The 70,952-nt window shown below is 48.7% G+C and overlaps 1 protein-coding gene and 1 non-coding gene across 6 annotated transcripts; both read right to left on the bottom strand.

Annotated features, from left to right (window-relative positions):
* Positions 1-15,989: 15,989 nt before the first annotated feature.
* HRH2 (histamine receptor H2) lies at positions 15,990-68,664 on the bottom strand. 5 transcript variants are annotated; one of them, XR_010156807.1, is made up of 4 exons: positions 68,280-68,661; positions 42,122-43,720; positions 35,077-35,213; positions 15,990-18,956 (listed from the first exon to the last, which is right to left on the bottom strand). XR_010156807.1 is itself a non-coding variant. In XM_009450086.4 (3 exons), the coding sequence occupies exons 2-3, from the start codon at positions 43,195-43,197 to the stop codon at positions 18,764-18,766; spliced, it is 1,269 nt and encodes a 422-aa protein (XP_009448361.1). In that variant the 5' UTR covers positions 43,198-43,720; positions 68,280-68,661; the 3' UTR covers positions 15,990-18,763. The 5 variants fall into 5 exon arrangements, 4 of the variants coding, with proteins under 4 accessions (XP_009448361.1, XP_009448362.1, XP_054540056.1 ...); XM_009450086.4 differs by lacking the exon at positions 35,077-35,213; XM_009450087.5 differs by lacking the exons at positions 35,077-35,213; positions 68,280-68,661 and adding an exon at positions 47,087-47,421.
* On the bottom strand, positions 22,736-22,842 carry LOC112209291 (U6 spliceosomal RNA). The gene has a single exon (XR_002944040.1). It is a non-coding gene; the product is annotated as a U6 spliceosomal RNA (small nuclear RNA).
* Positions 68,665-70,952: the final 2,288 nt, after the last annotated feature.

Here is a 70,952-nt window from a genome sequence, read left to right as displayed (position 1 = left end):
AAGCAGCTGATGGACACAGCCTCTGGCTTCCCAGTTAGTAAGGAAGACATGCCTTAGAGCAGAGCCAGTCCTTCTCCCCAAGCAGATTCATTTAATTAGAATTCATTGAACACATATTACAGGCCAGGAGCTGGGTATTAAGAAGGGAGAGATTTATTAGCATAGGTTATTAGAAAGCTCACGGATTGACAGCAGAGTTGGCCTGGCTGGGAGCTGGGGCTGCCCTTGGAAGCCTGTGCACCGGGGTGAGCCAGCTACTGCCAGAGCCCACCGCATTCTGTCCTGCTCGGAGGAGCTTCTTCCTCCCTCCCTTTTAAAAATTGATTTATAATAGTTGTACACATTTATGGGGTACATGTGATATTTTGATACATAGGTACAATGTGTGATAATCAAGTCAGGGTAACTGAGATATCCATCACCTCAAATATTTATCTTTTCTTTATGTTGGGAACATTCAAATTCTTCTCTTTTAGTTATTTTGAAATATGCAATACCTTATTGTGAACTCTAGCCACCTTACTAAGTTATCAAACACTAGATCTTCTTCCTCCTATCAGACTGTATTTTTGTACCCACTAATTAACTTATCCTCATCCTCCCTTCCCTCCCATTCCCAGCCTCCAGTAACCATCGTTCTACTCTCTGTCTCCATGAGATCCACTTTTTAAGCTCCCATATATGAGTGAGAACATGTGATTTTTGTCTTTCTGTGCCTGGCTTGTTTCACTTGACATGATGACCTCTAGTTCCATTCATATTACAGCAATTTCACTCTTTTTTGTGGCTGAATAATATTCCTTCATGTATTGATATGGTTTGGCTGTGTCCCCACCCAAATCTCATCTTGAATTGTAGCTCCCATAATCTCCACCTATCATGGGAGGGACCCAGTGGGAGGTGATTGAATCATGGGGGTGGGTTTTTCCCATGCTGTTCTCATGACAGTGAGTAAGTCTTATGAGAGCTGATGGTTTTATAAAGGGCAGCTCCCCTGCACAGACTCTCTTGCCTGTGACTATGTAAGATGTGACTTTGCTCCTCCTTTGCCTTCCACCATGATGGTGAGGCCTTCCCAACCATGTGGAACTGTGAGTCCATTCAACCTCTTTTTCTTTATAAATTATCCAGTCTTTGGTATTTCTTCATCACAGTATGAAAATGGACATATATATATATATATATATATATATATATAACATTTTCTTTATCCATTTATCTGTTGATAGACTCAAACAACTCAATAGCAAAAAGCCCAAATTATTTGTCTAAAAATGGGCAAAATATTTGAATAAGCATTTCTCAAAAGAATACATACAAATAACCAACAGGTATATGAAAAAATGCTCAATGTCTATCATCAGGGAAATCCACATTGGAACTGAGGAGAGTGGAAATCACCTGGTGACCATTGGATGGGTTCCGGAGACAAAAACTCCTTATCTGAGGAGTTTAGAAGCCAGCAGCGACCACCTGGTAACCATCGAACAGGCCCTCCGGAGGCAAAACTCCCTACATCTGGAGAAAATCAAAAGTAATTAGACTTCCCTAGTATCTAAAGTCAGCGTCTGGTTCCAGGCCTCTTTCAACTTTTATAAGTAACTAAAATTTCTATCCATCTGCGGAATGCCATGCCAAAACTCATTCTACAACCCTAAGCTCCTGCCTTAGGTCCATAAATACCCCTAAGGAAAAATCCACTGTGGCGTGCTCAGTCCTCTTGCTGAGGGGCCCCGCTGCACGCTTTTGCAGCATTCTTCCTTTCTAAGAAACTTTCTTTTTTCAAACTTATACTATTGTTGGTACTTTTTTTTTTTTTTTTTTTTTTTTTACAAACCCACGAGTCGATCACTTCCCAGTGCTGGGACTCTGACCTTGCCTGGCAGAAACCACAAGGCGATACCATCTCATCCCAGTCTCAACAAAAAGGCAAAAAATAACGGGTGCTGGTGAGGATGCAGAGAAAAGGGAACGCTTGCACGTTGTTGGTAAGAGTGTAGATTAGTACAGCCACGGTGGAAAACGGTATGGAGGTTCCTCAAAGAACTAAAAATAGGACTATCATATGATCCTGCAATCCCACTGCTTGGAGGAGCTTATTTCTAAATCAAAGTTGCTCGAGTCTTTGATCGGGATATTCTGTCATATGTCTGCACCCTAGGGGTAAAGAAGGCTGAGCAAGGCAGAGGTTTGCATTCTACACTGGGCAGGAGGGCTTTTCAGAATAGAGGAAAGGATTTAAACGTGAGAGGATGTTTCCCCACTGGGGCAGCCCTGATTGACAGCTGCTTGCCATGGCAATAAATACAGGGAATAACAAGGTAGCAGGAATCACCCAGCAGCAATGTACAAAAATGAAACATTTACATTTTCTTTTAATAACATGTCACTTTTGTTTCCTGAGACCACTGGTGTGGAAGAATAATGATGGATCTGATCTTGCCAAATAAAGGATTTTTAATCCCTTCCATTTTTAAAAGTCATGTTCTATTAAAATTTGGGGTAAATATTTAAACAATCCCCAGAAAGACCTCCACGGCCCTTGCTGCTGTTTATAATCTCCAGCCCAGGACTTCCTCCCCCTTCTCACTGGTTTGTCACCTTCCAGTCCTCTAGCTTGCTTTTTACCAAAAAAAAAAAAAAAAAAAAAGTTGATTCCAGAATATGAAAAGAAGACTGCAGGATCAAAGCTAATCAATGTTTCTATGTAACCATATTCTGCAGGCAGTAATGTTATGTCAGCTTGTGAATTGCAATTGAATTTAACACTTGGGAGAGTCATTTCAGGTGGTGTCTGGAAACCTTTTAGTGTGTTACTAAGATGTGGTGTAAGCCCCCCCGGATTAGCGTGTCTGTATAAAAAGGACCTTCATCAAACATTAAACCGCAGGATTTTTTTTTTTTAACCTGGAAACCTTTACTGTTGTGGTGACACGTAGGATAAATTAATGTTTATTTACTTCAGAATTATGGGACCTTGAAAACATATATTTACTAAGTACTAAATAGGTGCTAGATGAGTTATATGCATGATCTCATTCAATCCTGACTTGATCCTTGATCCCTTTTTACAGATGGGAAAACCAAGGTACAAATAAAGGAGTAACAGGCCCCCTAAGGTTTCCTTAGAACTTGAACTGGAGCCAGAGGTCATATCTCAGGGTTTTGAGGCCCAGTGAGGAGGGCGGTTTCCCCTTAGCAAAGGCCCTGAGGCCTGCAGTTTGCATATCTGTGTTCTTCTCTTATCTGGGGTCAAAATAGAATTTGGTTTTGTAAACACTAATGTGCTGGGCCTGATTATGGTTTCAGAACAGGAGTCTTAATCCCCACCCCATGGCTCTAAGAGCAATTTTGGCCTGGTTGAGAATTTCTTGTGCTTGAAATGTTCTCCATCGCTGGCCAAAATTGATACTTCTACATTATCCAAATCAGTATTAGGATCTTTCAAGAAATAGTTTGTGACCTGTGGACGTGGAGATACGAAAGCCTCATTGAAACCTCTTCCTCGCCCCTTGGAGTGACCCATGATACCAGCTGGTCAAGGAATTGCTCAAGAGGCACCTCAAAACCAGAACACAGGAGAGCTATTCTTTAAACCTAGATTTTTTTTTTTTTTTTTTTGTGCTAGGTTCTCACAGCCTGCAGCAAGGATTCAACAAAGCCAAGCTGATTGGCTGGCCGTTGTCTCTAGGATAGCAGAAGGGAATTTCTTTCTTTTTTTTTTTTATTATACTTTTAAGTTTTAGGGTACATGTGCACAATGTGCAGGTTAGTTACATATGTATACATGTGCCATGCTGGTGCGCTGCACCCACTAACTCGTCATTTAGCATTAGGTATATCTCCTAATGCTATCCCTCCCCCCTCCCCCCACCCCACAATAGTCCCCAGAGTGTGATGTTCCCCTTCCTGTGTCCATGTGTTCTCATTGTTCAATTCCCACCTGTGAGTGAGAATATGCGGTGTTTGGTTTTTTGTTCTTGCGATAGTTTACTGAGAATGATGATTTCCAATTTCATCCATGTCCCTACAAAGGACATGAACTCATCATTTTTTATGGCTGCATAGTATTCCGTGGTGTATATGTGCCACATTTTCTTAATCCAGTCTATCATTGTTGGACATTTGGGTTGGTTCCAAGTCTTTGCTATTGTGAATAATGCCGCAATAAACATACGTGTGCATGTGTCTTTATAACACCATGATTTATAGTCCTTTGGGTATACACCCAGTAATGGGATGGCTGTGTCAAATGGTATTTCTAGTTCTAGATCCCTGAGGAATCGCCACACTGACTTCCACGATGGTTGAACTAGTTTACAGTCCCACCAACAGTGTAAAAGTGTTCCTATTTCTCCACATCCTCTCCGGCACCTGTTGTTTCCTGACTTTTTAATGATTGCCATTCTAACTGGTGTGAGATGGTATCTCATTGTGGTTTTGATTTGCATTTCTCTGATGGCCAGTGATGGTGAGCATTTTTTCATGTGTTTTTTGGCTGCATAAATGTCTTCTTTTGAGAAGTGTCTGTTCATGTCCTTCGCCCACTTTTTGATGGGGTTGTTTGTTTTTTTCTTGTAAATTTGTTTGAGTTCATTGTAGATCCTGGATATCAGCCCTTTGTCAGATGAGTAGGTTGCGAAAATTTTCTCCCATTTTGTAGGTTGCCTGTTCACTCTGATGATAGTTTCTTTTGCTGTGCAGAAGCTCTTTAGTTTAATTAGATCCCATTTGTCAATTTTGGCTTTTGTTGCCATTGCTTTTGGTGTTTTAGACATGAAGTCCTTGCCCATGCCTATGTCTTGAATGGTAAAGCCTAGGTTTTCTTCTAGGGTTTTTATGGTATTAGGTCTAACGTTTAAATCATTAATCCATCTTGAATTGATTTTTGTATAAGGTGTAAGGAAGGGATCCAGTTTCAGCTTTCTGCATATGGCTAGCCAGTTTTCCCAGCACCATTTATTAAATAGGGAATCCTTTCCCCATTGCTTGTTTTTCTCAGGTTTGTCAAAGATCAGGTAGTTGTAGATATGCAGCATTATTTCTGAGGGCTCTGTTCTGTTCCATTGATCTATATCTCTGTTTTGGTACCAGTACCATGCTGTTTTGGTTACTGTAGCCTTGTAGTATAGTTTGAAGTCAGGTAGCGTGATGCCTCCAGCTTTGTTCTTTTGGCTTAGGATTGACTTGGTGATGTGGGCTCTTTTTTGGTTCCATATGAACTTTAAAGTAGTTTTTTCCAATTCTGTGAAGAAAGTCATTGGTAGCTTGATGGGGATGGCATTGAATCTGTAAATTACCTTGGGCAGTATGGCCATTTTCATGATATTGATTATTCCTACCCATGAGCATGGAATGTTCTTCCATTTGTTTGTATCCTCTTTTATTTCATTGAGCAGTGGTTTGTAGTTCTCCTTGAAGAGGTCCTTCACATCCCTTGTAAGTTGGATTCCTAGGTATTTTATTCTCTTTGAAGCAATTGTGAATGGGAGTTCACTCATGATTTGGCTCTCTGTTTGTCTGTTATTGGTGTATAAGAATGCTTGTGATTTTTGTACATTGATTTTGTATCCTGAGACTTTGCTGAAGTTGCTTATCAGCTTAAGGAGATTTTGGGCTGAGACAATGGGGTTTTGTAGATATACAATCATGTCGTCTGCAAACAGGGACAATTTGACTTCCTCTTTTCCTAATTGAATACCCTTTATTTCCTTCTCCTGCCTAATTGCCCTGGCCAGAACTTCCAACACTATGTTGAATAGGAGTGGTGAGAGAGGGCATCCCTGTCTTGTGCCAGTTTTCAAAGGGAATGCTTCCAGTTTTTGCCCATTCAGTATGATATTGGCTGTGGGTTTGTCATAGATAGCTCTTATTATTTTGAAATACATCCCATCAATACCTAATTTATTGAGAGTTTTTAGCATGAAGGGTTGTTGAATTTTGTCAAAGGCCTTTTCTGCATCTATTGAGATAATCATGTGGTTTTTGTCTTTGGTTCTGTTTATATGCTGGATTACATTTATTGATTTGTGTATATTGAACCAGCCTTGCATTCCAGGGATGAAGCCCACTTGATCATGGTGGATAAGCTTTTTGATGTGCTGCTGGATTCGGTTTGCCAGTATTTTATTGAGGATTTTTGTGTCATGTTCATCAAGGATATTGGTCTAAAATTCTCTTTTTTGCTTGTGTCTCTACCCGGCTTTGGTATCAGGATGATGCTGGCCTCATAAAATGAGTTAGGGAGGATTCCCTCTTTTTCTATTGATTGGAATAGTTTCAGAAGGAATGGTACCAGTTCCTCCTTGTACCTCTGGTAGAATTCAGCTGTGAATCCATCTGGTCCTGGACTCTTTTTGGTTGGTAAGCTATTGATTCTTGCCACAATTTCAGATCCTGTTATTGGTCTATTCAGAGATTCAACTTCTTCGTGGTTTAGTCTTGGGAGAGTGTATGTGTCAAGGAATTTATCCATTTCTTCTAGATTTTCTAGTTTATTTGCGTAGAGGTGTTTGTAGTATTCTCTGATGGTAGTTTGTATTTCTGTGGGATCGGTGGTGATATCCCCTTTATCATTTTTTATTGCATCTATTTGATTCTTCTCTCTTTTTTTCTTTATTAGTCTTGCTAGCGGTTTATCAATTTTGTTGATCCTTTCAAAAAACCAGCTCCTGGATTCATTAATTTTTTGAAGGGTTTTTTGTGTCTCTATTTCCTTCAGTTCTGCTCTGATTTTAGTTATTTCTTGCCTTCTAGGATAGCAGAAGGGAATTTCTTAGAGCACCCATCTCATGAAGATTGGTGGGTTGTGTAGAGGGGAGGCAGTCTCTTGCTGCCTGGATGGACAGCTGACTAGCATCAAGAGCCCAGTGGCCCTGAGTGTGGGCAAGACACCACACAGATGGCACAGTATCTTGGTGACAGAGGGAGCCAGGAGAGGAGATGAATTATGCCCACACTCTCCCACCAGATCCTGGGGAGGCAAGGTGGCCTTGGCAGGTGGAGTGGGGTGTCTGTAGTCCTAGATCAATCTCGTCTTGGAAACAGGGCAGATGGAGCTGGTTGATGCCCTTGCATCATTTTCATTTCATATTAAGTAAAAATGATGCACAGAACATGCCTTCTGCCTTTGTCCTGAAGAACTCCCATCAGACATTATAACCACTCAGAATATCCTATATTAAAGATAATTTTTATGTAATTATGAATTGAGCTGAGCTATGGCTGACAAGCTATACTTTCTAGACATCTAAAATATTGCATTTTAGGCTGGGAGTGGTGGCTCAAGCCTGTAATCCTAGTACTCTGGGAGGCTGAGGCGGGCGGATCACTTGAGGTCAGGAGTTCGAGACCAGCCTGGCCAACATGGTGAAAGCCCATCTCTACTAAAAATACAAAAAAGTTAGCCAGGTGTGGTGGTGGGTGCCTGTAATCCCAGCTACTCAGGAGACTGAGGCAGGAGAATTGCTTGAGCTGGGGAGGCGGAGGTTGCGGTGAGCCGAGATCGCGCCATTGCATTCCAGCCTGGGCTACAGAGCAATACTTTGTCTCAAAAAAATAAATAAAAATAAAATAATGCATTTTGTAGATTTTAATCAAATGTAGACTCATTTTAAATTTGCATTTTTCTTTTCATACTTTAAAGGCTCTGTTTTCTTTTCTTTTCTTTTTTTTCGGGTCCCAAATATCTTTGGAAGCTTCTGAAAAGCTTGTGCTTATAATGTGTAATGGATAAAATGGCCCTGCCAGCAGGGGGCGTCCCTGCCCACTGGCTGCGGTTAGAACCCAAGATTTCATCAAAGTATAATGTTCAAAAGACACACACGACTCATACAAATGTATAGTCAACACGAGACACAGAATAATTTAACTCATTAATGAGAGACCAAGGAGGATGGTAGGTGGAGCTGGTTCAAATAAGAATCTGAGAAACAACCACAGACCATCCCTGAAAGAATGTCTTGGGATAGGATTGCTGAGTTAGACACAAACAGGGTAATGTCCTACAGGACAATAAACTATAACCTTTGGTGTAATCTTTCCCACTATACAGAAATCATTTGCATTTCTAATGGGCCAAAAGGAAGCCATTTGCAACTTAATCTTCTACAAGTTAACATATAACTTTGCAGAGTCTGGGCCCTAATCAATAGTAAACAGTAAGTCAAACACTGGCACATTCCCCTGGAGAATCAGATAGTCCTGGGCGGGCCTGCTAGATAGGTCCCCCTATGTGACACTCACAGGACATGCTGTCACCTTTTAGCTTTATTCCCAAGTTTTGGGTAAAAGTTCTTAACAATAGAAAGGGGGAGAAAACGGCTTTTCTGGGGCAAGTCTTTGCTGGGGTCAAGGCTCCCAGGGAGGTAAATGGTCTGGCATTTCTTCAGATCTACGTCTTTCAATCTTTGTTCAATATTAATCTAGCTGGGTCAGGGAAAAACTGATTTTTCTGTTAACAAAAGCTATATACAGAAACAAAGTCACTTACCTGTTTATTTCCATGGTCACAGTGGAGTCAGTACTCAGAAAATACTCAGCAAAACATTTCATTTTGTTTTGGTTTTTGTTCCTTCCCTAGTTTCATTTGGGGATTATCCAAAAATCAGTTAGTGGAAACACAGGAAAGAGTTTTAGCTCTAGACAATGCATTATTTTTTACTGGTAAGCAGCCCAGTGGCGTCAACTACTGTGTTCCTGCATTTCAGCAGAGGACACTGTGGGTGCCAAGCTCTCTCTGATAGCCCGTGTGTGGCACAATGTCCAGAGTGGGCAAATTCACAGAGACAGAAAGTAGATTCATGGTTGTCAGGGGCTGGGGAGTCATTGCTAATGGGTGTGGGGTTTCTTTTGGGGATAATAAAAAATTTCGCAAAGTTGCAAAATTTAGCAGTGATGGTTGCACAATTTTGTGAATATACTATACACTAAGTTGTACACTTTAAAAGACAAATTTTATGGTATGTGAATGATATCTCAATCAAAAAAACACTCCAGAAAAAGGTCAACACAACAAGGGATTTTGGAAAATTCCCTAAAGGGCCAAGTGTGGGGATCAATGCACATTTCTCCAGCTATGAGAGAAGAATGCTCCTGGAAACTGGAGTTAGCACATTTGTGGTTTATTTCCATGATGTTTCAGGGTTCCCCGCCATCTAGCTGGCTCACACTCTAACTCAGCTTGGGCCAGTCCTGTCTTTAGTGACATGTTCCAGAGGAGACAGTTTCCAAGAACTGAGAGGGTCCTCTCCCCTCTACCTCTCATACACAATACATGTCTAAAAGATTTAAAATCATTTCAACACCTGCTTAGATCCACCCAGTGCTTCAGCATTTTATGCTTCCTGAGACCTAAATCTTCAAATTGGACATTTCTATAGTATTGTTCCTGGCATTGGAAGGAGTCACAGCCACAAGGAAAATCCACCTCAAATAATGTTGTCATTATGTATCAAATGCTTTTATTCATCATCTCTTAATCCTCACCACAACCTGTAAGGTAGATTTTATTAAACTTGTGTAAACAAAATGGCATCTGTGGCCTCCTGATGCCTTGAGATCTGGACAAGGTTGGTTTGATCTCACTCATTCACTACCCTCTAGGAAGACCACAGCCTTCCCGAGATTAGTGACTTCCCAAAGGATCCAGAGTCTCCTGTTTTTTCTCTGGCTCTGGAAGCCTGCCTCCTCTAGGGTCCCTTCTGTTGTGGCCTATGTGGGCCCAGATGCCAAACTCCACCCCCTTCCCAGATTCCACCCCCACTACCAAAGCCCAAATACTCATGAGTGCAATGGTCTCTCCTGGAGATCTTTGTGTAGCAGGAGAGGTGGAGAAGGGTTTACACCATATCAGTGTGTACAACTATAAAATGAACATGAGGCGTTCACTTTTCTTCTAAGTGTCATTTTGGGAATGTACATGGTTAACTTCATTCTGTCCCCATCTTAGCGACTTTTATCGCTTTTATCTTTTCTCATCCCTCCTCCTCACCACCTGCCACCCCAGACTGTACCTCACGAACTCCAAATTCTTCTCCCACTATTATGCAGATAAATGCATTTTCAGATTCATCCAGGTGCTCAACAGAACAAAGGGAACCTAGTTAACAATAAGGGGCTTTCTTTGGAAAAGGCAGTTTGGGTTATAAATAGCACAAAGAAAATGTCGCCAGTACCACCATGTCACAGATGAGAGAATGAGACTCAGGGGCCTGTGTCAGTCACCTAGATTTCCCTCTCTGGCTCAGGCTCTAGATCAGATGACTGCTCGGTCCCTGGGAGAAGATCTTGGAGTCAACTCAGAATGAGCTCTGTCCCTAAGTCTCTAAGAGAGGTTCAATTTCAATGCCCAGAGCAGCCCTGCCTTGGCACTCAAATCCTGGACTGAGCTCCAAGGTTGGTGGAGGATCTCCATTGCTTTGGGGAGGGGGCTGCCTGCAAGGTCTTGACATTTGGAAGGCTCAGAATTGACAAGTCAAAAATGTACCGTTTAGAGTTGGGTGTGTACACCTCATGGGTGGCAACTGCATTCATGTGGGATCAGGGAAGGCTGCATGGGCTAGATCAGGCAGGGCTGTGAATGTCAAGCCAAGGAGCCAGCTCTGCATTCAAAGGTAATGAAAGCTACAAAGGCATTTAAGCAGAAGAACACTCAATGACTTGCACTTTGGCAGTAGCAGCAGCTGATGCTTATTTAGCACATGACGTTGTCTAAGCTCTTTGGTTGCATTGTACCAAGCCCTTTGCAGGCATGACATCCTTTGAAACCTTCCAACAACTCTGTAAGATACCACCAATTTTCCCCATTGGTGGATGAGGGAATTGGATTGTGACTTGTTCCCTCAGCTGGAATTCAAAGCCAGTCAGATAGCATGACCTGCTGGCTCTGAGATGCCCTTAGGGACACAGGGAGGTGTCCATACACACTGGACGAGGAGGGAATGAGGACCGGAAGGCTAGTGGGGAGTCCAGGAAAGGTACAGCGAGGCCTGACCTAGGGCAGTGGTGATGAAGATGGGAGGAGCGGGCCCACTGAAGACCCTTTCTGAGGTCCAAAGGCTCTTGGGATCTCTCTTGAGCACTGCAGAGAAACCCTGGTCAAGACAGAGGCAATTCCCAATCTCTCTGTATTTCTTGTCCTCTGAGGTCTCCCTGCTCTCTCCAGTTCCCCTGGAGGAGCTGAGGGAACTGTGTGTGCATTGTTGTCATGGCAGAGGGAAATGGAGGAGGCATCCTTGGTGGTGTGTGCTCTGGGCAGGGGCCACACCCCAACCCTACTTTCTCCTCTAGGGGCTCCCCCAGAGTAACAGGGCAGTTCTGTTCCTGAGTCCACAAACTGGTAGCGTTCTGGTCAAATGTGGCCTGGAAAAAGGCTTGGTTGCTTCAGTATATCATTTTTTTTTTAATTACCAACTTTTCAAAGAGAGATTTATCTAATTTACCCTCCTCCTCTCCCTTCTTTCCTCTCTCCCTCCCTTCCATCTATCCACTTACTTTAACAGGTATACAGCATTTACGATGCCCCCAGCATCCTTCTTAGAGCTTTACAAATATTAACCCATCTAATATTCCTAATAAATATCCAAATTTATGTCCTCTCCTGAAAAATAGACTCTGGGACCACAGTCCCAGGTGGCAGCATCATCGTCTAGCAGACTTGCTCTGGTCCCTTTTGGCCAAGGTCATATAAACATGCGTGCAATTGGCGTGGCTGCGGTGGAGATCAACAGAAGAGACATTGGTTGTAAATTGCCAGGGACCCTCTTCTATTTGTCTTAAGCCAGTGAGCTTTGGTGGCCCCTGAAGGCATCTGAGTTGGACCCTCTGGGATGTCTGTGATGTGTCTCTTGGACAGAGGGATGTGCCAAGGGAGGAAGTAATGAATTATTCTGGGAACAGGGACAGGGATCACTTTGAAATGGAGGTGAGGCCCAAGCTGGGACTTGAAGGATGCCTGGGAAGGGAATTCTGCTGCGGACATGACCATGGAGTGAGAGCATGCACAAGAGGCTGGGTCCTGGGGCAAGAGGGGAAGGGGAGAGTGCAGCAAAGGGGGAGGGCTGTGAGTGAGCCCGGACCGTTAGGCAGAGCCAGACCATGTGGGGTGGGGCAGTGGTGGTGGGGGTGGAACACTGAGGGGCCCACAGCCAGGCAGTGCCAAGGCCTAGATTTGAGTCTTAGAGATCTCACTGTGGGGCAGGGTAGAAAATCATTGTGGTGTATGTAGGAGACTGAAGGCAGCTTCACTAATGAGGAGCTTTAAAGAACTCATTTCCAGTCAGTTGGGGGACCCTGTCTCCATCCTGAGACCCCTGCTCTGCAGGGCTCTGGCATCAGGCAGATTTCAGGTCATATCTGGCCTGGCTTCTGTGGCGGATTAGATAGTCATTCACCCCTCACCTCAGTTCCACTGGAGAGCGAAGGGGTGGATTTACTTGCTCCATCCATGGCTTGGCCATGGGACTTGCTCTGGCTCATGGTGTGTTTGCAGACGAGAGGCCCAGAAACTTGAAATGCACATGTGTTGCTGGGCTTGTCTCTTATGTTCCTGCCGTTTCCCAGAGAAGAACATGCCTGGGTGGCCCTGCTGGTCCCAGGAGAGCATGGGAGACACCTGAAGCAATGCTGAACCATCCCAGCAGAGCCCATCCTAGATTAGCTGCCTACAGATGAATGAGCTAAATAAATATTTACTGCCACATGCCGAGAGATATTGTGGATGTTTGTTACACAGCACTCCTGTGGCCACTCTTAGCTGATACAGCCTCTAAGAGCTGGGTGACTCGGGCAGGGCTGGCTTCCTCCACAGAGATCCAAGGAGGAAGGCAGGACTTGGTAGAGCTCATGAAGAGCCTGGGGTGAGCCTCAGGAGAAGTCCGAGTATTTCTTCTACCTACCTTTTCTGTCCCGCACTGGAAGTAGGGCATCTCTAGGAGGACTAGAAGGACTAGAAGGCACAGGTGGGATGTTGAGGCTGTAAAGAGACAATTTCTTCCCAGTGTTGCTGGTGGGAGTGTGAACATGCTTTGCCTCTCTGGAGGGCTGTTTGGCAGCATGTATACTCCACATCCAGAAAAACACTTGCAGGTACACTTATGCTAAACACACACACACACACACAACCAAAAAAACTGCACTTGCACACGTGCATGAGATGATCAGCATATCACTGTTTAAACAGCCAACAAAAGAGAAATAAATGTCTGTGGCTAGGAAGACAGCTAAACTGTGGGGTACCTACCAATACCAATAGCACGGAACACCTTCCCATGGCTAAAAATAATGAGGAAGATCTTTATGTGCTAGCATGGTTGAAACTTGAAGACATACTGTTGAGTTTGGTTCCTTAGGTGCAGTATAACTTTTCTGTTAAAAAAACAAAATAAATAAAACTGATCCAAATACCATACAGCAGACTAGGATAACAGTGGTTGCATGCAAAGAAATTGCTAGGGAAAAAAGATTGTTGGCAGGGGGTCAAATAAACTCTACTTTTCTCTGTAATGTTTCCATTTTAAAAAGAGATTGTATGTCTATTATCAGTTATGTCCTTAATTAATTTCAAGATAAATGTATAAAGAAAAGACTTGGACTTTGGAGACAAGCGAATCTGGCTGGAGCCCCAGCTATGCTGCTTGTTCGGGTTGTTAATTTTGGAGTTGTTAACAGCTCATGGGGATGCTAATCTCTACCTGGGATGGCTGGTCGCAGAAGAGATGAGCTGGTGGCTGCAGAAGGGCTGACATCATGTCTGGGTACAGGAAGGGGCTCGTAAAAGTCAGTGGAAAGTGACAGACGGTTTATCTGGGAGCCACGTGGTCCAGACTGCGTCCCTTTGGGGCCCTATTTCCCCGAGAGTCCTGCCAGGCCCACCAGATGCACGAGAACTCTGGCAATGCCCCAAATGGCCCCGGTGGTGAGGGCCAAGATCAGGCCAGACCAGTGCAGCAGCTTGCCCCGTGGCATCTCAGGACGTGAGAAGCACTTTGTGCTCTGTGACCTTGAATGAGGAGGTCAGGGACACGGCACTGACTTCTGCAAAGACCTCCGAAACATTGAGTTATGAGCCCTGAGGTCAGTTGACAGTTGGGGCAGTGGGGGTGGCGGGGCTCCTTCCATTCACCCTGCAGGCTTGAGGGTCCTGAATTCTCACTGGATACTTGGAATTCTGGTGGCAAATGTGTGTCCCCAGCGATGCTTTCCTGCTTGTGTGACATGGGGAGAGCCACCTGAACTCTCTGAGCTCCATTCCCTCATCTGGACAATGCGGATGATGAACTCTCCCTCGACAGTAGTCTTGATGGCCACACCAAGCACGGGGAATTTCCGGGTGCTTTGCTGGGGCTCACAGCAAAGTCGCTGTGAGTAGAATGGGATTCTCCATCCCACCCAGCTCAGCTGGGATGGGATTCCAAACCATCCCTCAATCTGGCCACCGAGCAACTCACCCACCTTGCATCTAAACTGGGTTTAAACACCACCCGAACCAGGGTACCCAGGAGCCTTTTCCTCTAGAACCTCACGGCTCTTGGGTCCACTTCCTCCCATACTCGAGCACTGCGCCTCCCTCCCAGCCGCAGCCACCCCACTTTCCACACAGCTCATTTCTTCCCTCATTCCCTTGTAACATTTTGGTGCATGCCCATCTTTCAGGTGGGCACGAGCTTTGATTCCTTTGGGTTCCCAGATGTAGCTTGAGGTCTGCAGTGAGCAGATGCTCATAGAATGTTCCTGTCCACCCCCACCTGCTGCAGGGGACTCACGATCTGCCCCCGATCCTCCCCCTGATCTATTTTCTCCACTGGAGCCTGAATACTCTTTTCATAACACAGACCGCATCATTTTAGCCCCTTCTGCTGAAAACCTTTCAAAGGCTTCCCGTGATTCATGGGAGGAGACACAATTCCTGATGTGGTCACCAAGCCTCCAGTCTGCCCATGGGGCCTGTTTGGGGCTCACGTCCCCTAGTCTTGGTAGTTTCCCAAAGACTCTCTGGTCTCCTTCCCCCTCTGCAACCCCATTCCCCTTTGCCTAGTTAACGATCACAGTTTTTGCTTCTCCGATTCCCACTGGTGGCATCTGAGCCTGCTGGCACAGGATTCTGGACATTGAAGTTCCCAGGCCCCAGTCCTGGCTGCTTGACTGTAAAGAGCCCCGATATTCATCACCCCCGTGGCTGTTGCTCAGGGGTTAGCAGTTCAGTTCAGGACTGCTTAGCATCATCTGCCAACCCAATTTACTACCTTCACCTTTCCCAAGTCTTCCAGCTTTGTCTTTTCTCCCCTGAAATATATATTAAACTCATTTTCAGCCGAGCAGTTCCTGTAAGCTTTGATTTACACACAATCTCTTCTCTGCTTCTTGTGAAAATTTGTCAAGGTGTGTCTTAGTGGGTTCTTCTGGAGGGTTGGAAGCTCAGAATTTCACAACCTCTAGCTTCCTCCTACCATGCCAGGGAGCACGGCTCACGGCTGACATTGCGGTGATCAAACATCATCCTCAACTCCGGCCTGCCCCCTTCCTTCCTCCTCAAAACCCTTTTGTTGGTAGCTCTGGGATTCATTCCTTGCACAAAATCCGTGCATTTTCTCTTGACCTGGTTTTTACTTGTGCCTCATCCACCCACTCTCTATTGTGGGCTTGTTTGATTGGCAAGTTTTCTATTTTAAAGATACCTGTTTCTCCCACGTAAAAAAGGTGTCTTTGCATCTGACAGTTTCAGAATTATTCCACTCCAGGAACACTTACCAAGCTCCTCCCAACTACCTGGGTCTCCAGGTCCTTCTGATCAGCCCTTCCCTCATTTCTGGTGTGGCTCTTTAAGATGAAACTAGCTTCTGGAAAACGTCTTTACTTTTTGAGGCAATTTTTAATTTGGCCTTTACCCCAGCATTTTATCATGACTCTTTTTCTAAATCAAGACACCGTATGATGAAGTTTGGGAAGCATTTCCTCACCAGGAAGTTAAAAAATAAAACCGTGAGGCAGCATCTGTTTCAATAGTTTTATTGGAACACGATGGTAACACAAACATGGATTTGGGGTCCCACCACAGATGTTCCTCCTCCAGGCAGCATGCACCCCACTTCTGCAGCCAGCAGAGGCTCCAGGAGGCCTGCAGAAGGTGGAGGCAGCCCAGAGACAGACGTGGAGGCGTCTTCTGCAGTGGCGGGTGGTGCGTGGGCCCCTTGGGCCAGAGCTCTGACCAGCTGAGTCTGTGAACAGCCAGACTGGTTTGTTTTCACTTGAGGTCATGTGGCCATGACTGAGAGACCTGCCTGCCTCAGACTCCTGGGAAAACTTCCAAGGAGGGGATTCTGGGGATTCCAGAAGGAATTCAGCCAAGAGACTAAGCACCTCTGGGGGGATCACCAGGGCAAATCATGCCTTTAGGTTTATTGGCAGATACACTGCTGAAAGCATCTGTTTTGGCCACTCTCTGCACTCTCTTTTCTCTGATCATTCATCCAACACATATTTATTAAGCTCCTACCATGTGACAAACTCTCCTCTAGGGGTTAGACAGACAACGGTCACCAGAAACAGACAGGACCCACAGCCTGGTGAGGAGGAGAGACAGACAACGTTCAAGGAATCACGCAAACAGCCATGCCCGTGCCTTCCAAGGAGAGCTCTGAGGGATGTGGCAGGGGCCTGGTTTGGTGTGGAGGGTCAAGGAAGACTTCCTCAAGGAAGTGACATTTCAGGGCACTAAAATGAGCAGGAGGAGCCTTTCCTCATGGAAACAGCTTTGAGCATGGAATGGGCAGAGTGAGTTAATCAAACTAAAAGGAAAAGAACAGCAGGGCCAGAGTGAAGTGACGGAGGAGGCCTGGCGCAGGGGGCAGGGGGAGGCTGGAGAGGGCCCGGCAGGGTCCCTGCACACAGGGCCGGAGGGCTGGGCTGAAGATGGTTTTATCTACCTGTGTGGCATGACCTGGGTTGCATCTGGCATGGCCCACTCTGGCTGTCGGCTAGGGGGTGGACTGGGTGGGGGCGAGAGTGCTGAGAAGAGGTGTTCCAACTGTCCTGATGGAGACAATGGTGGTCGGATGGAGTGACACAGAGTAGATGGGGAGAAGCCAGCAGACGGTGGAGCCAGGGCTCCATGAGGACTGAGGCAAAGGGAGGTGGCAAGGTGGACCCTCAGCCTGTGAAGCCCAGGCAGGCTTTGGTCTGAGAAAGGGACCTGGGGAGCAGAGCAGGTGCAGGGAGAAGGCAGGCACGCAGCTGCAGACACGCTGAGGGAGAGCGCCTCTGAAACTCCCAGGTGGAGGTGTTGCGGAGGCGGCAGTGGGTCTCAAGCTCCCGGAAGGAGCCAAGCCTGCAGTTATAAATCTGTGAGTGATTTCATAACCAAACCTCGTGCCTTGTAACTGGAGTTGTGGGTGCAGACGAGGTCACAGGAGGAGAGATGCTGAGTGAGAAGAGAGGACTCCGGACTGAGACTGAGGAACAGCCACATCTGATGGCAGGTAGAGGACAATGAGTTGCAAAAGGGACAGAAAAGGGAGGTCGGGGATGTTAGGGAGGGGGAAGATCATGAAGCATCTTGGAAACCAAGGAAGATTGAGTGTCAGGGGCCAGCCAGGAGATGCCACTGAGAAGCCCTGGGGGTAGAAGTCCCTCCACAGCCCCCTCTCTCTGGGGCTGGCACTACCCTACCTCTTTGAGTCTCTTTATGGATCCTGTAAATAGGAACAGGGGGCCTACCCTCTTGGACAGGGGAATCAAAAGCTGCTTAGAGTGGTCAGGAGACGTGCCCAAGGTCATACAGCCACCAGAGAGTGCTGGGGGCCAACTCCCCCATTCACAACCATTACAGTCCCTCAAGCTCCATCCCTCCCTCCATGATGCCTGGCTGCAGACACTCTCTCCAGCAAGTCCACCGCATACCACTTCTTGATGACAAGCACCAGAGAGGGTCATACTGTAGCAGGAAGGGACCCCCAGAGCCTGGGGGTCTAAGCCTTGCTAGGAGGAAGGTGGCTGAGTCAAGGAAATATTTGCCTTCTCTCCTGAGAGGCGGTGTAGTGCAGTGTCAGTAGTGTGGGCTTGAGGCCTGGCTTTTCACCCGTTCTCTCATTCATTCACCCATTCAACAAATATTTTTGTGTGCCTCCTATGTGCTAGGCACACTTTCTAGATGCTGAGTGGCCTTGGGCAGGTCCCTTACTTCTCTGAGCCTCAGTTTCCATCTCTAAAGTCGGGGTGTGATTCTTGCTCTAAACTCATGTTGCTATAAGGGTTATGAGAGCTCATGCCAGGGAAGCACCTGGTACACAGTAGGTGCTCATGAAAAGCTATTTCCTTCCTTTCTCTGTCTTTTCCTTTCCTTTCCTTCATCCTGCAGAACCCATGAGGGAGTGAGAGGCCAATGCTTTCTTCAATACCCTCTGCCTTGCTCAGAGGTCATGCACGTTCCTACACGTATGCACCCATGCACACACATGTGCACGCATCCCCATCTGTCCCACCGTCTCTGCTCATGACTCCCAGGGCCAGCACCAACGTGAGCTTTGAACCCATGGGATTCAGCCCACTCGGGCCCAGAGGAGTCTTGCGTGCCTGTCTGGGAATGCTGAGCACAGAATAGGCTGTTCCGCCCTAGGCCTGAGGACCCCACACCCAGCTGTGTGTTCTGGGAGCCCCCAGATTCAGTCCAGGGTGAGTCCTTGGTGGCTTTGGAGACTGGGTCCTTAGGAGCTCCAGGAGTCACATCTTGGGGACCGGGAGCGGTATCCTCAGTGTCCTGGGGCTAGGTCTAGACAGCCTCAGAGGGCAGCGTCCTCACCGCTTTCTGGGGAGGTCTCTTCTGTGGCTCCTCAGACAGTGGCTCCCCCGATAGCTCCTCCGAGGGGCCTCCCATGTGTCTCTGAAGGAACCTGAGCCCCCACAGGCTCTTGCAGCAGCTCAGGAGGTTGCTGGAGCACGTAGTGCAGGACAGTGCTGGCTTCCTGAGGAGACACAAGCACATGCCAGGCTGAGGTGGCCACAGAGCAAGGCGGGGGCAGACCAGGTTTAGCCTCTCAATTTTGCTTCTACTAAGCCAGGGCCTGGGGAGGGTGGGATGGGGTGGGGAGGGGAGGGGAACCGCCCTTTGCCACCCAGAGAAGCCTATAGGCAACAAAGACTTCTTCCCTCAACCCACAAGAAGGAGTATTCAGGAGACTTGCTTTCAAATCCTAACTCTGTTTCTAACATGTTGTGTGCCTGTGTTCAATTTACTTAGTGTCTCTGGACTTCAAATGAAGATAAAAATATCCAATTCATGATTTTTGTTTTGTTTTTGTGTTTGTGTTTTTTGAGACAGGGTCTTGTTCTGTTGCCCAGGCTGGAGGGCAGTGGCGTGATCATAGCCCACTGCAACCTCTAACTCCTGGGCTCAAGGGATCCTCCCACCTCAGCCTCCCGAGTAGCTGACACTATAGGTGCGTGCCACTATGCCTGGCTAGTTTTTTAAAATTGCCTTTTTCATAGAGGTGGGTTGTCACTCTGTTTCCTGGGCTGGTCTTGAACTCCTGGGCTCAAGTGATCCTCCTGCCTCAGCCTCCCAAAGTGCTGGGATGACAGGCATGAGCCACTGCACACAGCCCTCACTTTTCCTACTCCTGAAAGAATTCAGTGTTAGAGAATACATATAAAAAGCAAGCACACACAGGCTGTCTGGTGGTAGGAGCCCCGTCAAAGTGTGCCATTTCCGAATCTTAGTGAGATGATTCCTGAGCATCTGCAGCATGCCCTGAGTTGGGGAAGAAGTTTGGGAGAAGTCTGAGTTACTCCATCTGGCATTCAAATCAGCTGTGAACACCTCGGCCACCAAGGGAATCAAGCGTACTGCTCCCTCTCCCTTCCACATAGAGAGAGGGAAGGGAACCGTCATGCCTTTAGCGTCCACCTGATGATAGCTGTGGGTTTGGAGGCCTGACTTTGTAAAGCTTTGTGAACAAGGACATAGCTGACATCTGCGCTTCCTTCCATGTGAGGGCATGTGCCGGCCAGGCCATTGCAGAAGGCCTGGGTGTGGCCCTTCCTCCCTGAACACCCCACCTGCACCTGGGCCTCAAGGTCATCCCTCTGGCATTTCAGAGCCTGTGGGCGTCCTTTACCATGTTAGCAGTGTACATATTTGACCAAGCAGGCAGGTATTTGCCCTTGCATTAACATTCCAGATGCAGCCTGTGGCTCTGAGAAGGCAACTCTCATTGCACTCGGTGAAATTATCAAAGAACAGCTAGCTCTAGGCTAGGAAATAACCACCTCCCTTCTTCTAAGGGGCCTAAAAATCCCTTAAAATAATGCTATTTTGGAAATACCGCATGTTCATAGTAACAAATTCAGACCATAGAGATTAACTAAAAAGAAAATAAACATCTCAATTCTTCCTCTATTCAGTCATATCTCTTTGTTACATGTCAATTTACTCATTAAATATTTTTAAATGAAATGCATTAAGCATCCAAAGAGACGCTATATAAAACACATATACATGGCTTAAGGACTATTGAAAAGAATACCAGTGGAACCACCTGTCAGATTAGGAAACTGAACTTTTCCAGCCCCTGATTTCTTTCAGCAAATATTTCTGTATCCCTAAACAATCTATCATGTTGTTCTGCCTGTATTTCACTTGTAGGTATATAAAATCGTGTTTTATGATCTTTTCTCTGTAGCTAACCTTTTGTTATTGTTTAACATTATATTGTTGATAGGTATAGCTGTAGCTCATTTTCACAGTTTTAAAGTACTTCAGGGCCAGGTGCAGTGGTTCATGCCTGTAACCCTAGCACTTTGGGAGGCCAAGGCAGGCCAATCACTTGAGCTCAGGAGTTTGAGACCAGACTGGGCAACATGGCAAAACCTGGGCAACATGGTGAAACCTTGTCTTTACAAAAAAAATACAAAAATTAGCCGGGCCTGGTGGCATGCACCTATAGTCCCAGCTACTTGGGAGGCTGAAGCAGGAGGAACGCTTGAACCTGGGAGGCTGAGGCTGCAGTGAGCTGAGATTGTGCCACTGCACTCCAGCCTGGGGGACAAAGTGAGACCCTGTCTCAAAAAAAAAAAAAAGTCTACTCTGGGCACACTACCTGTGGGGGTAGGTAGTCCTGCTCCATAAGAAGCAGTTAAAAAACAAACAAACAAACAAACAAAAGATTGGGCATAAGTTGATAACTATTTACACCTGTGTGATGGGTTCAGGGAGACTTACCATGTATATGTTTAAAATGGGCCATAATTTTTAAAAAAAGGTATTTCATTGTATGAAGAGACTTCAATTTATTTATGCATTTATCTGTTGAAGGACATCTGGATTGTTTCAAGTTTTTTACCATTACAAGAAATGCTGCTCAGGACTTCACTGGACCTGTCCCCCGGTGTATAGGTATTTGAGTGCTAGTTGAATTCTCTATCCTTTCCCACTGGTCTATTTGTCTATTCTTGCAGCATTACCACCAAGGACTTAATTGCTATATCTTATTTTTTTCCTGTTTGGAAAAGACTTGGCTATTCCTGAGCCTATTCTCAACCATACAGATTTTAGAATCAGCTTGTCCATTTCTATGAGAACACTGTTTGGATTAATGGGAATTGTTCTGAACATACAGATTAATTTGGCAAGGAGAAACATCTTTATAATATTGAGTCTTTTCCTCCAGGATCTATGAGTCATTTGAATTAATGTTAGGGTATAACAAGGGTATTGCACATAAGATCAGTATACAAAATTCAGTTGCACATATGGAGTCCAATTCTCTATGTATCAGAAAGAGGTAGCAAGAAAATGCAATTTATAAAAGGATACCACACTTACAACAACAACCAAAATCACAAGGCACCCAGGTACTCATCTAACAAAAGACATACTAGATTTTTATGAAGAAAAGTATATAATCATTGAAAGATTTATTTAGCTCTTCTTCAATGTCTAATTTTCTGATTGTTCTTATAAGTGGTAGTTTTCAAAAGTTGACAATGTACGTTGATTTTATGTCTGGCAATGCTGCTCAACTTTCTTATTCATGTCAACAATTTGTAGATACTTTTTGGTTTCTGTATAGAGGGTGGTTATTAGCTGTGAATAGTAATAGTTTTGTTTTCTCCCCCTTCTTATTTTTTTAAATTTATTTTTCTTGTCTTACTGGACTGATCTCCGGTAATATGTTGAATAGAAGTGTGATGGCCGGCTCTGCTCCTTATTTTAGAAGTGGTTTGTTAGTATTTCCTCAGGTTAAGGAAGTCTCCTTCCATTCAGAATGTGCTCAGAGATTTTGTTTTGTGTTTCAAATCGTGAATAAATGCTTAAACTTACTCAGTGTTTTTTTTTTCTGCTTCTATTGATATAATATTCACAGAGTTTTTTCTTCTTTAATTTGTTGATGAGCTGAATTACATTAGTAACATTTCTAATATTAAAGCAACCTTCTATTTCTGTATAAATCTAACTTGGTCATGAGGAATTATATTTTTCTTTTAAAATATTGCATGATTATGTTTTCTAATGCTCTGAAATTTTTGTAAGTATGTTCATGTTTCTGATTAGCTTGTAATTTCCTTTGTGATACTTATTTTTGAATCTGCTCTCATAAAATAAATAGGAGAGTTTCTCTCTTTTTCTCTCCTCTGAGAGAGTTTGTATAGGACTGCACAGTGATCTCTTTTCTTTGAGTGTCTGGTAGAACTCATTTGCAAAAGCAAATACTATTGGTGTTTTATTCATATTATGTATTTATTTTTAAAATATGGAATTCTCATGAATTTGCATGTCATACTTGCACAGGAGCCATGCTAATCTTTTCTGTATGGCTCCAGTTTTAGTGTATGAGCTGCCAAAGTGAGCCTGCCATTTTATTTATTTTTAATGGTTATATGGCAATTCAGGTTTTCTATTTCTTCCCAAGTCAGTTTTGGCAAGTTCTGTTTACTTATTCACTTCACCTTAGTTTTTTCTTGTTTTGGGCATAAAATTGATCATAATGTTCTTATTATCTTTTTTGATCTCTGCAACATCTATATTAATATCTCCCCTTTATTATTCATAGTCTTTACTTATGTTGTTTATTCTGTTATCTTAACAAGTTTTGCCAGAACTTTTTAAAGTACTAAAGTTTGGTTTTGTTGCTCTTCTCATTATTAAATCTTTGTCTTCTGTTTCATTAATTTCTTCCTTTGTCTCTACTGTTTCCTTTCTTTAATTATCTTTGAGTTTATTTTGTTGTTCTTTTTAACTTCCTAAATTGGCTGTTTAAATCATTAAATTTCAAATTTGCTTTTAAAAATATGAGCCATTATGGCTATATATTTCCTTTTGAGTAGCGTTTTAGTGGCATCCTATATAAGCTTTGATGTGCAGTATTTTCATTGTCGTTTATTTTAAAATGTTTTCTAACATCCATAATTACTTTTTCTTCATCCCATGATCTATTAAAAAATGTTTACAACTATGTAAGAGTTTTCTTATTATTTAATTTTGGTGTAGTCAGATAATTGTTCTGTATGAAGCATATTCAGTGCCTTGAAATATGCTGATACATACTTCTTAACCTAACACATGGTCAGCTTTTTAAATATTCCATGTGTGCCTGAAAGGAATAGGTATTCTCTAGTTATTAGAGACAGTGTCCTAAGCGCTTTGTGTTTCCCAAATATTAATTACTAATTTTTTACATGCTTCGTCTTTAAATTTTGATAGAGGTATATTATACATTTTCTGCTGTAATGATTATTTGTTAATTTCTCTTTGTAGTTCTGTCAACTTTACATATTTTTGAAGCAGGGTTATTTGGTACATGCAAATTTAAAATTTATCTTTCTGGTGAACTGAACTGTTTATCAAAATATGGTGATCATATTTATCTTTAAAGATGGTATATTTGGTTGGGCGCAGTGGCTCACGCCTGTAATCCCAGCACTTTGGGAGGCCGAGGTGGGCGGATCTGAGGTCAGGAGATCCAGACCATCCTGGCTAACATGGTGAAACCCCGTCTCTACTAAAAATACAAAAAAAAAAAAAAAAAAAAAAAAAAAATTAGCCGGGCGTGGTGGCGGGTGCCTGTAGTCAGTCCTAGCTACTCAGGAGGCTGAGGCAGGAGAATGGCGTGATCCCGGGAGGCGGAGCTTTCAGTGAGCCGAGATCGCGTCACTGCGCTCCAGCCTGGGCGACAGAGCGAGACTCCGTCTCAAAAAAAAAAAAAAAAAAAGATGGTATACTTTTTGCTTATAGCTACTCAGATTTCTTTCAGTTAGTATTTGCTGAGTATATCTTTTTTTTCCTTCCTATGCTTTCAAAAATTATGTTCTTTATATTTTAAGTCTCTTGTAAAAACATTTGTTTGGATTTAAAAAACCAAGCCTGACAATCTTTGTATTTTTTTAATTGGCCAATTTATTCCATTTATATTCACTGTAATTACTGATTTATTTTCATTCATTTCTTCCATCTGTTTTTGTGCTTTAAATTTGTCCCATTTTTTTCTAAATTTCCCCCCTCTTTTCTTGTTTTAAGTTGATTTTTTTCTCATTCTCTTTCCTCCATACCATATGGAATCTCTACCTTCTGTTTTTTAAGTGATTATCCGAGGCATTTTGACATGCATATTTAGCTTTAAAAAGCCCAGTGGCAGGAGCCCCTCTCTCTCTTACTTGCCCCCCATGCTGTGCATAAGCTGGGATGAGACACCAAGCTGGGGTTCCCATGCTGTGTAGACTCTAGTACAGATTACCCTTAATGGCAAAAGCCGCAATTACTTTTGCACCAACCTACCACTTGCAGAGATTCTAGTAGGTTTAATCTTCTCCAACCCCCTTCACGGTCCCACGGCCCGTCTTTGCCCTGAGCCAGAACACCGGAAGCTATTTTAGCAGATGTTAACGGGGTTCTAGGTGTGTATAACGCGATATCTGCCGAGCAGTAAGTGTTTGTGAGAAACACCTCGTTTTCACATTTCCATCCTCAGTTCCCCTTCTCATGCTAACAGCACCTTGATTCTTCTTCAGAATTCGACCTTCCCCACTTTTTGTCCTTGTAGATTAGGTGGAGTTGACCTATTTCCCTTTGCCCTGGCTTCAGGGTTGGGCACGTGACAGTTGGTTGAGGGACCCAATCCAATGAAACCAAAGCCTGGAGCTTTTTGTTAGAATAGTAGGAAAGGGACATACTTTTCCCTTGGGTCTGCAAAGATGTTAAGATAGAGGCTTGGTCCTGCTGGTGGCTCTATGGGAAGACTCCGGCTGAGGATTACAGCGGCAATCCGAGCGGGAAGCCGAGTTGAAAGTTGGAGAAAGACAAATTCCTGAGGACATTTGAGCCCTTGGGTCCGACCATGCTTGAAGTTACTCTTAGTCTCTTCAGTTCTATGAGTCAGTTAGCTATCTCCCAGACCCCATCCTCTTTTAACTGGGTTTCTGCTACTTGCAGTTAAGAGAGTTCAGACTAATCATATTCCTAAATAAATGTCATTTGAATCTGAATCTCTTGTTTTTTACATGGACTGTGTTATAATATGTTCAGCCACCAGGGGACAGGACCCGGTTTCAGAGCTGCTTGGGTAGCTTTGCTCAGCCCCGCTCTGAGCCTCGGTTTCCTCATCTGTGAAATGAGTTAATAATAGCGACCTCACAGGGCTAATGTGAGGACAACGGATGATGAATGCCAGTGCCCCTTCCCATTTCCCTCCACTGCTTATCCTACAAATGATCAGACAGAACCACCATCTGTACGTGTCATCCTGCTATTTCTTGCATCTGTGCTTTTGCACAGATTTTTGTTATTCCCACTGCTTTAAATTCCTGTATTTTCTTCTTTGCTGGTCAATTTATCCTGTTTTTCTTTTCTTTTCTTTTTGTTGAGACAGAGTCTTGCTCTGTCGCCCAGGCTGGAGTGCAGTGGCACGATCTCAGCTCACTGCAACCTTCGCCTCCCGGGTTCAAGCAATTCTCCTCCCTCAGCCTCCTGAGTAGCTGGGATTACAGGTGCATGCCACCAGGCCTGGCTAATTTTTTTTATTATTTTTAGTAGAGACGGGGTTTCACCATGTTGGTCAGGCTGGTCTCGAACTGACCTTGTGATCTGTCTGCCTCGGCCTCCCAAAGTGCTGGGATTACAGGCTTGAGCCACTGTGCCTGGCCAATTTCTCCTGTTTCAATATTCTGTTCAGTATCATCTCCTCTGGGCAGCTGTCTCTGAGGTCTCCCAGAATTACTGGTTCCCTCCTGGCTCCTGCAGCCCCTTTGCCGAGGCACTTATGTCCTTGGGTTAGGTGTCAGCTTACTTGTCTGTCTCCTGGACTAAACAGGAGTGTCATAAAGGCAGGCATTGGATCTTTCATCATCTACCTTGTCCAAGTTTATAGTAGGTGTTCATGTGTGTTTTGGATAGTGATTCTCCTGTCTTCTAACTTCCCAAATTCACAGATGGTCAGAGGCAGTTCAGCTTCTCCCCTGCTGTCTCCGGTAGCCGGTACCCACTTTCTGGCTTTATTTCACCATCTACCTTCTCACCGCCAGCCTGTAAGAGCCTTGTGGGCAGGAACCCTTGAGGGAGACAGTGAGGGAGGTTTACCACTTCAACAAATATCTGAGCAGCAACTGCATGCTAGGAGTGAATGGGAGGAGGTGTGAGATTTGGAACCAGGAGTTCCGTGTTCTGTCTGAGCCTTCCTCATCCCCTGCTGCTGGGTCTCACACAACTCCGTCTCTCTCCATTCTTCAGTCCCTCTCCACATCTGTACAACAGGGACAGTCCTGAAGAAGAGGCTGTCAGAGCCATGAGATGAGATGGGAGAAGTGGAATGTTTTGAAATTTCAGGGAATCCTCCTTCTCTTTCTCTTCCTTTGTAAATGCTTTGTCCCTGAGGGTCCCTAAAAACTGACAGTAGATCACGCCTCTAATCCCAGCACTTTGGGAGGCCGAGGCGGGCGGATCACGAGGTCAGGAGGTCAAGACCATTCCGGCTAACACGGTGAAACCCCGTCTCTACTAAACATACAAAAAATTAGCCGGCTGTGGTGGTGGGCGCCTGTAGTCCCAGCTACTCGGGAGGCTGAGGCAGAAGAATGGCGTGAACCCAGGAGGCTGAGCTTGCAGTGAGCCGAGGTCACGCCACTGCACTCCAGCCTGGGCGACAGAGTGAGACTCTGTCTCAAACAAACAAACAAAACAAAAACAAAAACAAAAAACCGACAGTAGAGGGACTGGGTGCTGAGGCTCTGGGCTGATCCTGTACTGAACAACACACAAGAAACCCCAGACGAGAGGGTCAGTTTCACCTGCATCCTGGGAACTGGCAGGTCTCTCCTTTAAGAGGAAATGGAAGCGGAGGAGGTTGGGGAAGAGAGGGGATGGCTCCTGCCCTTGGGGCCAGCCACAACCCACCTCACAGGGGTCTTTCTCATTGCCTTAGGCTATTGCTAAAATTGGAGGCGACCCTTTTCTCTAGGCCATACTTATTTTTTGGTTGTTTTAAAATACGCCATGGTGGAAATTTCAGGACACAAATTCACCTGGAGACCAATCACAGTGTTCTTTTCATTCCCCCTTGTTTTCTGCCACAAACCAACATTACCCAATATGCCCAAATGACCACACTTCAGCCCTCTGCCCATGAAAGGAATTCTTTTCTCACGGCCTTCTCCTGGTTTTCTGGAAGTAAGCACAGAGGGTTTGCCTGCCCCCAGGGTCTGCTTTGAAGGAGACTGAGGGGCAGTGCGAATGGCAGGGATGTCCCTTCAAGGCAGGGCTCACTTCATCCGGTGTTAACAGGCAGCGTGAGCAGGTTGCTGAGCAGGCCGGGGAGACTCCCAGCAAGAGCTTTGCAAACACTCTGGGTTCGCTTTTGCACCCAATGAGGTGAAATGAACCCCGTGGGACTTACTTGAGATCAACAGTTGTCAGTCACAGGCCTTAACCCCTTTTACATTTATTCCATGACAAAGGGAAAGTGTGGGTCTGGGAGCTTTAGGCCCATAAAGGGAATTTTGATAAGGGAGCTCCTGGGACACATATCCCTGAACACTCATGAGCTATAGCCTCGGACCTGACCGGGAGGCTGTGAGAGGGAGGGGGTTGGCTGTGGCTCTAGCAGGATCCCTGGATTTGCTGGTGAATGAATAAGCGACTGGCAAGAAGTAGCATTTACTAAGTGCTCGTGTTCTGGGGCCTGAGCTGGGTGTTTTGCATCTTTTTTTCTGTTTAACTGTCTCAATGGCACGATAAAGCGAGAACAAGTGTGTGCGTTTAACAGACCATGAACGTGAGGCTCCACGTAGGTAAGGGCTGCCCCAGGTCACACAGTAGCAACGCTCAAATCTGAACCCAGGGCTATCTGACTTCAAAGCGTGCTTCTCTCCCACTGTGACATGCTGCTTCCTGTGGGGCAGACTAAATGGATTAGGCGAAACGGCACAGACGGATAATACGAGGGACACGGAGATGATCTGGGCAGGGCTGCTGGTCTCCAGCAACTTAAGGGTGATAAAATGTTTGGGTTAATTGCTGCAGTGTAAAAACAAAACTGCATGTGTGCATAACGTGAGCCTGTAAGCGAGCGTGTGCAGGTCGTTGTGCCAGTGTATGCATAGGTGTAAACTACACACAGGGGCACGTCTGCTTGCACGCAAGAGCGTGTGTGTGCTCCAGTGCCTGAGTGTGCATGGGTGTGTTGCCTGTGAGTGTGGGTGGGCGTGCACCAGCAAGATTGTATGGCCATTTCTGGCTCTGGAGTTCACAAGAGGCTCCATGGAGCAGGTGGCATTTGAGTTGGGCCTGTTGCCATGAGGGGTGTTTGGGGAGGTGGGCAAGGCTCTTCAGGCAGAGAGCAGCCTGAGCTGTGGGATATGCTCTGAGAACAGGGAATGGCCTATCTCAGCTGAAGAGGAAGAAGCATGGGGCTGAAGAGATGAGAAAGGCAGAAAGGGATTCTGTAGTCGGAGTATGAAGGTCTTGATTGAGGAATTTGTGTGTGATCTGGCAGGCACTGGGGAGCCACTGAAGGCTGTAGAGCAGGGGAGTGTCAGGAATTGAACAACAACTGGACTAAGTCTGTGACCCGGACAGCTCTTCTTCAAATTCTGTGAGTGTGTGGGGTGGTGAATACCCCAGCGGGGGAATGGGGAAGGGAGCTTGCCTCTCTGGCAAGGCATATTCACTCACTGCTGGGAGAGAGGAGGCTGCAGGGGGTGGGTCTGGGCAATTTTCATGGGCATCCTCTTTAAAGGTAAAACTTCAGGCAAAATGTGTGACTCAGCACTGTCTTTGAGCATGTAGTGTGTGCTCAGCCTGGGACGCCTCACCCCCACCAGCAGTCATGCCAGCGGGGGACTTAACAGAAGAGGGGACTGGCCTTCCCTGGGGTTGAGCGCCCTGACTGAGGTCACACAGCTGGTGAGCAGAGGGACCGGGATCCTGCCACCTCCGCTAGGTGCAAACCCTGTGCTGAGCCCTAAGAGCTACCACGGGAGGCCACCATCCGCTGAGCTCCTGCTGCACTGCGGCCCGGCTCTAGCATTTTCTATGTCTTAACTCAGTTCCTTCTCACCCCAACCCCATGGGGCAGGTGCTGAGATTCTCCCCGTCTTATAGAAGGGGAAGTTAAGGCACAGGAGAGATTAGAAGAGCCAGCAAGGGGGCCACACAGCCAGTAGGCGGCGCTGAGTGTGTTGCAGCAGGTCCCACGGAAGAAGTAAAGGTGTGGGAGCCCTACTTCCTGCGGAGCCCCTCCCCCACCCCCCTGCCATCCACTTCCTGCTGCTGGTGTGGGAGCCCTACTTCCTGCGGAGCCCCTCCCCCACCCCCCTGCCATCCACTTCCTGCTGCTGACCTAGGATTGCTGGCAATAAAACCGCAAGAGTGTGCATGGAGGAGGCCCTTAACATCCACACTGTCACTTAACTTTTACAACCTCCACATGATCGATATGACAGATATTTACCCTGTTCTTCTCTCTAACAGATGAGGGAGTCTTGGCCCAAAGAACTTCAGTCACTTGCCCGGGACTCACAGTGAGTGGTGGAACCTTGAGAAGTCCAGGGTGGCCCCACGGCAAAGTGGGGGGCTCCCTGCCTTATAAGGCACAAGGCGGAGCTCAGAGGGGGCCCAGAGTTGGCCCACACTGCTCCAGAATCGGGGTCACACTCAGGTCTCCCAAGTCCTGGACTGTGTTCACCCTGCCCTGCTGCTCGAACTTTTCAATAACTGCCACTTTGAGATGGGCTGACTTGACGTACCCTCTCCTCAAAACTGTGAAATGTTTTTTTCAAACTGAAGGAAACTCCCAGGCCCCTGCCCACTCATGCCAACGGTGGCTCACACACAGGTGATTCTCAATGTCAGTCACCATCCCTCATTACATCCCAGCCCTGTGAGGCAGGCAAAGTGTCATGCCCATTTCATAGATGGGGAAACTGAGGTTCAAAGAGGCCTGCTGTTTGCCCCTGGGCATTTGGCAGTGCCTGGCAGAGCTGGGAATCACTTGGGCTGTTGAGCGCTGTGTCTTGGGTGTAGCCCCTGAATCGCCGTGCCAGTTTCTTTGGTTTGAGACCTTTACTGCCTCTGTAGCCTCTGACTGGCTCAGGCCTTGGACCTGGGCACCTCTCAGATGGTTCCTCCTCAGCCCCTTCGAAGACTCCTCTCCCCTCTTCCTTGTTCCCTGGCCCATCCTTAAATGCTGGTGGCCCCTTCTCCTTGAGGTCTACACCCTCTACCTTAGTTTGCCGCCCCCGCAGCACTTCTAGGGCCCTCTTGCTGATGTGGGTTCGAGGAACTAATAACCTTCCGATGTCGCTGGCAGCAGGGAGGCCCCCACAGCCTGTCTAGAAAACAGTGAGGGGAAGTGTAGCACAAGGCTTCATATACCTCTCCCCTTTAGCCAGTAACTGTTTCCAGAAATTCCGTTTCTAGGGAAATAATCTGAAAGAAACAAAGTGTTCCCTGCATGAAGATGTTTATCATAGGGTGAAGAGGAGACAACAGCCAGATGCAACAATAGGGAAGGGTTTTCTCGCACCTACTCCTGCGCGAGCTGGTGACCTCTGGGGCTCACTGGGTGCCGGACACTGTTCTCCAGCCTCTATATTATTCGCTCCTTTAATCCTTGTAACAACTTTTTGAAACAGGTACTAGTAACATCCCCTTTGACAAGTGAAGAAACCGAGGCTTGGCAAGGTTAATCAGCGTGCCCAAGGTCAGCCAGCTCCCTGAAGTCTGACTCTACCAGCCTCAACCGTTACCAGGGCAGCGATGGTTAGCAGTCACAATTACCAGGTAGTTGTTGGGAGAGGGTCAACGTGCTGGGCAGCATGAGATGCCTGTCAGGTGGGGCAGGCTGGGCTGGACTTTGCAATGCAGGGAGACTGCTTGGCCCCTGGCCCTGGCTTGTCTGTGTCATCGGCACGGGCCCCGCCACTCAGGCAGCAATGGCAGGTGAGGGCAGAGACAATTTCTGAAGTCCCAAACAGAAACGGTGGAGAGAGTGTCAATGTGCATTAGGTTTGCAAGAGCCCCTGTGAGCCGTTCCCCACCACCCAGGGCGGAGGTGGCACCACCTGGGGAGTGGGGTGGTAGGCTGAGTCAGATGCTAGGCTGGGCCCTGCTTCCTACCCCCAACACTCTCCTGTTGGGTGAAAACCCAGATTGCAGAGGAGCTGGGGTCACTGGAAGGTGAGTTTGGGGGGTCTGAAAGCACAGAGGCTATGCTCCACTTCCCATCTAGAGGCTCAGGACAAGGCTGTCTCAGAAGAAGGGGCCCCTGTAGGGAAACAGAAATAGCAGCTAGGAGGCCTCATGCTGCACCCCAGTTCCTCTTCCCTCTCCTCCACAGGGGCTGCAGGAGATCGTCAAAATCTCGCAGAGCCTACGGTGAGCCTGAGCACATGGCTGAGCCTTGGGGACTGCCTGCTAGGGTGTCCTAGGGGTGGGGGCCCATAGCAGAGGTCAAGGCCTGCAGGGGGATGTAGCTGGCTTTGGATAGTGCCAGGGAGAGCCCAGGAGCCGGCCGACTATGTCCACGCAGGTGCCATGGATAGAGAAGCTGACAAGACAGGTCTGGAGTGGCCCAGAGAATGCCACTGGGGCCAGACAGCCTCCGGGGACTTACACTGGGGGGATGCAGGTGGGGAGGGGAGAGAAGCCTGTGCGGACTGCATGCCGCTTCCAAAGCCACCATGTTTACTACTGGAAGTGACTGAGCTCCCTGACCTGGAAAATTTAAGTTTTTCCATCATCTGTGAAGTGGTGGCCTATGAGGTCCCGGAGCAGAATCAAACAAAGTATCTTACACCTGGGCACAGCCAGGTGTGTGCGCCAAACTCCACTCCTGGGGCAAGGGCACTCACTCAATTGGTCCTTCCCCAGCCCTGGGAGGGAGGCACTGGAATGATCAGCCCCATTTTTCAGATGAAGAAGACACAAGAGTTTGAGAGAGAGGAAGTCACTCGCTCCAGGTCAGCCAGCCAGCAAATTGGGGAGGTCAGCCTTCAGAGCTCTGGCAACAGACCACTGCCATGTCATAAATAGCTTCCCAGCTTGCAAGAGTGTCTGGTAAGGGACGAGTGAATGGGGGAGACGGCAGGAAACTCAGCAGCCACAAAAGGGAGAGACGTGCAGCCTGTTCAGGAACGAACACCAGGTGGAACAAAAGCGGGGCAGAACAAGAGCATGTGCATCCTCTTACCACCATGATATTAAGGCCATGTCTGCACCCGGACCAAGATGGGAAGGGAGCACAGAGCTGTGACTTCAGGGACTAGGAAGGATGGCAACAGACATGGGGTTCTCTATGACTTTCCATTTTATCTTCCATTTTCACAGTAAGTTTTAAAACTCTATGTCTCCAGATTCAGCATGAGAAGGAGAAGTTCCTTGAATCCTCTGGGCACTGGGGACAGCCAGGCCACCCACCCTGGGTAACAAAGGGATGTGGTCAGTCCTCACGTGAGGAGGGACTGAGTGTCCTCCATGGACCTGCGACGTCCCGTCTGTGAGGTCCTCGCTACTTTCTGCAAATTTCTACATGGATCAGAGACAGGAGAAGCAGGCACACTGATGGTTGTCTAGCACCACGTGCCAGTTTTTGGCAGTCGGGACCACCTCGACTTCCTATCTCCAGGCAGGGTGGGGAGGGAATGGTCCTTATGCCCCAGGAGAGCCTCAAGGGCTGTGCACACCCTGCAATGCAGGCACACCCCCTTCCACCCTCTGAATGCTCTGCCACAAACAGCCACTGCGAGCGTAATGAAGCCCCCAAAACAGGGAGCCCTGTGACTCACCACTGCTGCTTCAGGGACAGGGACAGCTGCCAGAATTCTTAGCTCTCTTTTACAGATGGGGAAATTGGGACTCAGAGAGGGATGCGATCTCTCCAAGCTCACACAGCCAATCTGTGGCAGGGGAATGAGAAAGTCTGGTCTGGTCTCCTCTCCCCATGGCTGGGGCTCTCTCTGCAGTCCCGCCATATGCCCAGCCTGCACCCTCACCTGCCCCTGGCTCCCGGACTGGCAACTCAAGTCGTGACAAGGACACGCTTTACTGAATTTGCCTCCACACTTCGAGCGACTCATTAGTATAAAAAACACGTTCCTCACCACCCTTGCCAGAAGATTCTTGACACAACACAGTTGGGGGGTTGGCACGCTCTCTCCGTTGTTAAGTATTTATATATAGTTAGCATTGGAATGGTCCCCGGACACCGATCCAAGTCTCCCGTTTTCAGATGGGGGGCACCAGGCTTAGGGTCAGGACCCCCCTGGAACAATTCAGTAGCACAGCTGAGACATAAATCCACAGAGCCTGCCCTGAACTTTCCAGCTGCTCCTTGGCAAATGGGCCATGGGGAAAAAAAATAAATAAAGGCTGCCACTTACTAAGCATTTGCTCTGTGCCAGGCACTTTGCATAAATCGGTGCTAAATCTTATCCTAATTCTCTCAGGGAGGCATTTTTATCCCCATTTTGCAGATGAGCAAGCTGAGGCTCAGAGAGGGCAAGCCACCTGCCCAAGGTCACAGAGCCAGGGGCTGGAAATGGCACACATTTCTTCCCCCACGCCAGGGTTGGCAAATGATAGCCCACAGGCAAATTGAGCCCACCATCTGTTTTTGTTGAAATGGTTGAAAAATAATAGAATAACATTTCGTGACCCTGTGAAAATGATATGCCGCTCAAATTTTTGTGTTCATAAATATACAGTTTTATGAGAACACAGCCATCTCCATCCATTTATGTACGGGCTGTGGCTGCTTTCACCCTACAAGGGCAGAGTTGCAGCACTGCAACAGGGATTGAATGGGCTGCACAGCCTCAAATATTTACTATCTGGCCCTTTGCAGGAAAAGCTTTCTAACTCCTGCCTTTTGCTGGGCTGTCTCCTGAAGGGTCTCAAAAGTATGCAGCCCCCATACGGTTGTGTAGGCCGTTTTCTGCACAAAAGCATCAGGTGAAGGGGTCAAGGGCCTGCAATCAGCCCTCCATCTGCTTGCCAGGCTGTGCACCCTGGGGCCGGGTCCCCTGGAGGAAGGGCCTTTTCCTCATTTGTTCACCTTTCTGTGCTCCTTTTTTTTCCTCTTTTTTCTTTTTTTTTTTGAGATGGAGTCTTGCTCTGTCACCTAGGCTGGAGTGCACTGCAACCTCCGCCTCCCAGGTTCAAGCGATTCTCCTGCCTCAGCCTCCTGAGCAGCTGGAATTACAGGCACATGCCACCACGCCCAGCTAATTTTTGTATTTTTAGTAGAGATGGGGTTTCACCATGTTGGCCAGGGTGGTCTCAAACTCCTGACCTTAGGTGGTCCACCTGCTTCAGCCTCCCAAAGCGCCGGTATTACAGGCATGAGCCACCACGCCCAGCTGCTGTGCTCCTTCTTAAGGGTACAAATGTACTAGCAGTGGCCCCAAAGTCATGGTGCCCCTTCCCGCCCCATCACGGTCCCTGGGAAGGCAGCGCCTTCAGACTTGCTCAGAGGGAGTCAGGAGGTGTAGATCAGGGCAAGGGCAGGGCAGGGGAGGGGAAGGAGGGGTTCACAGGTAGAAGCCAGAGCCTCCAGTGGCTTCCAGTCACCATCCCCAGACCCATGCAGGAAGGTTCTCTACCTTTCAATGACTCCTGGGGGGGCCACGATTTATTCTCCTTGACTTTTGAGGCTGTAAAGGGCTTCCCACCTCCTCTCTGCTCTCCTTCCCCTGACTTCCTCTCCAGGAGTGGGAGGGGCTCTCACTCCCCAAACTCTCTGAAGAGACAAAGAGGAAGAGGATTAACTGTGAGCTTGCGCCGTTGCTCCGCGTGGCCGCTGTGCAGAAGTGCAGGCCCTGAGAAGCTGGGCGGGCAGGGATTTGGGCTCCGGTGGCCCACGATGCAGCCTCGAGCTCTCCACCCAGGGCCTGCAGAGGCCACGAGCTGCCCTAAAGCCCAAACACTTGGGGAAGGAAAAATGGGCCCTTGGATGGAAGAAAGGGAAGGAAAGAAGAAACAGACGGGAGGGAAAAATCACAGCAAAAAGGATGGAAGAAAGGGACGAAGGAAGAAAAGGCGGAAAATAAAGATAGCACCGTGGCAATGTTATGCTAAGTGAGGGGAGCCAGGCACAGAAGAGCACCTGTTCCATGAAATGTCGCACAGGCAGATCCAGAGAGGCCGAAAGCAGATGTGTGGCCACCTCGGTGTGAAGGTGCAGGGAATGGAATGCAGGGAGCGTGGGGGTCAGCTCAGAGGTGCAGGGTTTCTTTTGGGGGGCGATGAAATGCTCTAAAACGGATTGTGATTGTGGATGCACAACTCCATGAATATACTAGAAATCACCGAACTGTCCACTTTAAACAGGTGAATCCTATAATATGTCAAATGTAGCTTGATAAAACTGTTATAATAAAATGGAAAGAAAGAAAAAGGCAGGCAGGCAGGCAGACAGACAGGAACAAGAAAAAGAGATAGATGGTGAAGAATGAAAATTCTCGTTTGCTGAAGTACCTGTCACATGCCAGGAATGATGCTAAATGTCTGCGCCCCTTACACCTTTTCTGATTTTCCATGGAAGCCTGATGATTATCAGCATTTTACAGTAAGGAAGCTGCAGCTCAGACTGGAGAGTGACTTGCCTGAGGTTATCAAACCTGTAAATGGTGGGGTCATGACTCATACTAGGCAGACCCACCCTCCAACACCCCAGGAGAGCACCCCCAGCAGCTGTGAGATGGGGCAGCAGCTTCACAAGGCAGCCAGCAGGTTCCCGAGTGGCGGGGCCAGCTGGGGCCCCTGACTGAGGGGTGAGCTGCCCTGGGTGTAATGCAAAGTGCCCTCATAGAGGCCGGGCAGGAACGCTGAAACCATGTGCTAAAGGGAGCATTTCACTAAGCTGGATGTATAAGTTAACAAGCTGGGGCTCTTGAAGGGGTGAACACATTCAGACCCTTAAGGAAACTGATCTTCTGGGCAACAGCTCTTCTTCAGAAGTGTGTGTATCAGACACATGGTTGCAGCCTCATCTTCTGAGATTGGATTTGGAGCAAAAGACAAAGTCAGCCTTGCTCCTCAAGCTGTGCCCCTGACTTCTGGCCAAACCAGGACACGCCGTGGTGATGCTGTGGATGCAGTCCAGATTGTTGGGAACTCCGGATTCCCATCCTGACTCAGAAGCTCGCTGTCTGTGCTATTGGGCAGAAGTTGCACCACCTTCCCGGGTTCATCTGTGCTGGAGTTGGAGAGGGGTTAGTCTGTTCCCACCCCGAGGTTCTATGATTCAGAGCTGGTACTGGATTCTGCCAGGAAGCCTGCCTCTGATGCCAGTATTTGGAGGGAGACTTATTGTGACATCCAAGCTAAAAAGGGGAAGCAGGAATCTCTGAGTTCTTATGAGGTTTCTGGAACTTCCCTCTTACAGATGTGGTTTCCTAATCTCTACAGTGGGGGTGGGTTCACTTCTCAGGGTTCCTGGGGGCCTATAACAAGACATCCACTCATTCATTTATTCAATCAGCAATATTCCTGGGCCTGTTCTGTGCCAGGCACAGTGCCACGTGTTAGGGTCCAGTAGTGAACAACACAGACAGGGACCTGTCCTATGGAGCTTATGATCTAGGGGGAGCAGACGTTAAACCAATAGGATAAGTCAAGAGGGGGAAGAAGGGGGCCTGGGCTGAGGGGAGCCTGCATGGGGTTAGACACCATGTGGGCTGAGGGGGGCCAGAGGGGCAGGAGAGGAGGTCGTGGCAGGGCAGGGCCTTGGAGACAGGGACAAGAATTTGGTGTTTTACTCTAAGCAATAGGAGAAGTGGAGTATAATCTAATTTATGCCTGAAAACCTCTCAGAGGGAAGGAGAGCAAATTCAGAGAGCTAGTCAGGGGCCAGTTGGGATGCTGGGCTGATCAGGGGACAGAAGAAGAGCTGGAAGGAGTGGGGAGGCACCAGCTGTGACTGCAGCCCTCCAGGCATCAGGAGTATTGAAGCCACAGGCAAAGGCCCAGGGACTGTGCAGGCATGAGGACGGGCCACACCCGGAGACTGTGATAGCCCTGGTGCTAATGAATATTATCTCCTGCCTTGGGAGATTACCATGAACAAGAGAATGGGTGGGGAAAGGGCTCAAAGAGACCTCGGCAGGGGTCCAGAAACACAGGGTTCTCCTCCCAGCCTCTCCTGAGCTTGCTTCACACCTCAGACGGGTCACTTGCCTCCCTGTGCCTCATTTTCCCTATCTGGTATCTGTAGGGCTAGCACTGGGGTGATTGATAGTCAAAAACAGGGCCAAGTTCAAATCCAGACAGCATTTCGTCCTAGAGTCTAGGCTTTGGGATCAGAGAGACTCGGGCTCAAATCCTAGCTCTGCCACTCATTAAGGCTGGCGGCCCAGGCCAGCTCCTCTGTTTCTGGGAGTCCCCTGCTGGCGGGGGCCACGCCGTGACAACGCCTGCTGTAGAGTAACATTCCTATGAGAAGAGGGCCTCAGCCTTTCTCACTGCTCTACTGCAAACAGTGCTGGCAGGTGGCAAGTCCTTGGTAAATGCTTCTCACCGAGCTCTGGGGGGTTTATTCCGGCTGGGGCAGAGGATGGTGGCTGGGCCTGGGGAGGTGGCAGGAAAGGCAGCAGGACGGGGGGCGGGGACCAAATCAGGACGGGCCAGAGGGTTGGGACTTGTGGGAGGCTGAATAATGGCCCCCAAATGTGTCCACATCCTAATCCCTTGAGAATGTTACCTTACACGGCAAAAGGGACTTTGCAGATTCGATGACGTTATGGAATTTGAGCTGAGGCTCGAGAGTAGCGTGGGTTACCCAGGCGGGCCTCCGTGCAATTGCGAGTGTCTTTCTAACAAAGGAGGTAGAGGGAGAGAGCTGACTACAGCAGAGCAGAAGGTGACGTGACCTTGGAAGCAAAAGGCTGGAGTGATGTGAGAGGGGCCCTGAGCCAAGGCATGCAGGCTGCCTATAAGTGGGGAAAGGTAAGGAAAGGGAGGCTCTCTGGAAGCCTTCAGAAGGAACCAGCCCTGCTAACACCTTGATCTCAGACATCTGGCCTCCTGAACTGCAACGGAATAACGTGTGTTGTGTTTGGCCACTAGGCTGGTGGGGATGCGTTATGGCAGCCACAGGAAATGGACACAGGGCTACCTATGTGCAGGCGGCCGTGGGAGGCAGAGGAGGGTCCTGAGCAGGGGCACTACACTGAGATTCATAATTTAGGGAGCTCACTGTGAGTGATGGAGCAGACAGGGAGCGGCTGGGAGCAGGGGTATCTGAGAGGAGGCAGGGGAGAGGTGATGAGGGATGGACAGTAGGGGTCAGAAAGGGGCGGATGGTGTCTGCCCACAAGGCAGCCAGCAGGTTCTCAAATGGTGGGACCAGCCGGGGTCCCTGACTGTGGGGTGAGCTGCCCTGAGTGTGCTGCAAAGAGCACTCATAGAGGCTGGGCAGGAACATTGTGGGGTGGCTGCTGGTTGGCCACAGGGAAGGGAGGACCAGCCAGCTTGGCCACTCTATCTTCTGGAGTCACCCCTTGGCCGACGGTGCCCCCACCCCACCCAGGGCAGGCTGGCTCCATTCCCTTCGGAATTCTTGGCTCAGGCAGACAGCCCAATCTTGGCAGTGATAACGGCTCTGGGTCAGTGCGGGTTTGTCCCCAGACGGAGAGCTGGAGGACATGCTATCAGCCAGCAGGGAAACTGGCAGCCGAGCTTATCGAGGGACACACGAGGCCCTGATCGCCCTGGCAGTCTTGGTGGGAATATCAACCTCTGGCTGTTCTTGGCTCCCTCCGCCCTCCATGCCCTCAACCACAGTGTGGGGCCCTCTGACTGGCTCCCCCACCCTTCTCTGCCAAAGCCCTCTGCCCCTGCTCCTGGGGGCTGGAGGACAGACCACAGCCGTGATCTCCAGGAGCATGGGCTCTGGACTCGGATCTGGAGGCCCTGCCTCCACGGCTGCATGCATGACCCTGGGAGGCATCACCTCTCTGCTGGCCCTGGTTTCTTCACAGCCCCCCACCCAGGGTGCCCAGGAGGATCAGAGCAGGAGATGGACACTCATACCCTGCAGCATGCCGGGAGCCCGGAGGACAGTCTGCGGTAGGCGCTGCTATTTCTGTTGTTGCTCAGATCGCAACTTTGGGTTGTATCCCTTGGGGCAGTTTACTTGACTTCTGTGTGCCTCAGTTTTCCCACCTGTAAAGTGGAGATTAAGCAAGTCCCTGCTTCACAGGGTTGTGTGGAGGATGAAGTGAGGCCCTGAGTCTCAAGGGTCCAGCCCTGCCTTGGATGAAAGGGTCTTTCTCGTTTACATTTAAAAGCTCAGAGGTCTCCTCTCTGGGATGGGCTCCCGGGCCCATGCGCCAGCCCCATCTGGGCTTCAATCCTTGGCATGTGTGGCTCTGAATCTGACCAGTCAGCTTCTTAACTAGACCATGAGCAATTGCAGGTGGCCGAGGGTGGCACAGGGTGGAAGATGCTCTATCTCACTTTGTGCCCTTAGCACTTGGTGCAGGGGTGGGAGTAGGGTGCCCCTGAAGAGCAACTAATGCCTAGAAACAATGTCAGACATCTGAAACGGGCCAGTAGTGGATGCTCAATGAATGTTAGCTATTGTTGTTAAGTGCTTATTGAATGAATAAGTTCCCTTAAGGACTCAACTGAAAAGGCGGCTTATTAACCCAGGGCTCAAACAAGTAACGGCAGCACAAAGTGATATACAAGACTAAACCCAAGAGTGGCAACCACCTTCTAGCTGAACCACATCCCTGTATTTTTTTATACTTTGTGAACTAAGTCAGCTTTGCACTCCAGCTGCCTCCTGAATAAGAGATTGCGCAAGGATATGGTAGGTGGGCGTTTTACCCATCAGGACTGGAAGCAGAAGTTTCCAGGTGTGCACTTGGAGGGTGGATTTGAGGGGCAGGGTCCAGGGCCTGAGGCCACAGTTCAGTGCAGGAGCAACCAGGCTTGCTTCAGATGAACAGTGGTGAAGGAGCAGAGGGCCCAGGACCCAAGTCTATGGAGGGACACTCCACCCCTGGGAATGGGGGTGGCAGCTGCAAGGACCAGAGGGAATATATAGGGTTCTCACTAGGCAGTTTTGCCTCCACAACTCCAGAACCTGGAGCCCTTGTTGGTGGGTCTGCAATATCCACGCAAGCTTTTCTTGAGTCTGATGCTCAGCGCTCCAGCGTGGACTTATGTCCTATTGGGAGATGGCAGAGCATGTTCATGTCCCTTCGCTCATGTGAGCTTCAGGCAACTCTGGAGGGCAAGTAGGAAGCCCGGTGAGGGAAGACCAACTCTCTATGAGATGAGGAAACTGAGGCCTGAGATGGGGAGGAACTTGCTTAAGATACAAGTTGAGTGATGGCAGAGCTGAGACCAGGGCTGTGCCATTGATTTTCTGTAACTTCATCACCATAAACCCAAAAAATCTCATTTCTACATCCCAAGTATTCATCATAATTCCTGGCATGTGGTAGGAATTGGATGAATGTTTGCAAATGAATGAATGAACAAATGAATGAATGAATGGGTCAGTTCCACAGACCAGCATTCTGGAAGGCAAAGCCATGGTCTGTGGGAAGAGAAAGGAAAGCAACATTTATTGAGCAACTTCTATGTGCCAGGTATCCTCTGAGCATTCTTTCATTTGCTCCTCTCAGAAGCTAAAGCCCAGACCAGTAAGCTGTCTCTCCTCACAGCGAGCTTCCTCGGTGCCACTCAGGTCTTTGGTGTGGTTTCCCTTAAGATCCTGCATTGGCTTTTTCACCAGTGAATTTATCCAAATCTCATTCTGATTCTGTACATCTTTTCCACCTGGTGCCCTCTGGGAGGGGAAATCCTGTTGTCCTCCCTTGCATCTCCCGCACTCTGAACATCCCAGAGTCTGCAAGCTTTTAAGATCTATGGCCTCCTTGATTTTGCTTTCCTCTCTTTCCTCTCTCATGAGTCAGTGCCACAACCCCCTCGTCTACAGTCTCATCCTCTGGTCCACATCTTAGGGGTACCCAGAGCCCTCTTTCCAAAGCACAGATCTGCTTAAGTTACCCTTTCCCTTGCTTCTAACTCTTTCACCTTTCCTAAAATCTACAGTATCATGCCCAAACTCAGCCGCCTTCAAGGCCCCACCTTTCTGACTCCACTGGCCTCTTTCCCCACCGACTTACACCCCCCACGGTAAGAGCTGATGCATAGCAGGTGCTCAATAAATGCTGAACTGAGCTGAGTTTCTCATTTAACCCCACAACAGGCCCGTCAAGTGGCAGCATTGGTGACATGGTTACTTGAGTGCTATCCTGGAGGGGTTGGTTGAACACTTACAACTCCTCAGTGGCAGTCAGGCTTCAAACATAAGACTTCTAATTGTAAGGACCACGTAGCTGGGAAAAAGGGCTTGCGAGTTCCGAAGTCAGGTGACCGCTCTTCAGGCCCCAGCTGTGCGGCCCTTGCCAAGTCCTCTGAGAATTTTAATGTGCTCCTTTTAAAATGGAGCTAAGTTCTACCTTTGGGGGCCGTTGGGAGGATTAAGCAAGAGGGTGTTTACAAAGTGCTCATGAAGAGTTCCTAGAACATAAACCAGCACCACCTAAACAGCAGCTCCCTTAATCATTCCCATCAGTAGCATCCCCTCCCATTGCCCCCATCCTGTGCACCAATGGCTAGGGCTATTACCTGTCTGTGGCTCCCTGGGGGGCCGTGACTTCTGTCCCACTCCACACCTGCAGCTTCAGGGGTTTCTCTTCCTGTTGCCTGGGTTCTCGGCTTTGGGTCCTGGACAGCTGAGAGGCGTTGGACCTCAGAGAAGTTTTGTGGGAGTTGCGGTTGGCCAGCCTGCAGCAGAAGAGCTGTTGGTACCCGGTGCGGAAGTCTCTGTTCAGCGCAGCATACAGGATGGGGTTCAGGGCTGAGTTGGCATAGCCCAGCCACAGAACGATGGCTTCTAACACCTCATTGATGGCATCATCCCCTCTCAGCCCACGGTACACAAACGCGGTGAAGTAGGGAAACCAGCAGATGATGAAGGCCCCCATGACGGCGGCCAGTGTCACTGTGGCTTTGTGCTCCCTGATGGTGGCTGCCTTCCAGGAGCTAATGTGATTGATCCTCTTGGCCTGATCCCGGGCGACCTTGAAGATGCGGTAGTAGGTGATGCACATGATCAGTAGCGGGAGGTAGAAGGTGACCAGCCCATCCACCAGCCCGTACACTTCATTGACCTGGACTTTGCACTTAGAGGTGGTATGATTGCCCTTGCTGGTCTCGTTCCTACTGTTCCACCCCAGGTGGATAGACAGAAAGGACAGGGTAATGGAGATGACCCAAATTAAGACCAGAGAGATGGCGACCCGAACTGGGGTGACCAGCACAGGGTACCGCAGTGGGTCCATGACAGCGCAGTACCGGTCGAGGCTGATCATGAAGAGGTTAAGAATGGAGGCTGTGCAGAGCATCACATCCAGGCTGGTGTAGATATTGCAGAAGACCTTGCCAAAGCTCCACTTGCAGGACAGCTGGTAGATGGCAGAGAAGGGCAGCACCAGGAGGCCGAGGAGCAGGTCAGTGATAGCCAAGGACACGATGAAACAATTGGTCAGGTTGCGGAGCCGGCGGTTCAAGCCCACGGCCAGACAGACGACCACATTGCCAGCAACGGTGATGAGGATGAGGACCGCAAGGACCACGGTGATGGTGATCTTGCATGCGGTAGAGTCCAGGCAAAAGGAAGAGGCTGTGCCATTGGGTGCCATCCTGGGACTCTACGGCTCAGTCCCCTGATCAGGGCCCCTGGTTGCTTCTTCTCTGCTCCCAATGTGACAACTATGCCAACCACTGGACTCCAAGCTCCCAACAGATCCAAAATGTGTCCAGTTTTTTTTTTTTTTTTTTTGGCCAGGGGGTGGGGAAGGCTTCAGTGACCGACTCTGGGCTGCTTTTCTAGAAATAAATTAAGCAACACCTTCTAAGGTGTTGGGAATGAATATGAATGAAGAAGAGAGAAAAGCAAGGCCTCGAAGCCAGGTTCATGGATCAAACTCCAGTCCTCAGACGGTCCCCTGAAGAGCTAGCTTCCTCCCGGGGCTGGGGTAGGTCTCCGCTTCCCAGGTTTTGCATAGAATCCGAGGCACTGTCTGGCGGTGGCTTTGGTGTCATGCAGGATGGGTCATGTGGAGACGCAGCTGTATCCCTCTCCATAGCTGGTGCCTGCTCCCATCTGCGTGATGGAGTCAAGTACTGGGGATCTCCCTCTCTGGAGTCAGTGGAGGGCAGGAGCTGAAAAGGCAAAGGTTGGATGTTAAGCACCTTGAAACCAGATAGAAAGCATGACCCAATTCAAGATGTGTCCTTCTACTAGATCTCAACCTCTTGGCAAGACCCCAGGAAGTATGGGACCAGTTTGGATACTTCTTTTTGGGAGGGACTTGGGCAATCAGGATACATACTGGGGAGGCAGAAGGGAGGCAGGATGCAAGGGGCTGGACACTGAGACTCGTGAGAAAGAGTTGGAAAGGCTGGAAGTGCTTGTACTGAGAAAAGAAGGATCTAGACACAGACTTTCAGCTCCACAAGAAGAAGGCCTGCATCTGTTTGTTCTCTGCTGGTTCCTGGTGCCTGGCCCCACAGATAGACAGTAAGCATCTGACAAATAAAGGATAAAATGAATGAACGAATAAACAAATGTAATGAACCTACTCCTCTGAAGTGCTGAGAACCGTATCTGGTGCTGCTGTTTGGCAAAATGTCATCATACTCTAAGGCGGTGGCCGACAAACTTTTTCAGAAAAGGGTCAGGTAATAAACACGTTCTGCCTCACAGCCTGTGACGGCTCGGCTCTGCCTTTGCAGTGCGAATGCAGCTATGCAGATGACGTGCCGACAGAAGAGCGTGGCTGCACTCCAACAAAACTTCAGTAATGAACACTGAAATGTAAATTTCATATCATTTTCACGTGTCATAAAAATCTCCTTTTTTTGATTTTTTTCCAAAATTTAAAAATGTAAAAACCATTCTTAGCCACGGGCTGTACAAAGCCAGGCAGAGGGCCAGATTTAGTCGGCAGTTCGTCACCTGTCATCCACGCCACCCCTGCTCCGAACGCATCTCTAAATCTTACTGGTCTTACTTGGCAGAACACGTGATCCCACATCCAGGTCAGCAGGGACAGAACTCACTCATTCCTTCTAATGGTTGCATAACAGTCTGTGGGGAGGCTCGCCATGAATAGGTTTATCCTATCATCCCCACATCACCCTCTCACGGGCATTAGGGTGGTTTCTCCTTCCTCCCTTCCTCCCTTTGCACTATTGAAGTAGTGCAAACACTACGTCAATAAAGTAACTGCATGTGCAATGCCTCTTGATTAAATAAGAGCCCCTGGTCACTAGGTAATCTCCAAGGCTCCCTCCCAGTGGTGGCTGTATATGATTCCAACTGGCGAGAAACAAGCTGAGGCCCTGTTCCACGCCCCAGTCCTTCCCTACCAGCTCCTCCTGGTTTTTCAGAGAGCAGGCAATCTCCTGAGCTCTGAGTGTGTGCAGAAATCGAGTTGATGGCGGAACCCCCTCTCAGAAGCAAGCTAATCTCCATAAAACATAAATTAAGCCTCTCCCAGGCTCTTGCCTGGAGCGGTTTGCAACCTGAATATGAGAAGCATCATTTAATCATAACGATTGTGTTCGTGCAGGGATCAGGGTTCCCGATCACCTTCTGCCACGCTCCCTGGCTCAGCCACCAGTCCTGGCAGCTGAACCTCCGGGTACTATTTTTAGCAGAGCTTTTCATTACATAAATAGCCCAAACAGCATGGGTCTCACCGCCACACTTAATTAACTTTGGAGGGGGTAGCAATAAGGGTATTTTTTTTGGAGAATCCCTATTTCTCATCAAAGTTTTTCTGAGTTACCACAACAGCCGGGTATAGGTATTTTGGCATCAGGCTGACATTTGAGTTCATGTTTGGATGAGGGGTCTTCAAATCTGAGTGGACCAGCCTCGCTTATAATTAGAAAATCCTTTCCTTCTCTCCTCTCCCGCCCCTCCTTCCCTTCCTCAGTCCTTTTCAACACATATTTCTTTGAAAACCCGCAATGTGTCAGATGCTACTCCAGGTGCTGGGGGGACAATGATGACCAAAACAGCTATGAGTCCTTTCTTCGTAGAGTTTTCAAAGAAGCACCACTTCTGCTGTATTCCTATTTAAAGCCCAGCTCCCGTAAGTTCTGGTCACCTTTCTCGAGGGCAGGGGATTTTGTACGGCGCTCTCTCTCCCTCCCATCCTCTCCTGTCCCATGTGGGCAGAAGGATTGCCCTAGAGGGCCACGTCATCCCCTTATGGAGCAACCTTCAATGGGTTCTCTTTGCCTGTGAGGAAGAATCATGTCATCCTTGTCACCATCATTGTCACCATCATAGCTAACAAAAAATAGTCTCTCAAACTGTCCTTTCAAACTTCCAAAGTGATGACAGGCTTATTCCAGTAAGCCAAGTATCCCTGAGGTGTACAGAAAGGGCCAAAAATCAGGGCCACCACACACCTGAGCCCCTCCACCAGGAAGTGACTGCTGCTGACTGTTTGGTATGTGGGGGCCTCCCGGGTTTCTCATGCCTCTGCATGCACAATGGGCACACACTGGGCACTGTCCGCACACAGCATACATGCTACTCAGCAACTGCCTCTCCTTCACTTCTTGTAAAATTCCCAATATGTAATGGATGGCCCTCTAGGTCACTTAGATCGAAGCCATTCTTTAGGGAGCCCAGCCTGTGGCAATGCACCTGCTCTCATGAGGATATGTGCATAAGGATGTCCGTTGGCAGACGTGCAATGGCAAGAATGGAAAACAACCTAAGCTGCCAACTGCAGGGGGAAGAAGGTTTAATGAACCACGGCACAACTGTCCTGCTGGATCGTCCTGGGCAAAGCGATACCACGCATAGCAAACAAAATATCACTGAATCCTCACGACCCCACGAGTGAGGAAAACCATGTCTCCATTTAACGGTTGAGGAGACTGAGGCTCAAAGAGGCCAGGTGATGTCACACCCCTAGAAAGTGGCAGAACCTGGATTCAAATTCAGGTCAAACTCCTTTGGCCTGTACTTAATACCCATTCTTTGATCAGACTTCAACCTGTCTTTCCAACAGGGTCTCATCCAGCACTCCAGCATCTGCCTGTTAATTTCACAGACACTCAGGCAACCGAGCATGTCCCCAGATGCAGCACGCCTTCTCCCTCCTTCCTGTGCCTTTGCATCCCCTATGCCTGGTGTGTCACTCTTTCTTGTATTCACTTCAACCACTCTCCTTTCAAGGCCCAGCTCAGGTAACTGTCTCCTTGAGTCCTCCTAGATGCCTAAAAGCAGGAGTAATCTCTCTGCACTTTGTACCGAGTTAGATTGTACAGCACCTGCTGCCTTGGAGTGTTGATCTGGCTCTGTGGCATTTAATTCTGAAAAGTGCCAGGCCTATTCTGATTCTGTGCCTTTGCACATGCTGTTTTCACTGCCTGGAAGGTCTTTCCTTACCTAGAGAGCTCTTACTCTTTTTTCAAACCCTGGCCTCCTCTGTCACCTCCTCCAGGAAGTCTTCCAGAGGTAGGTTCTCCATCCTCTCTCACTTCTACCTCCCTTGTACTCACCTCAGGCAGAGGCTTGTGCTTTCTGAGGTGGACAGAAAGGGGGTGTTTTTTTAATCCCATTGGGCAGAGTTTTGAGTTTTCAAGGCCCTGGGAGCACTCTCTTCTTAGTGGAGTCCTGGTGATTCACCATGAGAATGTGTCTCCCCGGGAACTGAATTGTGGTGAGACGCAAAATACCACTTTTCTCTTCTATCCTTCCATCGGGTGGTGAAGAAGATGAGGACTTGGAGGGTGAAGATTTCCACAGAAAGAGGTAGAACTTGGCAGACAGCCCCAGGTCTGCCTGATGCCACAGCTTCCCTCTCACTGCCCCCAACTCATGAAACCCCAGAAGAAATGCCACTGGTATGCATGCAGTTAGAAAACCAGAGGGGCGAGGCCATCTAGAAAAGCAACCAAGCTGGTGACTGGGATGTGCTCCCCCTCCACGTTTATGAAATCAAGCCCAATACTTTCTTTTCCCTCTTCAGCGGGAAGTGAGACACCTTTTGCTGTTTTAGTACTTAAACCCCAGACACAGCCCTGTGGGAGCCTGGCAATTGCACACGAGCGGCCAACAATTTGGGGGAATCAGTTAAGGCTTGATTGGGCTTCTCACTCGGCCTGAAAGATAAATCTGATTTTCCAGGCAATAATGTACAACAGGAAAAGAAAATCCTGCATCCACGCAGCGACCGCTGTGCCCGACGCCCCTTCTGGGCGAGCGTCACGGCAACCCTGTGAAGTAGGTGGTTTGATCCTTACTCTACAGAACCGACACTGTGAGGAGTGAAGGGGAGCCGCCGGGCTGAAAGCAAGGACTCGGACATTGGACAGATCTGGGTTCTAATTCCAGCGCTGTCGCTGAAATAGCTTTGTGACCTTGGGCACGTGACTTCCAACTCTCTGAGCCTCAGTTTTCTCATGTGTAAAATGGTGATGCTACTACCTTCTCTTTGACTAGATGGCTGTGAAATGAAGACAGTAAAGGGATGGAAAACCCTTAGTGCCCGGCACCTGCTAGGTTCTTACCAATAACACTTTTGTCATTGGCTAAAGCTGCATGGCCAGCAAATAGCATTCATGTGCATGACACATACCGAGCAGCTTCCAGGGGAAGACACTGTGCTGGGGACTGGGCTACAGCGGTGGGCACAGCAGACACATCTGGAGCCCCCATCACAGGGGTGGGAGGAGACAACATCCGGGGCCTACTGTGGAGCTGCTTATTTATGGCAGCCGTGCTAAGAGTTATATAAAGGGAAATAGCACCGCCAGAATGTATCACGGTGTAGGTACGGAAGGCTTCCCCAAGGAAGCGATATTCGAGTTGAGATCGGTACAGATGGGAACAAGGTAACTGGGTGAACATGGGACAAGCTGATTCCAGAGAGAACAGCCACGGTGAACGTTTGGAGGAGAAAGATGGTGGGTTGTAGCCCAAGAACCCTGAGACGCCTCCGGCAGGTGGAGGGGAAGTTCGAGCAGAGAGGGTGATGTGATTGGAAGGTGGGAAAAGTGGCGCAGGGTCCCTGACCTCCTGCTGCAGATCAGGATTCGAGGGTGTGGCAGCTGGGGGTGGGCCGGAGCAGGTGGCTGCCCGGCACCGCCCAGTTCCTCATTCTCATGAGCTATTCGTTCTCAGAACTTTTCCCCTGTCATCGACCACTTCAAATGTTCCAGGTGCCTACTGAGGGTATCAGGAAGTGGCCCCAGCATCAGCACCCAAGGAGCAGCCCAAAATGGGCTGGGAGGGGTTATTTTGGGGTTGCAAGGAAGCAGGGAGTTATTTTAGTGTTGCAAGGAAGACAAGCCTCTCCAAGCCCAGAGTGGCTGCCCCGATACGAGCTGCGGACCAATGTGGCTTCAGCCCAGAGAGTCAGAGCTGAAATGATCCCTGGCCTTCCCAGGGAGCCCTTTCTTCCCACTTAACATGGCAGAACAGCTTCATTTAAGAAATGCTGACCAATACATCGAAAAGATACCTGAGCTCATGTTTTTCACAGCACTATTCACAGTAGCTAAGATATGGAATCAACCTACATGTCCATCAGTGAATGACTGCATAAAGAAAAAGTAACAGGGCACAGTGATTCACACCTGCAGTCCCAGCATTTTGGGAGGCTGAGGTGGGAGAATTGGCCGGGAATTTGAGACCAGCCTGGGCAACGTAGTGAGACCCTATATCTACAAAAAGTTTAAAAATTAGCTGGGCATAGTTGTGCACGCCTGTAGTGCAGGCTACTCGTGAGGCTGAGGTGGGAAGATCGCTTGAGCCCAGGGGTTCAAGGCTGCAGTGAACTGAGATCATGCCACTGCACTCCAGCCTGGGCAACTGAGTGAGAACCTGCCTCAAAAAAGAAAGAAAGAAAAGAAAAGAAGGAAAAAAGAAACAGAAACAGTGGTATACAGACACACACACACACAAAATGGAATACCATTCAGCCATAAAAAAGAATGAAATCTTGTCTTTTGCAATATTTGACTTTCTGTGTCTGCCTTGTTTTAGTTAAAATAATATCCTCCAGTGCAACTGGAGTCAAATATTGCACGTTCTCACTCAGAAGTGGATGGTAAAAAATGTGTACACATGGACTTAGCACACACAATGCCAGACAATGGAGACTCTGAAGGGTGAGGAGGTGGGTGATAAGAAATTACTTAATAAGTATGATATACATTATTTGGGTGATAGATATGATAAGACTTGACTTGACCACTATGCAATCTATGTACGTTACATAATTGCACTTGTACTCTATAAATTTATACAAATTTTAAAAAACCTGGAAAAAACTGCTGACGGCCCACTATGTGCTAGGAGTTTGGGCTCCTTCTTGCCTTTGCCCAGGAGCCGGAGACGAGCCCTGGGGCAGGGGCTGAGGATACATAGGAACAGGGTGTGGTGGTCCCAATCCTCTAGAAGTTCAGACACAGTAAGAGATGGCTAATAAGAGCTGTGGGTGGAGGCCACACAGGTGTGGGAACTGGGACACTGGAGCTTTGGCTCTGAGGGCGGTAGCAAGCAACAGCTCTGTGTGTGCGCACGTGCGGGCGTGGATGTGCGCATACCACAGTGTGTACTCTGGCACACACATACCTATTTGTGGAAGGAAGCATTTTCTTGGGTCTGGAAAACCCCGTTAATGTTAAAATCACTCAGACTGCTGACCCAGCAGTTGCACTTCTAGGAGTCTGTCCTGTGATTCCCCAAAGCACTGCTTGTGTAGGCAAAGTCTGGGAAGTGTAAACGTGCACGTGACAGAACGTGGTGAAGCCGTCCAAAAGACTTAGATTGTCTGGGCTGATGGGGGGGCCTCCAAAAGTGTGCCGATGCTGAGTGTGATATGCACAAGGGAGAACACACGTGTGCATACCCACGCATCTACACATGTTAACATCGGTCAAGGAGTGGCTCAGGAGGGCGACAGTGAGAGGGTAGGGATGGCTGCCTCCAGGGAGGAAATGGGAGCTGGGACAGGACGGGAGAAAGGCTTCTTTTTCACCATGTGTCTCTTGGGACCTTTTCAATCTTTCCACCTTGTGTATGTATCACCTACTCAAAACCTAATAGATGTATAGTTTGACAGGTGGAGAATGGAAGGAGAAGGGTATGCTGAGCAGAGGGAACAACACACAAAGGAATGGAAGCTGGAGGACTAGCTCATGCTTAGGAGTGAGACAGGGCCATATGGTTGAGATGGGCTCCAGGCTAGGGTTGGGTGAGGGTTGATGCTTGGTCCCCTCAGTCCAGATGCCCCTTTATAAAAAGTCCTCTACCTCCAAGCTCATAGCCCTCAGGGCCCATCCTCTCCTCTCAATCATTGCACAGGTTTTGCAATCCAACTGTCCTGGTCTTTGAGCATGCCACGGCCTTCCAATTCCCCTCCTGTTGTTAGGATAAAAATGGCAATGCCTGCTATGCCCTGTGTGATTGGCCCCCGCCAACCTCTTCAGCTAGTTCTCAACAGGAAAATGTAGCTGGGGATGGAGTGCTTGGGAGTTTGGACTTAGTTCTGAAGATAATAAGGAGTCATTGAAGGTTCAATCATCAGCCGTAAGATCACCCAGGGAACTGGTAGCAGATATGGGACCCCATATCTCTTGATTTCAACCCATGAGAATGATACTACTACAAATTGGCATATAAAGAATGCTTACTTCATGACAGGCCTGCCATTATCTCATTTAATCTCTACCACAACAATGTGAGGCAAGAGATTTTTCTTTTCCCCATTTTACAAACACAGACGCTGAGGCTTAGCAAAATTAAGGAAATTGTCCAAAGTTTCAAAAACAGTAAGTGGCAAAGTCAGGATTTGAACCGAGGTCTGTCAGCCTCCAGAGTCCCTGTTCTCGGCCTCCACATATTTGGCTTTGCAGGTGGAGAAAGGACTTTGGGCTTTTAAAAGAGATGGCATGATTGCAGTTGTATCAACAGCACAAGACACTTCCTCCCTTGTGATAACATACAAACATCTTTCATCTTTGTGGTTGCAGGTGTCTAACTCCTTCCTGGCAGGACATTTGGTCAAAGCCCATAGGCAGGAAAAGACTTCTGGCTGTGGCTGTTCCTTGGAGAGAAAGCCCCCAGCCTCCCAGGAGCTTTGGTCCTGCCCCTTTATTTCTTCTGAGTCAGGAGGGGTGCAAAGGCATGACTTGTTCTTGCTTCTGTCTTCAAGCATGTCTTGTCCCAAGCTCTGCAGCCCCCAGCGGGACCCCTCTGCACAGGCTGAAAAGTGAATGGATCTGAATGTTGTCTGGAATTTGGAATTGGGGGCAGGTTCTGTAACTGGTGTTGTTGGCACAGACTGGGAAGAGTCTCACTACCCCCGAGACGTGTGTCCTCCAGCTCAGCGCTAGATGGTGGGGTCAGAGTGGACACTTTATGATGATGAGTGTCATCCCCTAGGCATCATAGTGAGGGAGAGGGGGACCTGGACTTGAAGCAAGGACCCTGGCCACTTCCATTTCCCGAGCACCTACCACGTGCCGGGCACCTGACAGATGATAATAATAGTATCTGGATAGCGAGATTGTCATGTTCCCATTTGATAGATGGTGAAACTGAGGTTTGGAAAGCTCACTTGTCTGGGGCCACACAGCCAGTAAAGAGGCAGGCAGGGCTTTGAACATCCATATCCCCAGACCCCCCCTGCCGCAGAAGGCATGAAACCAGCCTCGGCACTGATTTGTGTGACCAGTTCTTGCGTGATGTTTCCTTATCAGTGAGAGACTCACACCATTTGCTTGGCCTCTGCCAACAGCGGATGTGGGAACCTGAAGCTGCCATCTGATGACAAAATTCCTTAGTTTTTGTTTGTATGGGAAAGGCTTTATTTATCTTTCACATTGAAAAAGAAAATTGAGGTGGCCGGGTGTGGTGGCTCACGTCTGTAATCCTAGCACTTTAGGAGGCTGAGGCGGGTGGATCACCTGAGGTCAGGAGTTCGAGACCAGCCTGGCCAACATGGCAAAACTCTGTCTGTACTAAAAATATAAAAATTAGCAGGGCGTGGTGGCGGGCATCTGTAATCGAAGCTACTCGGGACGCTGAGGCAAGAGAATGACTTAAACCCAGGGGGGCGGAGGTTGCATTGAGCGGAGATCGTGCCACTGCACTCCAGCCGGGGCGATACAGCAAGACTCCGTCAAAAAAAAAAAAAAAAAAAAAAAAAAACTGAGGTGAAATTCATATAACACACAATGCACCGTGTTACAGTGTACAGTGTTGGGGAGCATTCAGTACCTTCACCATGTTGTGCAACCACCACCTGTCTCTGGTTCCAAAACATTTTCATCACCCCAGAAGCAGTCCTTGTTCCCATTGTCAGTCGCTCCTGCTTCCTCCCTTTCCCTAGCCCCTGGCAGCCGCCGACCTGCTTTCTGTCTCTGTAGACTTGTCTTTTCTGCATATTGTGGGCACAAAGTGCATATAAATCATGAAGTGAGGGGCTAGAAAAGGACCCCCGATTCTTTTTTCTAACCTGCTCCTCCCCAGCCTCCAAACACCTGGTTGCTCAGGCTAAACACTTAGGCATTCTTCTTGATTCCCATCTTTCCTTCACCTCTGACATCCAACCCATCAGCAAACCCTGTCTGCCTGTGAAACGCGCACATGCATACACACACGCACACACACACATCTACTCTCCTTTGCAGCTGCCCCCGTCCTAGTTCGAGCCATCACCCTCTCTTGCCTGAAGTTTTGAGACAGGTCCTGACCAGCCTCCCTGCTGCTGGCGCTTGAATCACTAGCACCTGCCTGCTTCTGCCTCACCAGTTTTGTCCTGTTACACGCTCTTACCGCTGGCTCAGAAGGCCCCTTATGATCGGCATCCCCTGCAACCTGCTCCATCTCCTCTTTTACCACCCGAGGCCTCAGTGGGTGCACACTGGCCCCCCTAACCTTGCTCTTATTCCTCAGATACTACACACCTGCTCCTCCCCAGAGCTTGGTCTGTGACCTGCTGATGACCTGGACATTCCCATCTCGGTACACACATCAGCTCTGCCGAGGGGCCTCCTGGACCCCTCCAAGGCAGCTCAATTCACCCTCTTTAATATCCCCCACCCCACACGGCCCTCCTAGCATTTCGTGTGTTTCTCTATTGGTTCACTATTTGTGTCTCCCTACTGGAATGAGAGCTTGGCGAGGGTCAGGATCCAGGGTCCAGGATCCACTCCACCTTGCTCCCCAACAGGCACATAATGCGGGATGTGTTAACACTCAGTTGGCTAAACGCACTTGAAAATAACCATCGTAACAATATCGTATCCCATTTACTGGGTACTTTGAAAGTGTCAGGTAATCTGTGAAATATTTTACGTACATTATCCCATTTAATCTCTTCAACAACCCTATTATGTGGGTACCACTATTCATCTCTATCTTATAGATAAGAAAATTAAGGTTTATGATGTTTTGTGACTTGGCCAAAGTCCTCCATCTGCAGTGGGCTGGCGAGCGTGGCAGAGGCCTGGGGAGGGAGTTTTCAGGGCAGGGGTGAGATGGGATAGCTGAAGAGTCTGCCTTGGTTCTTGGGGAGATGAGATGTGGATCGCCAATGTTTTCAGAGAAGCCCACATCCCTGCCACCCAGGGGCAAAACTGCTCAGGGGCAGGAGCTGGGGTGGGAAGAACACTGGGCTGGGAATCCGGATCCTGAGTTTGTGTCTCTGGTGTGACTCTGACTTGCTGTGTTACCTCAAGCAAGTTTCATATCCTCAGTTTCCTCAGCAGAAAATTGTGGAGATGGGCTTAGAATATTTCAAAGGTCTCTTCCAGCAACTGTGTGTGTGTGTGGAGGGGAGAAGGGAAGGAATCATGAGCCCTCCATAGTAAAATAGGAGAGCTCTGGGTGGAAACAAAACACAGTGCTCCTCACGTTCAGGAACCCCTTCTGTAGCACCCCAGAGAGGCAGTCATCCCGGCTCTCCTTGCACACCTCCATCGATGCGGGGCTTACTATCTTACAAAGTGTTTGCCAATGAGTCACAGCCATTTAAGGACATTTACAGAGCTCTACACCCTCTTTCTTTTGGAGGTCATACCTCACTGCATAATAAATACGTTGCAATTTATGCACTTTCCAAAGAAAATATAATTTGTATATGGCTATTTGACTTAGGCAGCTGACTTTGACCAGCTGGCATAATGTTACATTTGCAGATGTTCAATTGAACATTTAATACTTGCAATTTTGTGGGTTTCTTTTTGTATTTTATACCTGGCACTTTGTGTGTATGTATGTGTGTTTGCAAAGTTTTTTGTGTGTCTCTGAAAAGCTCTGAGGTTCAGAGAAGAAGTCCAAATTCCTTTTTCCAGGCTGGCTATCACCACCATCATCACCATCACCTCCACCATCAGTAGCAGCTGTGGCCACATAAACTGGATACCAGCGCTGCCACTGACAACGCTGTCTCTTCCTCCCTCTCTTTTCTCTCCCCCAGCCTCATTCCTTGGAGGTTTTGCCCTTCTGCCAAGGTACAACTTTCTCTTACAGGCAGAAGTCCTGCAACCAGCTGGGTCACCTTAAAGATATCAGCAGCAAACAGATAACACTTGCCAGGAACATTTATACCCGTTGATTATCTTATGCAACCTCTGCTCTGCTGAGAAAAACCAAGCCCATGCGGTGCCCCACAAACCCTTGGGCAATCCATCTGGCTCCTGTGAACTTTCTAATATGAGTCCTCAGCTTCTCTTTTCCTCACTCGGAGGCTTCTGTGCACAGAACTGTCCTCCAGTTCCCCAAAGCACTGCCCCATCCCCACGCAGCACTCTCAACAGACATTAGACGTCTGGTTATACATTCTTGGCATCTTGTACTTCCAGCATGGCACTTAGCATACCTTGTTATTAACCCCATGTGCGCCATTCTTTCTTTCTCTGTTGGCCCCTGCCGGGTGAGTATAAGCGCCACAGGGCAGGGCCCATGTCTGTTTGCCCACTACTGCATTCAGATGAGGCTTGTTAAGCATTGTTACAGGCCCAAATCTGGATATGGCCTGGCAAAGCAAATGAAGAACCAGCCCAGGCAGCTGTCTGCCTGGAAGGGATTTTCATCATCCTGATGTGGCCAGTCTTTGGCCAGCAATGAGGGTGGGGATTAGGATTAATCATGGAGACTCTCCAAGGGTCTCTGGTGGGCTCAAGGGTCTTGAGGGTTCTGCCCCAGGCAGGTGGTTGCATTTGCAGCCTGGCTGTGGCGGTGCTCTCAGGCACACTGCTGGTCCGAGGGGAGGCTGTGGGATTTCTGAATCATCTATTAGTAGGACCGAGGACAGGAAATAGCCTAGTGGTCACTGTGAGTGGAAGAGTCCCTGTCCAGCATTTCAGATGGATGGCCAGGCTACCTCTCCTTGATTACCTCCAAAGATGGGGAGGTCATTTCCTTCAAACAACATGTGTCTCCCCTAGTTTTAAAATTTTTGGACAGCAAAGATGGAATCAATGGCCACAGGCTGAATTCAGTCTACTGAGGAGTGCTGTTGGGTTCAAACAATGTTTATCAATTTTTTTAAAGAAGCAACATTGAACAATCAGGAGATTTCATGTAAAAAGTCTAGATTTCCAGTTACTTTAAAAAAAAAATTTTTGTTTGAGGCAGGGTCTCACTATGTTGCCCAGGCTGGTCTTGGACTGCTGAGCTCAAGAGATCCCTCTGCTTTGGCCCCCTGAGTAGCTGGGATTACAGGCCTAGCTCCAATTACTCTTGAAAACCAGCCCTGGCCCTCGTTCCCACCTGTCCCCTTTGGATTGGAGCCTGGTGCTAGAAGCCTGTTTGGCCAGACACAGGCCCACCAGGGAGTGACACCGAGCAGTGATGCCCCCTGCCTGGCCTCGGAAGCATCAGAGTTTGTCACCCCGAGGGGGCTGCTCCTGGGTTAGTAAAATTTGGGCTCCTTGGAAAAGCAGCATCAAGTCACGGAAGTGTCCAGTCTTCCTATTCTCTTCAGTCCATGAACGGTAAAGGCAGGATTCCTTTAGTGGAGCTCTAGTGCTCTTTAAAAGCATTAAAAGGGACCTTGCTTGGATCCTGATGTGAACGTAATCGTGGGACAAAGGCATCTTGAAGCAATCAGGGAAACTTGAATGCGAATCAGGTGTTAGGTTATGTTAAGGAATTGTGTTCCTTCTGTCATTCTGTTAGCTGCAGCAATGGGAGGGTGCCATGTGCTCGTCAGTTAGAAATAAACACAAACACTGAAGCTAGGCACCGTGGCCCACGCCTGTAATCCCAGCACTTCGGGAGGCCGAGGTGGGTGGATCGCTTGAGATCAGGAGTTTGAAACCAGCCTGGCCAACATAGTGAAACCCCATCTCTACTAAAAATACAAGAACTAGCCGGGTGTGCTGGTGTGTGCCTGTAATGCCAGCTACTCAGGAGGCTGAGGCAGGAGAATCACTTGAACTTGGCAGGCGGAGGTTGCAGTGAGCCGAGATCGCACCACTGCACTCCAGCCTGGGCGACAGAGTGAGGCTCTGTCTCAAAAAAAAAAAAAAAAAAGAAATTCTTACAAGCACAGTTCCAGGATGCCTTGGATTTTCTTTAAAATATTCACATGAACAAACAAAAAATATTATATGGTGGTGGGGATGAAAGACGATTGGCAAAATGCTGAAAATAGTGAGGCTGGGAAAAGGGGATGTGGGGTTCATCATTCTCTCCTCTCTGTGTCTCTTTGGAACCTCAAAAACAAATGCATTTAACAAAGCAGGGGCCAGGTGCTGTGGCTCAGGCCTGTAATCCCAGCACTTTGGAAGGCCGAGGCAGGAGGATCGCCTGGGCCCAGGAGGTGGAGGCTGCACTCAGTTATGACTGTGCCACTGCACTCCAGCCTGAGCTGGAGGAGACCCCATCTCACAAAACAAAACAAAAACCAAAGCAGGGACCTCCTGGGGAACTGCACGATTGATTCTTTGTGGACATTGTCGCACTTTGTTCCGTGATTCTGCACTGAGTGAGTCGTGCCCTCAACATCCCTTCCATGCTGGGGAGCTCCCCTCTCCCCTGCTTCTCCCACCCTCTTTCTGGATTTGGACAACTCTGCCCTGACCTTGCTGCCCTTCCCTAAGAGTCTTTGAGTGCCTGTCACCCTCGCTCTGCTTCTGGGAGCACGCGATTGTTACTGGACAGCCTGCAGAATGGCTGGACTCCTCCTCACTGACCAGCCTGGGCCCTTCCTCCTAGCCGGCCCCTCACCGCGACTCTCATCTCAGTCTCCAGGACCTGATGAAAAAAGGCATCCTTCACAGCAGCTGCAGTGAGTTCTAGTTCAGCTCTGCTGCTACCAGTTAGTCAATTTTGGCCAGATGACTTTGCTTTGAGCCTCAATTTCCCTTACTTGTAAAATGGGGCTAATAACCCAGCCTCACAATGGAGTTGACACGTGTATGGGGTCAAGATCAAGACCCTTCTAGAGCCAACTTCCTGAGTAATATTCTCCTGCACCCCCACCCTGCGAGCAACAGCTGGGGGGGTCTCTGCCTCAGAATTCTCAACTGGAGGAAGGAAATCCCTGCAGTCCCCCGCTGTCTGACTGCTGTGCGGAGTCAGTGGGTAAATGTGTGCCAAGCCCCAGCACTCACTACTTTGTTCACACACCGTGAGCATAAATAGCGCACATGTGTGATGCACAAGCCCACACCACAGTGCTTGGCCCACACTGGCACCTGCCTTCCTCCAGCTCCCCAGGTGCCTGTGCCCCGCCCTGGTCCTTCCCCTTCCAGAACCTCATCCCCACACAGTCCCAGCCCTGGAGCACCAAACCATGGCTTTTCAACACCTGGCCCCTGCTTTGTTAAATGCATTTGTTTTTGAGGTTTCAAAGAGACGCAGCAGTAGAGAGGAGAGAATGATGAACCCCACATCCCCTTTTTCCAGCCTATTTTCAGCATTGTGCCAATCGTCTTGCATCCCCGCCACCACTTAATATTTTTTGTTTGTTCATGTGAATATTTTAAAGAAAATCCAAGTAGGTGGCCCACTTTCTAGGGATGCTCACTCTGCCCAATTAGAAATATACAGAACAACTGTAGGTATAACTGTATTCTCGACAATAGGCAATATTGGGAATGACCTATATGTTCAAAACTAGAAGAATGGTTAAATTATGTCATAACAAAATTACTACAGCTGTTACTATCACTTCTTGGAAACTATGAAATAATGAGGGGAAATGCTTATATTTAAGTCAAAAAATAGCAGGATTCAAATTGTAAGGAGACAATGATTATAACTATGAACTCCTAAATCTGTTAACTTACAGGGGATGTGGGGGGACAGCCAAAACCAAATGTATGCCTGGTAGGACAGACTGGATGGTATTAGTGGTTTTCTTTGGGTGGTCGTACTGGTTATTTTGTCTTCTTTGCACATTTCTTTGGCTTTTCCTTTTCTTTTTTTGGGGGGTGGGGGGAGGGACGGAGTTTTGCTCTTGTCACCCAGGCTGGAGTGCAATGGCGCAATCTTGGCTCACTGCAACGTTCACCTCCCAGGTTCAAGCGATTCTCCTGGCTTAGCCTCCTGAGTAGCTGCGATTACAGGCACCTGCCACCACGCCCAGCTAATTTTTGTATTTTTAGTAGAGATGAGTTTTCACCACGTTGGCCAGACTGGTCTCGAACTCCTGACCTCAGGTGATCTGCCTGCCTCAGCCTCCCAAAATGCTGGAATTACAGACATGAGCCACCGCACCCAGCCAGCACATTTCTTTATTCAAAGTTTTCTACATTGAGAGTTAAGTCTACAGTGACTAAAAAACAACACGTAAGGTACAAAATAGTATGTATAATATATTCCCCTTTGGGCCAAAAATAAGACTATACATTACATATATATATATATATATATATGCCTTTATTTGCAAAAAGAAAACCTGGGAGAATAAACCACAACAAATGAACAAAAGAAACCCCTTCTATTTTTTGAGCAGGGATTGGACAGACGGTGGCCAGGGTGCAGTGAGGCCTTTCATTGTGTACCCTGTAGATTGTACTTTTGAACCACATGAAGGTCTTATCTACTCAAAAAGTGAAAAGAAAAAACAACCATCTAATCAGTCTTTAGAAGAAGGCAGTATGGTCCCAAATGAGCTCTGTGGATATTTGTTAAAGGTGCTACTTCAAAAAAAGGAATCTGGAGGCCGGGCGCAGTGGCTCATGTCTGTAATCCCAGTGCTTTGGGAGGCAAGGCGGGTGGATCGCTTGAGCCCAGGAGTTCACCTGGGCAATATGGTGAAACCTTGTCTCTACAAAAAAAATACAAAAACTTAGCAGGGTGTGGTGCTACATGTCTGTAGTCCCAGCTACTTGGGAGGCTGAGGTGAGGAGGATCCCCTGAGCTGGGGAGGTCGAGGCTGCTGTGAGCTGAGATTGCACCACTGCACTCCAGCCTCAGTGACGGAGTGAGACTCTATCTCAAAAACCAAAAAAGGAATCTGCGCCTGAGTTCAAGGGTGAGTCACATCAACTGGGGTCTCTGTTGCAGACTTGACTGAACTCGTCATCCTGTGCTGTGACTGAGAGGGGCTGGGGGTGGCAGGGCTTCCAGAGAGCCAAATGACGCCCCAGATCCCACCTCCACAGAGCCTTCTCTGAGACTCTCGCTTCCAGGAACACAGTCTGGGGACTGCAGGGCAAGAAACTCCCACACTGGCCCAGCCTCTAGGTAGCAGAGCAGAGACAGGGATGAGGCTGGTCCTGGGGTCTCAGATCCCAGGGCCTCAGGGCTCAGGCAGGCAGGTGAAATGTGGCAGGCTGCACCCACAGTGGGGGTGCAGTGCCCAGCTGGATGGGGAGCCACTACACAGCTGTGGCCACTATGGGCTCAGTGCCATCAGAGCTCCACATTCTCCAGAAGCTGGAAATCTGGATGTTCAGTAAAATCTTCTGGGTTTGAAATAAAATGTCCTAACTTTTCAATGAAATCTCATTTAAAACTGTTGGCTCATTTTTTTTTCCCAAAAATATCTTGTGGTCTCTGCAAAAGTCCTCTGCCAGCTGCCATCTATGATCTTGGCATGTTCCTGGTGTTCTTGGAGAGCCAGGTCGGTTTCCAGGATTTCCTTCTTCCTTTTCTAATCACTCTTGCCCATTTTATAATCGCTTTGAGAGCTTGGCCTCAGTTGACATCACATTCACTGGTCAATTGTTTGGGGGAATCTGCCTTCTGCCAGTTTGACAATCAGACTGACAGGCACCCATTTCTGGCCCTGGGAGTGTGGTAAGGTGTTGAGAACTTTCTAGCTCTAGCAGTGGGCTTTCTCAGGGCAGCGAGTGCTCTGTGCCTGGAAGCAACAGTCAGTGGTCTTGTAGCCAGGACCCCTGCTCTGGGTTCTAACAGCCCTCTGATGCCAAGCAGGGATGCCCCTCCTGCCCACTCCAGCCTCAGTTTCCCCTCCCATCTTGCCGTCACACCCTCTGTGCTCCAGGCATCCAGGGCCTCTCACTGTTTCTTTAACTCTCTTTAATTCTCACACTTCTGTGCTTGTGCATATCCAGATCCCTGGGTCCGGACCTCCCTCTCCCGCTGCCTCTACTCCCCCTCTCCAGCCACCTGGAAAATGCCATGCTCAAATGCCAGCTCCTGCAGCTCCTGTGCCTCCTCGGTCATAGCAGGAACCCCGGGAGGCTGGCATCAGCTGTTCCTGTGTCATTCATTACTTAGATTCCTTCCTTTCCTTCAACCCATACCCCCTTCAGATGATTTTACCTCTCAGCTTTGAAGCTGTCCCTTCCTCTCCAGCTGCAGAGTACTGGCCTTCATCCCTGCACAAGATGAAGAAAAAGAGCCAGGGCATCCTGATTAAGTTCCTGGCCTCCTGCTCTCTCCTCAGCCCCACCCTCCTCCGCACTGTCTGGAGAAAAGGCATTTTAGAAAATGCAAACTGGATCGCCTCTATCCTCAGCTGAAAATCCTTTTGTGCAGGCCGTGTGCGGTGGCTCACGCCTGTAATCCCAGCACGTTAAGAGGCCACGGCAAGAAGATCTCTTGAGCCCAGGAGTTTGAGACCAGCCTGGGCAACATAGCGAGCCCCTGCCTCTACAAAGAAAAAAATAAAGCAGCATGCATGGTGGTGGGGCTCTCCTGTAGCCTCAGCTACTTGGGAGGCTGAGGTGGGAGGATTGCTTGAGCCCAGCAGGTCGAGGCTGCAGTGAGCCGTGAATTCGCCACTGCACTCCGGTTTGGGTGACAGAAAAAAAAAATCCTGCCATGGCTCCCACTGCCTACAGGACAAAATCCAAACACCTCAGCTTGATGCTGAAGACTTTTCAAGGTCTGCGCCGTTGATTCCTCTACTGCCTGCCCCCACTGCCCTGGGGTCTCAGGTCAAGCCTAATCATCCTGAATGCCCTGGACACCCCTGGACATTTTGCAGCTCTGTTTCCTTGTGCACGCCCTTTCTACATCTGGAACACCCAGACGCTCTGTGTCTATCTGCTGCATTCCCATGCACCTGTCTGCTTTCCACACTATGCTGGAATCTTATCAGGTGTATCCATTGCTGTATCTTCAGTGCACTGCCCAGGACTGAGCACGAGCAGGGCCCCAGGAAGCATTTGGTGAGTGACTGAATGTGTGAATGAATGGCCCTCATGTTAACAGAGGCTTTGGCTGTTAGATCATTCTCCCAGGAAAAATGGGCAATTCTAGAGCCCAGGGTGGCCAAAGTGTCCAGTCCTTGCTGGAGCTGGAGGTGTTTGCAATCCTCCCTCCTGTTCTTGGAGGTTGGGTGCCAGGTCAAAGCTGCCACATGCTCCTGCAGACTGTCCCCATGGGGCTGGCAATAATCAGCCACACTGCCTGCTCTAGTCCGTGACCAACTTGGCTCCAGCCACCCTTCTCTCACAGCAATGGCGCCAGGCCCGCACCCTCCTGGCATTGCTGTCACACGGCATCAGATAGGGGCAGAGCTGGAAAGGCCCTTTGCAATCAGCCAGTCCCACTTCTGGTTTTCAGATGGGGCAGCTGAGGCTCAGAGAGGGGAGGTGGCTTGCCCAGGGTCACACAGTAGTCAAAGGTGTAGTCACACCTGGAGTTCTTCAAGATCTTATCAAACAGGAAAATACGATCAAAGAAAACTTGAAGTGTGCTAGAGGGGGGCTGGAGAAGTGTCCTTGAGACTGGGAGGACAGGGAGGGCCTCTCTGGGGCTGATCCTTGAACTGCTGTGCAAAGGGCAAGCTGGGCAGAGGAACTGGCAACTACAAAGGGCCGGTGGGGAACGAGCTGGCCCTTTTGAGGCTTTGGCCAGAGCCGAGTGAGGAGAAATGCAGACAGTGCACGGGCAGGGCCTGATGGAGGGCACCTGATAGATTTCTATGGAGTTAGCATTTCAGTCCAAGTAAGGGAGTGACGCATTGAAGTTTAAAAGGTGACTCTGATCTGAATAGACAGTTCTCCAAAGAAGATACACAAATGGCCAACAAGCACACTGAAGGATGCTCAAAGTCATTAGCCCTCAGGGAAATGTAAACCGAAACCACAATGACACCACTTCACACCCACAAGGATGGCTAGAATCCAAAAGACCTAAGAAGCTTTGGAAAGGACTGGGACCTCCATGCACTGCTGGTGGGAATGTAAGACAGTGCAACCTCTTTGGAAACAGTTTGGCAATTCCTCAAACAGGCGCCAAGTCAAAGCTGCATCACCATGTGATCCAGCCATTCTACTCCGAGGCATATATTCAAGAGAAATGAAAATATATGTCTCCCCAAAAGCCTATATGCAAACGTTCACAGCAACATTATTCATTATAGCCCAAAAGCAGAAACAACCCAAATGCCCATCAACTGATGAATGAAGAAAATATGGTCTATCCGTATAATGGAATATTATTTAGCCATAACAAGGCATGAAGCGCTGATACATGCAACAACATGGATGAACCTTAAAAACATGCCAGGTGTAAGAAATCAGTCACAAAACCTATTGTATGATTCAATTTTTGTGAAATGTCCAGAATAGGCAAACCTATAGCGAGGGAAAGTAGACCTGTGGTTGCTGAGCCTTGAGTGGGAGTGGGGAGTGGATAGAGGGGTGAGTGCTAATGTGGACAGGTTTCTTTTGGGGATAGTGAAAATGGTCTGAAATCACATAGTGGTGATGGCTGCACAACTCTGTGTGAATATCCTAAAAATTATGGACTTGTCATTTGAATTGGTGACTTTTATAGTATATGAATTATGTCTCTATAACGCTCTGCTCTTACATTAAAAAAGAAGACCACCTTTGTTGCTTGAGGGGTGGGGGCAGAGGGGAAGCAGGGAGGCCAGGTGGCCAATAGAGCAACCTCAGGCTCAAAGGACCAGTGCTTTGAAGGCCCTTGGTAAACACCTGTGGCTACCTGAACCAGCTGATCCCTGGTCAGGAATGCTCTTCTCTTCCAGCCCAGGGTTTCTTAACCTCGGCACTATTGACATTTGGGACAGGATAACTTTTTGTTATGAGGGCTGTCCCGTGTATTGTGGGAAGTTTAGCAGCACATCTCTGGCGTCTACCCACTAGACGCCAGCACTCCCCCTCCCCAAGTTGTGACAATCAAAAATAGCTCCAGATGTTGACAAATGTCTTCCAAGGGGCAAAAATGTCTCCAGTTGAGAACCATCTTTCCAACCTCCCTGGCTCACCTGGTGAATTCCTACTTATCCTTCCTGATCTATTTCAAATATTATCCCCTCTGGGCAGTCTTCACCCTGCATCCTCTGAGGCCCCACAGTTTCCTAAACACCCCCTATCAAAGCCCTGAGGACCCTGCTTACACACCACTCTCCCCACACCCCACTGTCTGTAAGCTCCCTGTAGCAATGGCTTTTATTTATTTATTTATTTATTTATTTTTTGAGACAGAGTCTCACTGTCACCCAGGCTGGAGTGCAGTGGCACAATCTCGGCTCACTGCAACCTCCGCCTCCTGAGTTCAAGAGATTCTCCTGCCTCAGCCTCCCGAGTAGCTGGGACTACAGGCGCCTGCCATCACGCCTGGCTAATTTTTGTGTATTTTTAGTAGAGACAGGGTTTCACCATATTAGCCAGGCTGGTCTCGAACTCCTCACCTTGTGATCCTCCCGCCTCGGCCTCCTAAAGTGCTGGGATTACAGGCGTGAGCCACTGTGTCCAGCCTGAGACGGCATCTTATGTATGCCTAGGTCCCCAGTATCTGGCACAAACCCTTGCACTTTGGAGGTCATTGTGCCATTTCTTCACCTCTACAGTGCAGAGATGCATTGCTTTTTACAGCATCTCTGTGATCCCTGATTAAATGTTGGTTGATTGAATCTGTCAGCCCTTCCTGACCCTGATTAGGAGTGTAGGCCGTGGATTTAGATGGCCAGTGTTCGAATTCTGTTAGATACTGGGCAAGTGGCTGAACGCATGTTACTCTTAGTTTCCAATCTGAAAGTGAGACCCATAGGGTTATCATGGGAACATAGTAAGAATACAACAAACAACAGATATTATTGATATTAATAATTTTGTATTTCTTCTAAGGGGCCTGCCAGGCCTCGACATAGAGGTGCCCCTATTACTGACAAGCCTTCATGTGCCAGCCCCATCCTGGGTGCTGGCAAGGAGGAGACATCCTGGGTGCTGGCAACATCATCCCCATCTTTAAGGAGCCCTGGGGGAGGAGCATACCTGTAAACTGTAGGGTCCTAGAAGATCTGGTTTGAATGGAATCTTGAAGGATGAGTAGGATGGGGTTGCTAAGCAAAGGAGGGCATTGCAGGCAAGAGAAATTCCAAGTGGGAAGTTTGGAGGTGGGCAAGAACATAGTTAATTCAGCCAGCTGGATGTGGATTGTTGTAGGTGGACCAGCAGAGGGTGGGTGGGTGGGGTAGCTGGAGGCGATAAGGCTGGCCAGAGACTAAACCATCATGAGCCATGTATGCCAGTCTAAGGACTTTGGTCTTGATCCATTTGGTAATGAGGAGTCTTGGAATATTTTTGAGCAGGGGAGCAGTAGTCTCAGATCTGTATTACCAAATTGACAATAGGATAAAGGATGTATCAGAATTGGAGGGGACAAGATAAGAGACAAGAAGATGGTGAAAACTTCAATCTGGAAAACACTACTTGAACCCTTTTAGAGGCAATTCAGTCTCTATTGTAGGCCTGAGACAGGGCACCCTCAGATACGTGGCACCCATTTTACTGAACCGTAAGTTACCTTTTTTTCAATCAGGCACCCTCCTCCCTGCTCTCAGAACTCGAAGCCAGGTAGTCCACTAATTATTAAAGAACATGCTCATTGCATAAAATCTGGAAAGTCAAGAAAAAGTAGTCAGGGAACAAATCTCCCACAACCCCACCATCCATGGGCAAACACTGTTAACACTCTTTAGCCTATTTCCTTCCAGTCTTTTTTCTAAGCTCTTGCCACATATTTGGGACCCTGCCATCTGTATGCCAATGCAAAACATGTTTCCATTCATTACAAACTCTCAACTTTTGGTGGTCACATGGGTGTTCCATAATTTTGATTCCCTACTGTTGGACATTTAGGCACTTTCTGACTGTTGATGAATCTCTCTGCACGTGAAAGAGGCTTTGTGCATATCTCCATCCTTTCATTTGGATGATCTCCTCTTCTTTAAAACATTTTTTGGCAAAGGAACCTCTCTAGCCTGCTGGGACACGCTTTTCCCCATCATCAGGGATTTCTTCCTCTAGTCTGAATTAAACCCTTGGGATTGGAACTTAATCCTGTTTCCCTTACTTTGGGGTGTTGGCAGAGATGGACCACAGCTGGTCTTGTTTTTCCCATGGACGCATCGCCTGGGAGGGTCAGTAGTTAATCATCAGCCTAGGATGGAGAGTGGAATGTGCCTGTGAGCTCAGGAGAATCGGCCTAGGCTGAGATGAATAAAGACAAGGTTAACCGGGACAAGGTGATGGAGGAAGCAAAGAAATTGGTGGGCTGGGGTGAGTCAGTCTGATATCGGCTTCCTATGTAGTACTGAGTAGTGACCTTCCTTCCTTCCAGACCCTTAGAGAAATCCCTTGGCAAGAGTACCCCAACCCTGCTGCCAGGCTTCAGGCTCACTTTCTCCAGTGCTTTGTAGCAGTCCTTCCTGTGACACTTGGAACAAGAAGCCAGTGCTGATCGCGCACGTGCCAGGTGCCAGGCCCTGTGCTATGCCGCAACTTATACAGTCATATTTTGGGGCCAGCACGATACAACCAGAAGCACCCTGGAGGCGGGCAGACCTGGTTCCAGTCTCTGAACAGGCACTTCCTACCGGTGTGACCACATGGCAATCATTTACCTCTGGGAACCTCAGTTTCCTCATCTGTAAATTGGGATTTGATGGCACCAGTTTCCCAGGAGTGCTGTGGTGACTGTAACCAACGCCGTACTTGTAATGCACCGAGTACCAGGCCTGCAAGGAGCAGGTTCTCGAGATAAGTTATTTTCTCATGATATTGAATTCTCCTTATATCCTAGCTCAGATATAAGGAGAAAATGGCACCATCCAGACCCAGAGATGTCAAAAAATGTAATCTATCCAATTGCCTTGGATAACCTCCAGGGACAGGAAACTCATTAGTAGGTAGGAATTTATAACTTCCTTTTATAAATAAGGAAACTGAGGTGCTGAGAGATTATGCCAGGAGTCTTCACAGGACAAAAACTGCCATCTGAGAGACGTCATGTCTTACAGGAGCATCAGCCTCAGGACAGGTGTGCAGTGGAGGCTGAAGCTTCTGGGCCCCCCACATTCCCTAGGCCCTGCCCTGCTTCATGCCCAGCCCGGCCACCACCCAGCTTCACCGATTGACCCTCTCTGGCAAAGGACACAGAGGGGACCTGAGGCATACAAATGACTTCCCAAGAGGCAACCGCCTCCAGGACTGGGCCTATCTGATCTAGGGCATGACAGCTGCCACTGGGGGACACCACAGCACTTTCCTGCCCCACCTCTTTCGCCTCACAACACCTCATGGACAGGGTGGGGGATTAGCATGGCCCTGTTCATGGAGGAGGAAACTGAGGCTCTCAAGCTCAAGGTCACTGCCCAAATTGGGATTCCTATCAGAGGCCACTTGCTCGGCTCATCCCACAGGCAAATCCACGTCCAGATGTCCCCAGCAAGGACTCCCACCCGCTGAGCGCTGCCTGTTGTGGCTCCGGTCATCGGTCATCCGGCAGCGGGCGGCAGCCCAGCGGGATGAAGGCAGGTCGTTCTGGTTTCCTGAGACATAGAAGCCTCCTCCCCACCAGCCCCCGCTCTCCGCTGGCTTCCCTTTAGCAGAAAGTTGCTCCATGCTCCGACAGACACATCGCCGCGAGAAAATGCCACCACCCAGACCCGGAGACAAAACGGGGACTGTTTCGGCGCAAGTGGACTTTCCAAATCCACCCTTCGCGGGCAAAGGGGATATAAAGCCGACCCGCGTCCCGAGCACTGCTGTGCACCGGGGCTGCATCCCGAGCTCTCAACGCCCCCTTGGGGAAGGCACGACCCCCGCGGTCACAGACAAGGAAACTGAGGCTCGCAGGCCAGGCGGAGGCACCTGCCCAAGGTCAGGCACAGCCAGGGAGCGGTGGGGCCGGGGCTCGAACCCGGGTTCGCGGCCACGACGGCCGCCGGGGATCCCGAGCAGCCCCTCGGGCGGCTCCGCCAGCCCACGCCGGGTCCCCACGCCCGCCTGGGACCCCACCCCGAGCCGAGGCCCCGCGGGGAGGCGGCGGCCGCGTTACCTGGTGCTGCTGCCGCGGGTATTGGCTCCGCACCCGGTTCGCCTCGGTCCCGCGCCCGCGCCGGCTGCGCTCCGGGCAGGGATGCAGCGGGCGGCGCGCGCACGGCCTGCGCCCCGCGCCTCGCACCCACTTCCTCGTCTCCGCCCCCAACTCGCTCCTCCTTGCTCTCAACGCTCCTTCCCTTCCTTCCCTCTCCAAGTCTCTCTCTCTCCCTCTCTCTCTCTCTCAGCGCGCACACGCCCACATTTTCTCCCCCAGTCTCCCTCTCCCACGGTCTCACCCACTTTCTATTTTCCTTTCTCCTACACCCTCCCTCCTCATCTCGCCGACTCTGACACTTGCCCCTTCCTCTTCCTTTCTGCCACACTGCCCCCTCTTTCTCTCCCTTTTCTCCCTGGCTCCTTCCCTCTCCCCGCCCCGCAGATTGTGAGCCCGCCCTTGACCGGGCAACCGCCACCTGTGCAGATATTGGCTGAGTGGCCACAGCTGGAGGACCTGCCCCGGGTGGGCGCTAGACCCAGGAGTTCAGGTGGCATCCCTCACATTGGGCGCCCAGGACCCAGCTAGAGTCAGGCTAGAAGGGGGAAATAACTAGTTTTGAGGGAAAAGCTTGAATAATTCTGGAATCTGAAATCTAGAAACACAAATGCAGAAATTAATTAGTCCAGGGGTTATTAATCACACACACACACAAAAAAATCAGGAAACTTCAAAAACCCTACAGTGGCTTTGTTTTGGTTGAAGGAACGGATGAAGAGAGGGAAAAGTAAGGAAGTGGGCTTTGGGAAAAGGGGTTTTGGGGGTAGGGAGAATAACGCCTACCTTCCAGATGAGAAAATGGAGGCTCAGATGGGAAAACCCGTCTCCTAAATATCAAGATATCAAGGCCACTGTGCTAACCACACAGATCTCCGTGGAGGGAGCCTGGGTGGGCAGGATGGTGAGAGATTTTCGCCAGGCCTGGACAGCAGCCCAGTGCAGGGGAGGCAGGCGGTCAGCTGGGCTGCCCCGGTTTGCTTGGGGAGCCTGGTGTGTGGAGGGGGATTTCTGTGGAAGCTTGGCAAAGGATGGTGAAAGCGAGGAGGGTTCAGCTAGCATGCGTTTCAGACACATGCCACTGCTGATTGATGCACCACCTCAAGCCATTCTGTCACCATGGACCAGCCCTGTGCCAGGGGCTGCGATGCAGAGGATGAGGGGCCATGGTCCCCTAGGTCTCAGTTCACACCTTCTGGGGAGGCTATTATTGCACTGTGCATCCAAGTCATTGTCATCTTGGAATGACAAGAGCCTCCGAACTGGTCTTCTGGATGCCTCTCTTGCTCACCTGCAATTCACAAAGCAGCTCAGAGAATCTCTGAAAAGTGTGAATTGGATCGTGCCTTTCTACTTCCCTGCTTCCAGACCTCCCGTGACTTCTTGCTGTAGTTCAAGTAAAATCCAAGTTCCTTGTCACTGCTAAGAGGCCCCACCCCACGTGGTTTGCAAGAGCCACCTGTCTGATCTCATCACTCACCACTCTTTACCTCTCTCTCTGCACCTCAACCACAGTGGCTTCCTCCCCGTTCCTGGAATAGGCCAAGCACACCATACCACAGGCCATTTGCACAGGTTGTTTCTTCTGCCAGGAAAGCTCTCCTCTGTTCCCATAGCTGCTTAAGCATCACCTCTCCAGTGAACCCACCCCTAACCAACTTATCTAAAGGAATCACCTTCTTACCTATAGTGTTTTTCACAGAAGCCCCTTTTATTGTAATTAACACATTTATCACAAAATAAAATTATTTTGTTTTCATTTTTCCTTTATTTTATTTATTTATTTATTTATTTATTGAAATGGAGTCTTGCTCTGTCGCCAGGCTGGAGTGCAGCAGTGTGATCTCAGCTCACTGCAACCTCTGCTTCCCAGGTTCAAGCAAGTCTCCTGCCTCAGCCTCCCGAGTAGCTGGGACTACAGGCGCCCACCACCATGCCCAGCTAATTTTTGTATTTTTAGTAGAGATGGGGTTTCAGCATATTGGCCAGGCTGATCTGAAACTCCTAACCTTGTGATCCACCTGCCTCGGCCTCCCAAAGTGCTGGGATTACAGGTCTGAACCACCACGCCTGGCCAATTTTGTTTTTCATTTGCTTATATGCTTATTGCCTACTTTATCTCACCAGCATACAACTGAGGAAGGATTGAGACCTTACCTGTATTGTTCCTTGTGTCTTTGCAGAGCCTAGAATGGTACCTGGTACATAGTAGATACTCAATAAATGTTCACTGAATGAGTGAATGAAAAAAATGCTATAACAAAGAGGTTTAGAAAATGAAAAAGTTGATTGAACCTGACAAAGAAAAAACAGGATTATCTTCAAAGAGATTACTTTACAGCCCAATCCTAAAAGGAAAGCAACATTTCACAAGCTAGAGAAGAGGGGAAGGGCTGTGCATGTTGAGGTCACAGCACAGAGAAAGGAACTGAGGCGTGAGGTTCAGCAGGGCTGCAAGCCAAGGTGTGGGGAGCACAGACAGAGCCAGGAGACAAGGCTGGAGAGGCCAGTGGGAACCTGATCGGGGGAGGCCTGAAGGACTCAGACGGCAGTTTGGACTTGATCCTGTTATCAATAGGGGGATTATGGCAGGTCTTTAAGCAGGGGAGGGCTGGAAAGGCTGGGATGTGTATCCTG

Source organism: Pan troglodytes, chromosome 4 (assembly GCF_028858775.2).
Source record: "Pan troglodytes isolate AG18354 chromosome 4, NHGRI_mPanTro3-v2.0_pri, whole genome shotgun sequence".
Taxonomy (NCBI): Eukaryota; Metazoa; Chordata; class Mammalia; order Primates; family Hominidae; genus Pan; species Pan troglodytes.
Note: the sequence above shows the minus strand (reverse complement) of the source record. Positions and strands in the feature narration are given on the sequence as shown.

What these genes read in the sequence shown, in the direction of transcription:
- HRH2 (XM_009450086.4), bottom strand. Translation starts at nt 43,197, where the DNA reads ATGGCACCCAATGGCACAGCCTCTTCCTTTTGCCTGGACTCTACCGCA. An exon ending in CCCCAGGGAGCCACAGACAG is followed by an intron (nt 18,957 to 42,121) that starts GTAATAGCCCTA and finishes GTGTCTCCTCAG; the next exon opens with GAAGCCAGCACTGTCCTGCA.